At 45.6% G+C, this 65,541-nt stretch overlaps 5 protein-coding genes and 1 pseudogene across 6 annotated transcripts; 3 read left to right on the forward strand and 3 right to left on the reverse strand.

The window, feature by feature from the left end:
* The first annotated feature begins 4,158 nt into the window (after positions 1–4,158).
* ZDHHC5 (zinc finger DHHC-type palmitoyltransferase 5) lies at positions 4,159–28,246 on the forward strand. Its single transcript, XM_044259349.1, has 12 exons — positions 4,159–4,268; positions 7,825–9,017; positions 16,671–16,792; positions 21,485–21,642; positions 23,136–23,308; positions 23,459–23,561; positions 24,112–24,203; positions 24,639–24,771; positions 25,318–25,441; positions 25,877–25,989; positions 26,411–27,270; positions 27,711–28,246. The coding sequence occupies exons 2-12, from the start codon at positions 8,914–8,916 to the stop codon at positions 27,874–27,876; spliced, it is 2,148 nt and encodes a 715-aa protein (XP_044115284.1). The 5' UTR covers positions 4,159–4,268; positions 7,825–8,913; the 3' UTR covers positions 27,877–28,246.
* A 963-nt stretch (positions 28,247–29,209) lies between these two features.
* Positions 29,210–36,977, reverse strand: MED19 (mediator complex subunit 19). The gene is made up of 5 exons (XM_044259352.1): positions 36,606–36,977; positions 31,814–32,070; positions 31,552–31,648; positions 30,893–30,987; positions 29,210–30,714 (listed from the first exon to the last, which is right to left on the reverse strand). Exons 1-5 carry the CDS (start codon positions 36,871–36,873, stop codon positions 30,646–30,648), a joined length of 786 nt encoding a protein of 261 aa, XP_044115287.1. The 5' UTR covers positions 36,874–36,977; the 3' UTR covers positions 29,210–30,645.
* A 210-nt stretch (positions 36,978–37,187) lies between these two features.
* Positions 37,188–47,073, forward strand: TMX2 (thioredoxin related transmembrane protein 2). Of its 2 annotated transcripts, XM_044259350.1 has the most exons (8): positions 37,198–37,447; positions 44,093–44,153; positions 44,394–44,507; positions 44,773–44,849; positions 45,088–45,194; positions 45,376–45,441; positions 45,533–45,662; positions 46,217–47,073. In XM_044259350.1, exons 1-8 carry the CDS (start codon positions 37,259–37,261, stop codon positions 46,361–46,363), a joined length of 891 nt encoding a protein of 296 aa, XP_044115285.1. In that variant the 5' UTR covers positions 37,198–37,258; the 3' UTR covers positions 46,364–47,073. The 2 variants fall into 2 exon arrangements, with proteins under 2 accessions (XP_044115286.1, XP_044115285.1); XM_044259351.1 differs by lacking the exon at positions 46,217–47,073 and having other exon boundaries at positions 37,188–37,447; positions 45,376–45,430; positions 45,533–45,625.
* A 541-nt stretch (positions 47,074–47,614) lies between these two features.
* Positions 47,615–49,292, forward strand: SELENOH (selenoprotein H). Its single transcript, XM_044259354.1, has 4 exons — positions 47,615–47,859; positions 47,946–48,091; positions 48,208–48,339; positions 49,089–49,292. Exons 1-3 carry the CDS (start codon positions 47,750–47,752, stop codon positions 48,306–48,308), a joined length of 357 nt encoding a protein of 118 aa, XP_044115289.1. The 5' UTR covers positions 47,615–47,749; the 3' UTR covers positions 48,309–48,339; positions 49,089–49,292.
* Positions 49,293–49,386: 94 nt separating this feature from the next.
* BTBD18 (BTB domain containing 18) lies at positions 49,387–57,171 on the reverse strand. Its single transcript, XM_044259348.1, has 2 exons — positions 57,048–57,171; positions 49,387–52,092 (listed from the first exon to the last, which is right to left on the reverse strand). Exons 1-2 carry the CDS (start codon positions 57,169–57,171, stop codon positions 50,033–50,035), a joined length of 2,184 nt encoding a protein of 727 aa, XP_044115283.1. The 3' UTR covers positions 49,387–50,032.
* LOC122912946 lies at positions 53,406–53,738 on the reverse strand (annotated as a pseudogene).
* Positions 57,172–65,541: the final 8,370 nt, after the last annotated feature.

Genomic DNA, 65,541 nt, shown 5'->3' on the forward strand with positions numbered 1-65,541 from the left:
CCTAATACCATCATTTTTGGGGCTTAGGATTTCAACATTATGAATTTGGGAGACATAATGCAGAGCAAAGCAGGTGGTTAAATGGAGGAATGGCCTGATTTTGAAAAGATCACTGCTCTGTGGAAGATGGCTTATAGAAAGAAGAGTAAGAGCAAGGATACGTGAGGAGACTTGTGTTAGTTTCAGTGTGAGAATCGATGGGGCATTAGACTAGACGAGGTGGAGCAGGAGATTGTGTTGGGATCTTTTGGAGATAAGATGGGACCTGCTGATGGGAGTGGTGAGGAAAAGAAAGTGGAATCAAAGGTGATTCTTGTATTTCTTACTTGAGTAACTAGATTGGATAGGAGGTTGGAGAAACTAAACTCAGGGAGGGGATGAGAGAATATCAAATTGTACTTTAGCAAGATTTTCAGTTGCTTATTATTCATCCAAATGGAGATGCTGTGTGGACGTGTGGAAACAAGAAGCTAGGTTTGGGGAAGTTAGGGCTGAAGGTTCACGGGAGCTGTTGGCTTATAGAGGGCTTTTTAAGGCAGTAGTATTGGATGAAGTCAGGGACTCTGTAGGTGGAAATCAGGAGACAGAGATGGACTTTAAAGGCACTCCAAACATAAGAGGTGAAGTGTAGTGGGAGTTAGCCAAGGAGATTGGACTATGGATCTGGAAGCATGGATGTCAGTTTTGACCTTACAAGTGTAGTTTTGGAATGGTACGGATAAAAGTCCTATTGAAATACATTTATTATTGTGAAGATGTACAGATAACCTCCATAGACAAACTTTGCTAAGAAAGGGAGGGGGGCTGGATGTAGGGCCAAGAGAGGGTTGTTAGTTTTTTAGGTAGGATGCCTCAGCATATCAACAGACTAGAGAGAGAATGATGGGGGGAGGAGAATCTTCTTGACACCATTCTCTTTTTTCTGTATTTTTCCAAATAGAACATTAAAGAGGGGCATCTGGGTGGCTCAGTTGCTTAAGCATCTGCCTTTGGCTCAGGTCATGATCCCAGGGTCCTGGGATCGAGCCCCGAATTAAGCTTCCTGCTCAGGTGGGAGCCGCCTTCTCCCTCTCCCTCTGTCTGCCACTGCTCCTGCTTGTGCTCTCTGTCAAATAAATAAAATCTTAAAAAGAATACATCAAAGAAAAAATCTGGAAGAAAATGAAGGAGTGAAGGGGATGGGATCCAGAGCACAAAGGGATAAAGTGCTTTAACACAAGCAGATTGCCTAAGGACAGAAAGGCAGGCAACGGCATGTATGTATGCATGTATGTATTTGTAAGATTTTATTTATTAGGGCACAAGCAGGGGGAGTGGGAAAGGGAGAAGGAGACTCCCTGCTGAACAGGGAGCCAGATGTGGGGCTTGATCTCTGGACCCCGAGATCATGACCTGAGCCGAAGGCAGACACTTAACCAACCGAGCCACCCAGGAGCCCCCATGCGTAGTGGTATTTAAACATAAAAAGGTCGGGGCACTTGGCTAGCTCAGTTGGAAAAGCGTGCGACTCTTGATCTAGGGGTCATGAGTTCAAGCCTCATGTTGGGTGTAGGCATTACTAAAAGGAAAGAAAAAGAAACTTAAAAAAACCCAAAGAGGTCAGTGGCAGTTTGGGTACTGAAAAACTAAAGAACTTCACTGTGCCTATACCCAAGGGTAGCAGTTTGTTCTGTCTGCCTGTTGTATTAATGGTATGTTGAAATGACCTTGTGGTTTGCCATCTATAGGCATGTGAAGATACAAGTGAAGAGGACTGGAAAAAGTACACATCAGAAAAACAGCATAAGGTGTTATGTGATATACATACATAGTAAAGTAATTTATTTGAAGTTTGGTGGTCTAGTTTGTTTTAGCCTAGATTTCACTGTGCAATATTTTTGAGAAGTGGCTGGTAGTTTAAACCTTATGTTCTATTAAACATCCTTTCCAGGAAATATCTTGCTAAATAACCCTGAAATATAATGGACAAGAAAATAGAACTGTGCCTAAACCTTGGGATAGTGATTATGCCACCATTAGTGCTCATCCAGCTAAAAGGTTGGCATCTAGTAGTCCAGTGTCCTAGGAGAGCTTTATTATGTGTGACGGGTTGGTGGAAGATCGAATTTTTATTTTCATTTGGCAGCGTCTAGCCAAAAGACAAGACAGTTTACAAGTTCTTAAAACGGCTGAAAGTAGGAAAGGTAAGGCGCCTAACTTGTGAAGTTGGGGAAGTGGAAGTCTTAAAATCCAAGAAAATACACCATAGAAAAATGAAATTTAATTTCCTTTTATTTATTTTTTAAGGTTTTATTTATTTGACAGAGATCACAAGTAGGCAGAGAGGCAGGCAGAGAGAAAGGGGGGAAGCAGGTTCCCTAGGAGCCCCTTGCGGGGCTGGATTCCAGGACCCTGAGATCATGACCTGAGCCAAAGGCAGAGGCTTAACCCACTGAGCCACCCAGGCGCCCCTGAAATTTGATTTCTTAAGGAAACAAACTAACCTAATTTACAGATAGAAAGCCTCTATAAATACTCTATCTCCAATAATAACTACCTTTTATATGAGCTAAAGTGTCTTAAAGATTTCGTTTTTTAATTAAATAAAAAACCCTAAAAACAAAAGAAAACTTCATTTCTTAATACAAACTGGTCACTAAAAGAAAACTCTCTAGTGTGTTGCAATAAATCGTGGCTTGAAGTCCTTAGCAAGAATGAACTAGACCCTGATACATATGCCATGCCAGAGGAGGCGTATGTATGAGAACGAGACCCCAGAAAACGGAAGGTAGACCTTTCCCCTTTACCTTGCTGCCTAGTCCTGAAGTATCAGACCACAGTTAAACCAGCAACATTTGACACCAAGCCCAAGGACAGACAGCAGGATTTAGAATCACACTTTACAGGTGAGCAACTTTGGCTTCAGAGAAGTGGCTGCTGGAACACTTTTGAAAGACTGTTATGTAACAGCCAGAGCTCCTTTCAAGAGAGAAGTGGCCTCGAGCTAAATGAGGAGAGAACACCTGGCCTTGCTCTTGGGTTCACAGCTGGGTAGGGCTAATTAGGGACAAAGTGTGGCGCTGCGATCTATGCAGAGTCGGCCAGCAGCTCGCCAGGGACAGCCGGATTCCAGTCTGTGTTCCCAGCCTGCGGCGAGGCTAGCGAAGCGGGCGTCCATCCCTTGGGCTGCCGTGAGAAACTGAGGGAATGAAGCCAAGAGCCTGCTCGCACTCCGGGGGGCTGCCACCGCATCAGGGGGCGTCCACTCTGCGCCTTTTTCCACGGGTGGCCCTACGGTGGGCCTCAACTCGCGCCGCTCTCCGTCCTCTTCCTCCCGCGCCTTTGGAAGGAACTTCGCCCCACACGACCCTCTTAGTCCTGGCGCGCCTTCCAAGCAGGAGTCACAGCCAGACCGGCCCATTAACCCACTATTGTGCTGGGACCCCCGCGCTCACTCCACGTAGGACTCCTCCATTAGGAGAGCTTTAAATAAAGTTATCGCCACGGGGCCGGTGGGAAAGGCGAGGGAGGGGTGAAGCTAGTCAGTCGCCAAGCGGTTGGCCAATGCGTCACGGGGCTGACTGATGATTGGCCACAGCAGAAGCCTGTCTGGGCCGTACCAACACTTACTTGGAGGGGGTCTGGAGAAGGAGTGAGGGTGGCTCCTCGCTTTTGAGTATCTCCAGCACACACATATAACTAATTTTACTTCCGAGGATTTCTTCTTGGATACTGTAGGGATTGAAAATAGGACGCAGGAAAACGGAAGACTCGCCCAGCCACTTCCCCATTTCTGAGTCCTGCGCAGTACGCCAGTTCTCCTCGCCCAGTCGCCTGCGGAACCCGACGGCCGTGCGCGCGCGCGCTCGTTCTCTCGCGTGCGTACGGCGCTGTGCTCCTGCAGCCAATCAGGCCGCGAGGTCGCCGCGGTCGCCGGGATCGCGCGCACGCCCTAGAGCGGAGTGGGGGTGGGGGCTAGGGGTGAATGGGAGAGTGAACGGGGGCGGGCGCGGCGTCGCGAGCCGCATGAATGAGAGAAACGTGCCCCGCGCGAGGCGTCGCGCGCGCCCGGGACTGGGAGCCAATGAGAACGCTGGGAGGGCTCAAGACCCGGCGCTGAGGGCAACGGCCGCGCGCCGGCTCGAAGACGAGCGTCGCCGGGCGGGAGCGCGCGTAGCTGGGCGGGCGTGGAGCGTGCGGGGGCCGCGCGCGGCCTCTCAGAGGCCGGACGGCACTGCCGGGAGGCGGCGGCCACAACGACGGCGGCAGTGACGGGAACCGCGCCGGGGGTGAGTACCGGGGACACCGGCCCCTGCGGAACCGGAAGTGCCGGGCCACTGAGGTGGGAGGGGAGTGTGACCTCTAGGGAAGGGGGACCGAGGAGGGGGGAGGTGGTTTAAGGCCCCATTCCTCCCCCGGGCCGGGTCATCCAACTGCGGCGGGACCCGTGGGCCCCGGAAACGGACGACGAGTAGAGGCCGGGGATCCGCGGCCACCGGGGCTCTGAACGGGTTAGTGCCCGGCCGCCCGGTCCTGGCTCCGGACCTCCGCGCCTGGCGCCCAGCCGCCGCCCCTTCCGCCCCCGGCCCTGCGCCCCCGGGCTCTGCCGTCTGTCGCAGCCTCAGTGGGCCCTACCCTACCGCCGCGGATTCCGTCTTCTCGGTCTTAGCCAACTCTGCCCCAAATGGTGATTCTCCCTGCCCCAGCCCCGGGGTGGGGACGGGGTGCTGGTCCTTTTTTACCTCCCCGCATTTCAGGTCCCTTGCCCCCTTCTGCTAATACTTATTTTGGCTCAAGCCTCATCCTGTTACCTGTTCTCTCCCATCTTTCCGTTTCCTCCCTACCCCCCACCAGCTGGGTGCTCCGTGCTTTTAGTACTTTGTACTTTTTGCCAGTGGAGCTCGAATGCGTTTGCCAGTATTTTACCTATAGGAATGTCTTTGTGGGACAGGGAGGTGGAAAGTGTTTTACCCACTTGGGCAAATGAAAACACGCCAATGAGAAGTAAGAAAGTGACTTAAAAGTTATGGAAAGAGGTGTAGGATCGGATACGTGTTATACCCTAGACCATTTTTTGCGTTGGATTTTTCACTTCCTGGTTAATGCCATCTTGACTAGGTTGATTTTGTATCACCTCCCTATCCTTTTATCCCAGTATCCCTCGTCCTCTGTCAGATCTCTTCATATTGCTCATTATCGCTCATTCTTAAAGACTCACCTCGTGCTTATAAGAATTGTACTGCCATGTACTTGGCTTCTTCCGTTTGTAATAACACCCTTATTAAACTTCTGCTTGACTCCAGCCAACATCTTGACATGTGGATTATTCATGATACCTTGACTACTTTGTATTCAGGTTTACTGTATTGCAGTGTTACCCTACTTTTTTTCAACAAATTATAATTTCTGTTATCAGTGGTACTGCTGTTCCCTGTTCACCCCTTTGCAGTACCTACTTGTATTAAACATTTATACCATATGATCTGTAGTTTGTTTTCTGTGTACGTATTTTTATTCCATTGGTTACTTTGTGTCTGAATATGTCATACACATTCTTGTACACCTTTCTCACACCGGTACAGATCCAGACTGCTGGTTGTGATGAACCATACTCACCCTGCAGTCTCCTCCCTACTGCCCACAGCACATTTTTGTCCTTAGACTTGGTATGTCTTTATTATACCCAATAAATTGTTCCATTTTTGTTTTCTGCCTTCTAATGTATATTCCCTAAACATTTCAAATGTTGATCACTTTTGTTTCACAGTATGGTATGCCCCAGATTGCATGGCTTTTAATGATGCTGCATTACTATGGCAATATTAACCCACGTGACTTTTTTCCTGTCAGAAAATATGATCTGAAATAATATATGGTGTCTTTTTTTTTTTTTTTTTTTAAAGATTTATTCCTTTGACATCGAGAGAGAGAATACAAGCAGGGGGAAGTGGGAGAGGGAGAAGCAGGCTTTCTGCTGAGCAGGGAGCCTAATTTGGTGTCAGGCTCCATCCTGGGATCACGACCTGAGCCCAAGGCAGACGCTCAGTAGCTGAGCCACCCAGGTGCCCCAAATATATAGTGTCTAAATGATTTTACTTACTCTAGATAAAACTGAAGTAGTGTAGCTTTACATCTTCTCTACTCTTTGGGGTTTTGAGGGGAAAGTTTATTTTACTAGTTAGTATTGCCCACAAACCCAAGAATTTGCTTCTCATTGTTCACAAAGTTACTTAGGCCTAAATTGAGAAGGTTGAACTTTGATTACTATAGAAACTGTGTGTTAAATAATCATAAAATCAGGCGCTAGAGGGGGTTTATCTTTTTTAGGCCTTTCAGAATTTCTTGTACTCTCTGAGTGTTCACTGTCTTCTAATATTGCTGTTTGGCCCTCTAATACTTTGTTTTTTTTAAGGAGAGAAACAGTGCATCTTGAAGGAAGGTATCTTTGCCTTCCATGCCACAAGTTAAGAGAGGAAGTGATGAATTCCAGGGCACATTTTTATTTCACTGTTTGAATCTTCCAACGTGGCAATTTCTGCCATTGGTATTAAGGGAAATACTGAACTGCTTGGGTCAAATGAACTTTTATTTTTATTTATTTTATTTTTTATTTTTTTAAAGATTGTATTTATTTATTTGACAGACAGAAATCACAAGTAGGCAGAGAGGCAGGCAGAGAGAGAGGAGGAAGCAGGCCCTCCGCGGAGCAGAGAGCCTGTTCCGGGGCTCGATCCCAGGACCCCGGGATCATGACCTGAGCGGAAGGCAGAGGCTTTAACCCGCTGAGCCACCCAGGCGCCCCTGAACTTTTATTTTTAAATTCTAACTGAAGTAAAATTTTTGGTCTGCAGATTCCGAGATGCAGTCACTGGGCAAGTAGTGTAGTGGATGAGAAAGTGCTAGAATGGCTTTGTGTAGGCAGAGGGGCCTGTGGACTCTGGTTCCTAAACTGACTGCTCAAGTGATTAAGGAGAATGGCCTCAGGCATTCTCTAGCCTTCAATTTTATGGAGTGGGATAAGGGACTGTGTCACCAGATAATGTGAGTTAAATGCTTTGAGATCACTAGATGAAAAGCATCCTATAAAATCCAAAGTGTTACTTGGCTACTACAGTCAACAGAAATAATTGTTACTCTTAGTCATATGGGGAATGTGAGGCTCAGTTGACTTCTGATAGGCCAGTGTAGAAATAAATTGTTGAATTGGGAAGAAAAGGACCAGCCCCTATGATTGACTCAGTTTCTTAGAGAGAGCAGCTCACCTTTCAGTTCAAGGACAGTTCTTACCAGATGCTTTCATGGGCTATTCCAGCAAACTAGAAACTCAGCTTTTGCCTCTTCAGGGTTATAACTAAAAAGCATAGAGAGATAAGAGACAGAGACATGCACAGAAAGGAAATGAGACATACTGTCCTAATTTTGAGGTTACTTTTTTCTTTTTTCATTGTTGCAATAAATACTCTCTTTGTCCAAAGAGAAATCTCTTTTCTAGGACTGTCCTTCACTGCTATGCCCTTGTTTGTTTTTAGATTTTGATATTCTTGATATTTGTTACTGCCCATTTGTGTCAGGTGAGATGTACCCTATATAAGAGAGCTAGTTCTTTGATGACCTCAGGCCAGGTGAAACCATGTTCTTCTCTTTCCAGTATGAACAGCACTTAGAAGAGTGAAGGATTCTGAATCCTTTCCCACATGCACATAAGTGAAGTGTATGCCATAAAAAAGCACTTTTTTTTTTTTTTTACAGAGTAGCCTGTGGGGTGTTAGCCTTGATGTTCTTAAGAAATCCTCTGAAAGAATTTATCTGACGAAGATATCTGTGCTATTTTTTTTTTTTCCCCAGGTGAGGCACTGTAACCCCATTGAATTCTGCATCTAGAAAGCCCAAGACTGAAGAAGAAAGATCAAAGACATTGACTAACCTGGAAATAGGGACTTCTTTGGAACTTTGCTTTTATCCACAGTACCCTTTTAGAACTATCATTGAGTGGAATTGATTTCTTCTTATTTTGCTACTATTGGGAAGAACATGGCTTCAGGGATTTTACGTTTCTCTTTAGTTTTGCATGAACTCTATAGGAAATGGAGCCCTTAAAGGGTTTGGGAATAACAAGAAGAGATTGAAGACAGACAAGCCTGCTCGTGTTCTCTCTGTTTTCCCTCCCCCTTCGAAGAAAAGGATTTACAACTCAACCTTGTAACAGCTGCTGCCCAGCTTTAGCCATCAAGAGAAAATAAATAAAATTAAACCACCATTGCCAGACTACAGGCCTTGAAGTCAAGGTGTGGGAGTGGTGGCATTGAGAAAACTGCCTAAAAGGGACGAGGACTGCAGTAAACACCTTCTGTTTAAAACTGGAAGGGGCCTCAGGTTCCCTTTTGGATTAAAATAGAAACATAGGGCACACCTCTTAGGTGCAGCTCACATCTGGTGGAGTGTGTTGGTCGTGGAGGTGCTAGAGTGTCTCCTCAGAAGAATTTTTCCTTGCCCGTGTGCTCTCCCCTACCGTAATACCCTCCCCTGCTTGCCCTTTGAAGACTTGCTCCATCCATGAGCTTTTCCCTGATCTGTTTGACGGCCCATGTTCTCCACCTGCAACCGTTTGCATGTGTACAGCGTACTGTTCGTCTCCTGTTTTTAAACTGTACAAGTTGTGTTTCTTAATCTCTCCCTCTTGCCTTGTTCTGGGGAGGTGGTTATTCATCATTTGGAATCACCTTTCCCCCTCCCATGTGCTTTCCTTCATTTGAGATCTTTTGACCTTTTGTTTTCCTTGGGAGGGGGAAGGGTGATAATTTTAAATTTCTGTTTCCCTGGTTTCCTTCGGTACTCTTTTTCTCCGTTGTTTCCCTCCTCCCGTTTTCTTGTCTGTTCTGCCGCTGTGTGGGCCTGGGCTATGCGGCAGGGCAGACCTCCCATCAGAGCTCCAACATGCCCGCAGAGTCTGGAAAGAGATTCAAGCCCAGCAAGTATGTTCCAGTCTCAGCAGCCGCCATCTTCTTAGTGGGAGCCACGACCCTCTTCTTTGCCTTTACGTGAGTTTTCTCCCAGTGGTGGCGTTTGGGGGGCTCCATGGGGGAGGTGAGGGGTGTTCTTGTCACGTGAGTTTTGCTAGTTTCTCGCCACGTGCCTGGGCATCTTGTTGTTGGATAGAGGCAACAACACATCTCAGAGATGTGGTTAAGCACAGGGAGGAAAAGCTTACCCTGTCAGCCTTGTTAGAAATTTTACTCTGTTGAATCCTCTCCTTTTCCCTGCCTCCCTTCCTTGGGAATCACAGATGTCTTTGTATTTTCCTACCCAGCTCTCCATCATGAGATCGTGAACTAGGAAGGAGGTAGGAGGAAACCACCAGAGAGGCTTGAAGCAGCTTAAGCAATTGGTTCTGTGAAAGAAAGAACTAGATGAGAGGTTTTTCAGATAGTAATGGCTTTTCCCCAGGATGTCTGGAGCTGAGTGTACTGGAGAATTGCAGAATTGATTTAAGAGATGTACCAAGGAGGCAGCTGGGCTTTTCCAGTTGCTCAGATGGTTTTCTCTGCACTCTTAAGGGCCGAAGCCTGGACCAGCAAAGGCCACTGGGAAAGTGCAGATTTTATTTAGGAAAAATCCTGGTAGGCTGCCTTCACATCCCTTCCTGCCGAAGGGATGGCCGTCATTCCTGCATTCCCTGGTCCTGTTTGGAAAAGCGGTTGCCACCAAAGGGTTTCCTGCTTAGGATATTCAGACTTTGTTCCTCTCCTGGTCACTGGAGAAGACTGATTTATCTTTCCTCTTCGCACAGTATTTTAGCTGCCGACCACCTGGCTGGCCTCTTCGCCGTTACCTGTTTATGAATTAACACGCAGCAGGCTTCTGAGCCTTAAACTGTTGAGTCACTGAGTTAGTTCCTAGTTGTAGCTCTTGGAACAATCGGAGCATGCTAGATTTTCTGGGGAGTTCACTCTGCCGTGATTTCGGGCTCATACCTAATTGTGAGGTGCTGTTTAGAGCAATGGGAGGTTGCTGGGAAGAGGAAGGAAATGGGTTGAAGTGGTAGGGAGTAAAAATGGTTTGGACTCACTGAAGGATGAATGAAGCAGGAGTTTCTGGGAAGGGGGCAGTTACTAGTATGGGGAGAAATCTAAGAACTGATACGAAGTCTGAGTAAGGGAAGAAACTTCTCTTCCCCCTAAATTGAGCTTTGGGTATCAAAAGGAATTCTAAAAGATTTGGATTGTTTGGCCAGTAGAGTCAGCGAAGTAATACTGTTTTTCTGTTTAGTTTTTAAACAAGGGAAAAAATGAATCTCTTATCTAAGGTATGAACATCATCCTGCTTTTTATGTGTTCGTCTGGAGGGTAGAGGTCATGGATTCTTTGGCCGCCGGCTCTCCAGCCTGAGCATGCCTGTTGAGTCCCTCAAGGGTCTAACGCAGCCCTACTCTTCTCTGTACTCTTCTTTATCTGACTTTTCCTCATAATTTTTTTCTTCTGCTTAAATTCAGCGTGCTTAGTGTTCTGTCCTTCTTCGTGTATTGACTATCCCTAAGGAGTTATGAATCTTCAGTCTTAGACTTGTTTTGGTTTCTGTTATTATGGCCAGTAAATAGAATCACTTTTTTTTTTTTTTTTTTAAGATTTTTTAAGTAACGTCTACAGCCAGTGTGGGGCTTGGACTCATGACTCTGAGGTTAAGAGTTGTATGATCTAGCAACTGAGCCAGCCAGGCGGCCCTAGAATCAGAATTTTAACCAAGGGATGGTTATATGGGGTCTTTGTATCCTTGTAGCAGCTGTGGTGCTGTGTCAGGAGGGTAGAGGGTATGGCACCACACCAGGTTGATACCCTTAGGCCCGCTTGATTGAGGAGGGTCTGTTTTCCTTCAAAAGGCAAGGCCTTCGGGAAGCTAGGAAATGCAGGGGGCCTGACTGAGCAGTCTCTTGTTCGGCCCATTTGTTCTTGAGAAGGAGCAAGCAGAATCGTTGTTCTTATTTTGTTAATCTGAAGCCATCGAAGTGCGTGGCTGGTTATACCAGTTTCACCACAAAGAGTTGTCCTGACATAGGCATTTTCTCGACAGATAGTTGAAGCTATTTAACCTACTTTCTCATTCCCTGGTGCCAGAGAAATAGGGGCCCTCCTTATTCATGGTCTCTCAGCCCCAGGAAAAAGAATTTTGGAGAACAGTAATGGACTTTGGAATCATTGCCTCTAATCAGAAGTTAGAAAATCAAGTCATAGCTAGAGTTCCCCCTGGCAGTTTCCTCAGGGCCAGTGTCTGGGCTCTTTTCCTCCTCGGTTCTCCCCTGTCCATCTCCTGGAGATAAACACCCTCCTTATCTTCTATCACCTAGCTCTTGGTACCTGTGAAATTCTCATCTCTTCCTTTACATCTGACCTTAGCAGTTCTTCTATAAGTATATATCTGGGCTGAGCTGCCACTGTTGTCAAAAACTGTTCCCCCCACAGATTATATCCTTTTTGAGGTTCAGTTCCTTGGAGGGGCCCCCTAAATATTTTATATTTAAAATATAAATTTAAATATAACTTGAAATTATAGTTTTGTAACTTAAAACTATATACAACCTAAAAAAGAGTTTCTGGTTTCAAATAGACGAGAAGAAGCCTCTCTTTTGTTTGTTTCATTGGTTAGTTTTCTTTTTTTTTAAGATTTTATTTTTAAGTAATCTCTACACTCAACGTGGGGCTCCAGATTTTACAACCCCGAGATCTCCAGTTAGGTGCTCTACCGCCTGAGCCAGTCAAGTGCCCTAGAGGGAAGGCTGTCTTTGAACCACCTCCTGTTTGGGGCCCTGAATCTGTAACTCTTGTCATCCTCCTGTGCTCTTCACCCGGCTGTAACTGTTCTTACCACAATCTTTAAGTCCCAGTTGGGAACAGCTTTGGGACCTCGAGGACTGTGAGTAGGAGAGAGAGTCCTTTTCAGTTGACAGACAATTAGTGGAGGCATGTAGGGTTCAACTCATTAGGAACAATTTACCCTTGGTGTTTCTCTGGCAGGCAGGGAAAGCTGTGAGCAGAAATTATCATCTGGGTTTGGTCGCCAAAAGGTGATCTGCCCTGGGGAAGCTTGAGTAGAACAGTTGAGGCCTTCCCTCCAGAACCCTGATCTCTTCCGTTCGTTGAGTTTGTCCTGTACCAAAACTAAGTGGGAGAGTTATTGGGGATTCTGTTTTAATTTTCCATTTTCACTGTTGGGGAAGGAGAGTGTCTGCTAAAGTAACCTTCTTCCTCCTGATTAGATCCTACACCCTGTGTTTTAAGATAATGGGCCTGGATCCTCATCTGTCTTAGTTTAGTCCCCTTTTGTGATTGGCAAGGGTAGGGGGCAGTGCTGGGTAACAGGAATCAGCACTGTTGGGGGTCAGGAGGCTAATTTTGGTAAAGTCTGTTAATCTTTGTGAGTCTGCTCATTGTAAAATGAGAGGGTTGACCGAGAGTAGTTTATTTGAGCACAGTGACCCTTTTTCCAGTGAGATCTTAGGTGGAACCCCAGTGTGTAAAACATGAGAGGAGGGCTGCTCTGGGTCAACTGAGGCTGGTGTGTAGAGCCCCAGCCATTTGGTTTCTCTTCTCTTTGCCTCCTCGGGGACCCCTGCGTCTTTCTTAGAGTTCCCAGCAGTGCCATTTGAAATAAATCACTGAACTGCCTCCCTAAAATCTTGAGCTCTTAGTTGAGTCAACCAATGTCTCATTGTGTATAGTTGTGAGGTTGGTAGGGAGGGCACAGTCCTAAAATCTCTGCTGCAAGCCGTCCTCTACGGGTAGGATAGAAGTCAGGATTGTCCAGAAATCCAGGATGGTCTTTCCTGTGTCCAGTCTGTGAAAGAGCTTCTTTTCACTTTCTGCCTCTGGCCCCTCCCAACCCTTTACCTACAGAGTTGGGTAACCTTAGTGCCTCTCCCTCTGGTCCTTTTTTTCTTGACTGCAGAAGTGCTAGCACCTGATTTGAGTGGGAGCAGCCTCGTGATTTAGGGCATTAATTGAGCAGTGGATGTTCCTTTTACTTCCCACGTTGTTTTTTCATCCAGGAATAAGTGCCCAAGTCCTACATCTTGTACTCAGCTGCTTGAAAGTGTGCGTAAGACACGACCAATCAGGTATCTTAGGGAGAAACTTACCCACCTGAGAGGGGAAATTTTTTTTTTCCCGTGGAATCTTGAGGATCCCCAGGGGCAGGAAGTGGGCTGTTCATTCCAGCCTTTCCTCATCCATAAGAAACACTAGCCATAGAGTCAAACTATGTGTTAGGCATGGGTGGAAGGCTTAGACCTATTCTTTAGGAGCTTAGCGCCTCTGTTTTAAGTGATCTTGAATTTCTAGTACCTCACACGGGGAAGGTGGAATTAGGGATGCAGGTGGAACTGGAGTGATGATGAAGATGATGATGGTGATTAACGTATTGGGGGGACGCATGTCTTCTAGGCAGTGAATGCTCAGTATTAAGCTAGCTGGTTTAAAAAGAATTCTAGGAAAATAAATAAATAGATAAAAATAAAAAGATTTCTAGGATTTTTTCAGATACCGTCTCATTCGTTCTCCTATCTGTATTACGTAGCTGAAGTAACAAGATTGGAGATTTTTCTGTAGATTACCTAAGGCTACATAGCAAAGCATTGATTGAGATGGGATTAAGATCCAAAGCTTCTTGACTCCTACTTTTTCTTACCAGCAGCTTAACCATTTTTTTGTAATAGAAGTGTTGGAGAGGGCCAGGAAAACAGATTTTTCAGGACTGTGGGTGTTTTTTTTAAGTTTATTTATTTTTTTAAGTCCTCTCCACACCCAGCGTAGGGCTTGAACTCCCAACCCTGAGATCAAGAGTTGCATGCTTTTCTGACTGAACCAACTCGGTGCCCCAGGAGTACAGATATTGAAACCCATTCTGTCTGAAAACAGAAGTGCTGGATGGGGGTGCAGAAGAACCTGTTCTTCCTGGGTTGGTATAGGTCTGGGAGTCTCAGCAGTGAGTCAGCCAGCCTTCTGGGCTCCGGCCACTCCCTTTGCTTTGGAGCTCTGTGATTATTGCCATAGGCTGAGGACCAGCCCTAACAACTCCTCCTCAGCCCAGGCCTCATCTCCTTCCTTCAAAGGCGGCAGATTCAGACAGGCCACTTGGAGTGGTCACCTAGGAATTTGGCAAAGTACTGTAGCAACAGCAAGCCTCTCCAAGCCAAGTAGTATATGGGATGTGGCAGGAACAGGCTCTGCTGCTTCTCGTCTCTCCTTGGTGGAGTGTTCCATCAGCTAGAGTGTGAAGGTTGGACGCAGTGGGTCCTTGATTTCAATCAAGGGGCAGATGCTGCCTGGGAAGTGGAGTTATTTACATCATTTCTAGATGCCAGCTACTCTAGGCTTTATTTTGGCAACAGAAACTGAAACTGGATAGATTGTAGGATTTCACGCGCTTCAGCTGGGATGAGTCGCTATCAGGAATCTTACGGGAGTGGAGTTCCCGGCTGCCTCAGTTGGTGGAGCATGGGACTCCTGATCAAAGGGGCATGCGTTCGAGCCCCACGTTGGGTGTAGAGATCACTTTGAAATCTTTGGGGGTGGGGAGAAGATTGCAGGGGTGATGTTCATTATCCAGGGATGGGTGGGTGGCAGGGTACCCAAGAAGTTAGGTGATTTTTTTCATTTGGAAATGGAAAAACTGAAGAAAAAATGGCCTCAGAAAGACTGCTGTCTGAGCCTGCAAGGGGCTGACATCCTATACTCTGACGTTAGCTCCCTTCAGAGATGGAGCAGCATTTAGTCTGTTGGAAGCTCGAGAGGCCACTGTAGCTACAGTCGTCAGTTCTAGGAACGAGACGTTTAAATCATGGGCACCTCAGTGTTCTAAGGATTTAATTTCTTCTTCCCTTCTAATTATCTTCCCAGGCTGTAGGAGTCAAGTGAGTCACCCTTTCTCCTCTTCCCCTGGCGGAAGTCAGAGCAAGACAGCTAAGCGCCAGGGAGGGGCTCTGACCTGGATGACTGGTTTTTAGTTTCTGTCCCTCCCTCCCAAGGAACCTGGGAGGTCAGCCTTTGGGTGGGTCTCTGTAAGGGCTCATTTTGCTTATATTCCTCCCCAAACCCTGCCAGAGTATGGGGACATATTTTCTGAACCAGAGAACCCCCCTAGAGGAAGAGGCTTCCCTGGGAGATGTGGATAGAGGAAAATGAGGCCTGTGACTCAGGGTCTGTTTTCCCTTGAAATCAGTGCCTGCACCTCGCTTCATTATTTCGTTTCCCAATTACGTCCTCACCTACCCAGAGAAGCAAAGAGTTGGTATTTACTATCTAAAAAGCCTACTACCTGATAAATATGCACTTTATTTTTTTTTAAATGTATGTCAAATTTGAATAAATAGACGGAGGTGGTGAAGACCTGTGAGATGCTTTGTGACAATCAGTTTTGTCTCTTATTCTGATTAAGGAGCTCAATTCCTATGAATTCCTCACATCTCAAATCACCATTCAGGGCTGTGCTTCTTGTTTTGATGGAGACAGATCTCTCAGCAGAATCCAGGACTACTGTGGATTAATTCTCCAGACTCGTTTGCTGTCTTGTTCTCCTGGCCCCTTCTTCCTTTCAGTGAACTCTTCCTTTCCTTCTGGCTGGTCCAGATAGAGGGGACAAGGACAGATGCTGTCCTCATTCTGGAGATTAAGCTCTCAGCCACAAAGCAGATTAGGGTATTTAGCCGCTGTCTTGTAAGGGGAAGTTCTTCCGTGAGCTGAGATAGGAGACCACGCATTTGATAGTACTGACAAAGCGACCAGCACATCAGATGTTCTTCTGAAATTTCCACCTCGCAGGAGATGAGCAGAAAGGAAGAGTTCTTACAGCATTCCTACTTATGAACTCATATCCTGAGAGGAATGGAGTTTAATCATGGACTAGGGCACCCTTCTCTTTTTTGGGGGGGTGTCAAAGAAAAGTTATCTAAAGCATATTTCTTGATTTGGACCCTGTGGAATATTGGATATGTTTGGCCAGTTTCTTTTTCCTATAGGATTTAGGGCTGATTTGGTCTGCTCCCTCCTTTTTTTCTCTCCCCTACTCTTCTATATCATTTATAGACCTCAAGGGGTCTCGTTCTGTGTCCTGATACCCATAGGTATCTCTGTGTGATCCCCCTCCCCGCTTGAGAACTGGCTTTTAGTTGAATAAAACGCTCAGGAATATCTGGTACAGTGAAGAAATTTTAGGCAGTTAGGAGTGGTTGAAAGCCAGCTGGGAAGAGGGAAGGGGAGCCAGAGAGGCAGGTGGTATCCCATGCTTTGCGCCTGTGTGCAGGTCAGTGGGGCATGGCTGAGATCCAGCAGCCCCGGCCTTTGCAAGAAAAGGGAATGTAGCTGGCGTCAGTTACATACTCAGTCCCTCATTCTTGTGCCTGCTTAAAAGGAGATAAGGACAGGTTCCAAAATGTGGAAAGATCTACAGGGGGAGAGTGAATGGGAAGAACACAGACCTTTAGTACAAGGGGTTATGGTAGGAGAGATTCTGAGCCTCGTACCTTGATCTAAAATGAGCATTTCTATGGGAAAACTAGACCCACTTGTGAAGGATGAAGATAATTTGGGACAGTGGAGGTGAAGCACACATGATGTATCAGTATGGGGGCTAAACCTTTCAGGTTTTTATATGGTTGGTGTCCCAAGTTTTAGGGGCAGCCCCTCACTTTCTTCTTATCTGTGCAGCTGTCCAGGACTAAGCCTCTCTGTGTCACCTGCAGTGCCCATCTACAATGCGATTGTTTTTCTCTTTGTGCTGGCCAACTTCAGCATGGCCACCTTCATGGACCCAGGGATTTTCCCTCGAGGTAAGATCTCCTTCTCCTCTCTTGGAAATTCCTCAACTACCTTTGAAAAATAATGGTTTCTGGACATAGGCATTTAGTCCTGGGCCTTAGGACTCTGAGGGTTTTGGAATACGTCAATAGTCTAATGATGAAAAGTGGGTCAGAGTCTTCCAGAATAGGTGCCATAACTTCTAGTCCTGTTCATTCACTTTGGGTCAACTTTTGATTTTCAGTTACTCATTCAGCAGGGATTCATTTTGAACATATGAATCCCCAGGCACAGTAATAATCTAGGATGAAGGGTCGACAGTTACAGCAGGTGGCGTGAACCGTGGTGAAGGCATGAACAAAGTTATTTGAGGCCGTAGGAAAGGGTGCACTTACATCTGCCCCAGGAAATGGGGGCAATGCTGCAAAGAGGAGGCAGGAAGGATGTCCGGTGAAGGATGGCAGGGAAGCACATTCTAGCTCCAGGAAGCAGCATGTGCCACAAATGCCGAGCTCAGTGGGGTGGAAGATAAAGCACATAGTGGGGCCAGAAGAGGTAGGAGGTGAATGAGAGCCAAATTGTTAGAGACTATGTGCTAAATTAAATAGGTTATATTTCTTCATTTGGACAGCAAGAGGTCTTTAATTGGAGGAATCGTGGGCTCAGATTTCTTTTTACAAAAATAATTCTTGAAGTAAATACAGATACTTTTTGGGAGGCTATTGCTGCAATGTAGACTGCATGAGAACTTGAATTGAAGGCTGGATTTAGAGATTTTTCCCTGTAGAATCAACACATTTCTTTTTTTTCTTTTTTTTTTTTTTTTGAATCAACACATTTCTTCATGACCATTTGTCTATTGGAGGAGAGCGAGAGAGTGAAGGAATTGTCTAGGGTAGTCCCAAGACTCCTAACTTGAGAGATAAGTTGGATGCTGATTTTTAAAAACCAAGATAGGAGTTACAGGAATGTTGAACATGTTTTGGGGGAAGATAGCCTCTTATACACTGTTGAACTTGAGATAGTATGTTTATTCAGATATAGTTGCCCACTGGCCGATTGAGTAGTCAGACTCAGAGACTTTGATCTCAGAGGCTTCAGCCGTGTGGTGTTTGTAGGAACAGGAGTAAGATTGTCTACAGAAAGTAGAAGAAGATTAGGAATGAACCAAGGTCAGATCTAACGAGCACTAGCATTTTAATAATGAGCAGAGGAGAAGGAGGAGCCATTGGAGAGGGATTGGGCAAGAGAGGTCAGTAGGAGAAGAAACTGGACAAAGTGGGAATTAAGGAAGGTTCATGAAGTTCATGATGGTTGGCAGTATCAGAAATTAGATCCGGTAGTTTGAAAACTCAGAATTGCCTATCATTTTGGTGACTAAGGAATTTAAGATCTTGGCAGGGATAATTCTTATAGTGTGTTTAGGTATGTATGTGGGAAAAATGCAGTTAAATTAGCAAAACTGATGTTTTGGAAGGCAGTGAATGGGCAGTGAGGAAACAGAGCCTGTGAGTGTTGAGATTATTCTTTCAAGAAGTTAAGGAGAGAAGGCAGAAGATGGAATGTCTTATGGGAGAGAGCGAGCCTTGGTTTATTTTTGTTTTTGTTTTTGTGATAGAGAAAATTAAAGCACTCTGATAGAATGAGGTGGAGGAACTGGAGAAGAGAAGGAAGTTGGAACTGGAAAGGGGGATAATAGAAGAATTACCTTATAGAGGAAGGATGTGGTTTCCCCATGCATGTTGGAAGGGTTAAGCTTAGAGAAGAAGTAGGCTATTCTGGCAGAGGAGAGGAGGTCAGAATCAGGAACTGTCATTAGATTTAGAGAGAGGTTGATTCTGGTAACCAATGTTTCTCTCACCTGTGAAGTTAACTTGCAAGGATGAGACTCAAATTGGGAAGAAGGCTTTGGAGAGAATGAGGTTTTCCTGAGATCATTGTGCTCACAAAGCCTGTATCACTGTGCTTTATTTGTGACTTCTGTCTCAAAGATTCGTTGAACCTAAGGAACTTGGAATCTCTAGTGCCAAGGAGGGCAATTTTTTTTTTTTTAAGATTTTATTTATTTATTTGACAGAGCTCACAAGTAGACAGAGAGGCAGATAGAAAGAGAGCCCGATGTGGGGCTCGATCCCAGGACCCTGGAAACATGACCTGAACTGAAGGCAGAGATTTTAACCCACTGAGCCACCCAGGTGCCCCAGGAGGGCTGTTTTTTAAAAAATACTTTATTTACTTATTTGACACCCAGAGAGTGAGAGCGCACAAGCCAGGGGGGAGCAGCAGGCAGAGGAAGAGGCAAATGGAGACTCCTCACTGAGCAAGGAGCCTGACACAGGGCTCGATCCCAGGACCCTGGGATCATGACCTGAGCCAAAGGCAGATCCTCAACTGACTGAGCCACCCAGGCACCTCAAGGAGGGCTTTCTTAATGACACTTTAATGTCTATAAAATATTTATTGATCTGTATGGAAGACATTATCCTTGTCATTTGGGATGAGTTTTGTTTTGTTTTGTTTTAAAGGTCCTTGCTTTCAAGTAGCTCATCAGTCTATAAAGAAAGATAGGGAAGACATTTCTAGGAGTAAATATGCTATACTGTGCTAAGTTATAAGAGTAACCTAAGAACCTATAGTACTTTAAGAAAAGAAAGTGTTCATTTCTGGTATGGAAAGATCAGAAATTTCAAAATAAGTCATATTTTAACATTTTTCCTTTAAAAGAAAACTTTCTTAAAAAGTAAAGATTTTAATAAGGAATAAATATTCATGATGTAGAAAGCACAAAAAATACAAACACCACCTGTCATTTCACAGCCAAAGGTAACTACTATTGAGGTTCCTGGGTGCCTCAGTAGGTTGAGCCATCTGATTCTTGGTTTCAGCTCAGGTCATGGATCTTAGGGTCCTGGGATTGAGCCCTGCATCTCCTTCTCCCCTCGGCCTCTCCTTGTGCTTGTGATCCTGCTCTCTCTCTCGAATAAATAAATAAAATTTTATTATTTATTTATTTATTGAAGATTTTTTATTTATTTATCAGAGCGAGACAGGGGGAGAGAGCGAGCACAGGAAGACAGAATGGCAGGCAGAGGCAGAGGGAGAAGCAGGCTCCCCGCCGAGCAAGGAGCCTGATGTGGGACTCGATCCCAGGACGCTGGGATCACGACCTGAGCCGAAGGCAGCTGCCCAACCAACTGAGCCACCCAGGCGTCCCAATAAATAAAATTTTAAAAGAAGATAACTACTGTTCCTGTTTCCTTTCAGTGGTTTAAAGATTTATATGTATAACATTTACATATACTACTTATCTGTATCAAATGTATGTCGTTGTTGGTTTTTCAAAGATGTATTTATTTATTTTACACTTGATCTTAGCCAAAAGGCCGAGAGTGCCAGCGGGTCGGGGTGTGTAAGAGAGAATCTCAATCAGACTCCCTGCTGAGCTTGGAGCCCTACTCAGGGCGTGATCTCACCACTTGAGATTCTGACCTGAGACGAAATGGCTTAACTGACTGAGCCACCCAGGTGCCCCTACGAGTGTGGATTTTTGTTTTCTATTTTCAAAATGGATCTTTTGTTTGTACAGTTTTTCACCTTGGCGTTTTTTTCACCTATTTATATTTTAAAGCATTTCCCCAGTCAGTGAAAGTTGGAAACTTGATTTTTAATCCCTATACCTTCATTTTAATTTTTCCTTCCCATGTGTATTTTTTCTAGATTAATAATAAAAAATAAAAATTGTACATTGTAGATGAGAAGGCAAATAGTGCACTTTAAGTTATGAAGTAGGATCATGAGTTTCTGATCATTGAAATTGAAAGAACATTCAGTGGGGCACCTGGGTGGCTCAGAGGGTTAAGCCTCTGCCTTCAGCTCAGGCCATGATCTCAGGGTCCTGGGATCTAGGCCTGCATTGGGCTCTCTGCTCAGCGGGGAGCCTGTTTCCCCCTCTCTCTGCCTCTCTGCCTACTTGCCTCTCTCTGTCAAATAAATAAAATCTTCAAAAAAAAGAAAGAAAGAAAGGGCATTCAGGTAAGGAGAGACTATCTTGAGCCAGCAAATAATACTGAAATATATAGGGAATTAATAGAGTTAGGGAAGATCTTTTGGGAAGGGGTTTGTGCATGGATAAAAAGGGTTGCTGTTAATTCCTCTCTTGGATTGCTGTAGTTTTCATGTACTTGTAGACATTGAACTATTATGTAGACTCATTACATATGTGCTTTGATATGTAAATTATTTCATTACAGATATATTTGTAGTATGTAAACCAAGTGTCAGCATTCCCGTAGCAGAGCTACGTCTGAGTCATACTGTCTTGAACCTCATTCCCACTGTGTTTGGTAGTGTTGTATTGTAGGGCTGATCTCACAGTATTAGTTATTAGTTCCTGTTCTCTCTTCCCCAGTAGACTGAATTCCTCAAAGGCAGAGGCCATATTTTAAATATCACTGGATCCTTCGTGTCTAGTGCAGTTCTTTTTTTTTTTTAAGATTTTATTTATTTATTTGACAGAGACAACGAGAGAGGGAACATAAGCAGGGGGAGTGAGAGAGGGAGAAGCAGGCTTCCCGCTGAGCAGGGAGCCCGATGTGGGGCTCGATCCCAGGACCCCGGGATCATGACCCAAGCCGAAGGCAGACACTTAACGACTGAGCCACCCAGGCGCCCCCCCAGTGCAGTTCTGGCACAGTTGTTTTTTAACTGATTCTTCCTCTCTGCAGCTGAGGAGGATGAAGACAAGGAAGACGACTTCCGAGCTCCCCTTTACAAAACAGTGGAGATTAAGGGCATCCAGGTGCGCATGAAGTGGTGTGCCACCTGCCGTTTCTACCGTCCTCCTCGATGTTCCCACTGCAGTGTCTGTGACAATTGTGTGGAGGTAGGAAGCTTGATGGGGGTGGGCCTGGGTGCTGAATCTAAGTTCTCTTCTTCCTGTCCGTTGAATAAGAATTGAATCTTCTGCGTCCTGGGTCTTGGGTGAGATCTCGCCCTGGCTGACTACCTGGGCTATATTCTAGCTCTGTCAAAAAGTGTTCTCAATTAGATGAATGGATAAAGAAGTGGGACATATACACAATGAGATGATATTCATCCTTGCCAATTGCAGCGAACTGGATGGAGCTGGAGAGTGGAATGCTAAGTGAAACAAGTAAGAGAAACACAGATATGATTTCACTTATATGTGGAATTTAAGAAACAAAACAAATGAGCAAAGGGAAAAAAAGAGAGAGACACACACAAACCAAACTGATGGTTACCAGAGAGGAGGAGGGTAGGGGGATGATTGAAAGAGGTGATGGGGATTAAAGAGTGCACTTAGCAAGATTAGCACTAAGTAGTATATAGAATTGTTGAGTCACTATATTGTATACCTGAAACTAATACAATACTGTATGTTAAGTATCCCGGAATTAATATTTAAAACTTAATTTAAAAGTTTTATCTGTTTAATTTAAAAGTTTTATATTCTCTAACAGCTATAAATAGCAAACACTTATTCTTATGTATATATGTGTACATTTTAGTGTCTATAATTTAGACGAAATTGGAAATGGAAAAAAAAAAATGTTATCAGTGATGTACAAATGAGAGGTAGAGCATATTCTTCTCTTGTAGGAGGGACCCCAAGTGGGAATAGGCTTTCCCACCTGTAGCCTTTCTGACTCATCTTTTTGGTGATTTGTCCCGGGTTTGTGTTATCTGCTGCATAGACTGCATGCTGTCTGTTGCACTCAAATCTTACAGCTATATTCTCTTCCTGCGTGTCCTTCTGCGTCCCCTTTCTCTTATTTTTAACCCTTTTTTCCCCAGTCAGTTTTTACTTCGCTATAAGCACTTGCCTGTCAGGGCTTTTTTTCTCATGAATCTTGGTGTTTTTGTAAAGCCTCTGATGTTCATCTCTTCAGAGTTCCTTGGTCACCTTGGATAAACTCTGAGAGGGGGCCGTGGCCTTCGATCAGCCTCTGGAAGGTCTTCCTTACAGATTGATAGAGCAAGATAAAGTGCCTGAGCTTGTTAATTTAGCAACTAATGGTGAACACAATCACAATTGCCTGTTAATGAAAGCAGTGCTTCACTTCTGATGTTTGGTCCTTTTTTTTTTTTTTTAAAAGATTTTATTTATTTATTTGACAGACAGCGAGATAGGGAACACAAGCAGGGGGAGTGGGAGAGGGAGAAGCAGGCTTTCCGCTGAGCAGGGAGCCCGATGCAGGGCTTGATCCCAAGACCCTGGGATCATGACCTGAGCCGAAGGCCAGTGCTCAACGACTGGAGCCACCTGGGTGTCCCAAGTTTGGTCTCTTTCTTAACAGAAGTGGTCTAGGGCTCTGGTCCAAGGATGCTTCTCAGTGTTTCTCTTTTTGCCTCTAGGAGTTTGACCATCACTGCCCCTGGGTGAACAACTGTATTGGTCGCCGGAACTACCGCTATTTCTTCCTTTTCCTCCTCTCCTTGACAGCACACATCATGGGTGTGTTTGGCTTTGGCCTCCTTTATGTCCTCTACCACATGGAGGAACTCTCAGGGGTCCGCACAGCTGTCACGTATCCTTCTGTGGGTTGTGGGCTTGGGAGGGGGGAGGAGGAGGAAAGTCAAGCACTGTGGTAGCAAGGGTCAAAGGGAAGGTGGCTCTTGGTAGGGGCCGGGGATGGTGAGATCATGTTGCTCTGTTCTCCTTGATTCTTTGGCTTTAGAATGACAGTGATGTGTGTGGCTGGCTTATTCTTCATCCCTGTAGCTGGCCTCACAGGATTTCATGTGGTGCTGGTGGCTAGGGGACGCACAACCAATGAACAGGTACGGGGTGAAGTGATGGGAAATGCATTGTAGAGCTGGGCCTGCAAATCTTTGCCCTCTAATAAAAGTATTGTGGAGTGCTCCCAGTGATGGGAGCAAGCACAATCTTGAGAGAGCTGTGTTATCATTTCACATAAGAACACTGATGTATGGGGCCAAATAGCTACACTATCTGGGTGAGGTAGCCCTAGGATTCAGACTGACTCTAGAGTTCCTGTTCTTTTAAGATTTTTATTTATGACAGAGATAGAGAGGGAACACAAGTATGGGGGGAGCTGGAGAGGGAGAAGCAGGCTCCCTGCTGAGCAGGGAGCCAGATATAGGCCTCCATCCCAAAGGTAGACGCTTGACACCTGAGCCACCCAGGCGCCACTAAAGTTTCCATTCTTAACTTTTATGACTATAAGTTTCTTGATGATAGGGTTGTTTTACTCATTTTTGTATCTTCTGAGTAGAGGGTGCACAATAGTTCGTTATTGTTTTGTGTTTTGGCCTTTGGAGGTCAAGGTCCATTGTCTAAGTGATAATGGCCCATCTTTCCTTCTTCTAGGTTACGGGTAAATTCCGAGGAGGTGTGAACCCCTTCACCAATGGCTGCTGTAACAATGTCAGCCGTGTGCTCTGCAGTTCCCCAGCACCCAGGTACACCCAACCCTTTGGTCTAGTATTCACTGTTGGTCAAAATGTTGGTCTTTGGACTTGTTCTAGTATAGGGGAAGTTGGGTGGGAAACCGCTGTTGAGGAAGGGTTCTCTTAGACTGGGAAGTACCTGCAAGGGAGAGCCATGGTGTCCTTTAGTGGACCCCCCGAATTCAGTTGATACCCTTCGGGTATTATGGCTACTCTCCTTGGAGAGTTGAGGGTGAGATTTACTCCAGAGTGGCTTGAACTAGGTGTTTGCTCAGAGGCCTAGTCTTGGTGCAGTTCTTCCTGGAATCTAAGAAATCAGTTCAATGCTGAGTTTTTTGCTGTCTTGGTCAGACTGTTCTTTATTTTTAAAAATGTTTTATACACGATAGGCAACCACTAGGTATTTTAGAGTGAATGAATGAAAGCCCTCTTACTCTTGACACTCAGGTATTTGGGGAGACCAAAGAAAGAGAAGACGATTGTCATCAGACCTCCCTTCCTTCGACCAGAAGTGTCAGATGGGCAGATAACTGTGAAGATCATGGACAATGGCATCCAGGGAGAGCTGAGGAGAAGCAAGGTGAGGAATGCAGGGAAGTAAAATTGGTAACTTGGGGACTTTAATGGCAGAGAGATGGAAACTTTCAGTTGACATTGCCCTTATGGTATTTCTCAATATCTGATCACTTGTGTTAAAAATTACTTAAGTACGGGGGCGTCTGGCTGTCTGAGTTGGTAGATCATGTGGCTCTTGACCTTGGGGTCATGAGTTGAAGCCCCATGTTTAGTGTGGAGTTACTTAAAAAAAATTTAATTACTTAAGTGCATATCTTTTTTTTTTCATTAGATTTTAAGTCCACTGACAGTAGAAGTTGAGTCCTTTCGTTTCCATGTTTTCTTAGGACTTTAATGTAGCAGCTTACAGATGGTAGGAGCTCAACAAATAGTTGGTGGAAATGAACACCTAAATGACAGGATTAAACCCTTGTTGAAAATTTTTCTTTATCCATTGTCATCCCCAAAATGGCTCTCATCTCTTGTCTTCTAGTCCCAGTTTAGAGATACATAATTGATGCGTTGTCCTTACACCCAGCTCTCCAAATCTGATTTTCCCTCATTCATCCAGTCTAAGGGAAGCTTGGAGATAACAGAGAGCCAGTCTGCAGATGCTGAACCCCCACCTCCTCCTAAACCGGACCTGAGCCGTTACACAGGGCTACGAACACACCTCAGCCTGGCTACTAATGAGGGTAAGAACATTGACAAGAGTAAGAAGGTTACTATGTGCTGTGGAGAAGACATACAGGCAAGGCCTGGGAGGTAATACTTGCATTGTCACTGAGAACACCCATCAGGTGGGCCTTTGGCCACTTTGGGCAGCTAGTAGAGGAGAAAGGGGATTCCATGTAGCGAGTGGCAGCAAATTGGACTTTTGTGGGTAAGGAACTGTCAGCATCCAGATAGACCATAGAAAATCCTAGACATGTTTGGTGCATTCTCTCTCCGAGTTCTGGGCCATTATGAGTCTGTAATCTTTACTGCAGGCAAATCATGTTCCTGGGACTTTTCTGTTGGCTGGTATATCCGTTCCTACCTGGTTCTCCCTCTGTCCTTTAAAGACCTCTGACCAAGTTAAGAGAACCGCTTGTAAAGTCAAGTCTCTCCCTGGGCCTTTTTTCCTGCAGATAGCAGCCTCTTGGGCAAGGACAGCCCTCCCACACCTACCATGTACAAGTACCGGCCGGGCTACAGTAGCAGCAGTACGTCGGCCGCCATGCCTCATTCCTCCAGCGCCAAGGTACTGAACACTCTGGAAGAAGGAGGGTTGTGATGTGTGTCAGCTGCTCTGGGAAAAAGAACTTTGGAGAAGGGAAGGGAAAAAACCAAAGACATTAATGAGACTGAATCTTGATAGTGTGTCCTTCATCAAAGAGGGGGCAGTGTAGCATACTAGTAAAAGCACTAGTGATCACAGCATCAGATCTGAGTTCAAAACCCATCATGGGTGAGTTATTTAACCTCTTTAAGCCTCATTTTTTGCATCTTAAAGTGAGGTATTATTTGTTCCAACTTGCTAGTTTGCTCTAGGTGTTGAACGAGAGGATGCATGGGAAAAGTTCTAATAAGCATATGGGCAGGGCATGACTGCTTGGGCTCTGGGGCCTAGCATCTGTCACAAGAGGAGGAACACTGAGAGCATGCTTTGTTTTCTCCCTCAGTTGAGTCGTGGGGACAGTTTGAAGGAGCCAACTTCAATTGCAGAGAGCAGCCGCCATCCCAGCTACCGCTCGGAGCCCAGCTTGGAGCCAGAGAGTTTCCGTTCTCCCACCTTTGGCAAAAGCTTTCACTTCGATCCACTATCCAGTGGCTCACGTTCCTCCAGCCTCAAATCGGCCCAGGGCACTGGCTTTGAGCTGGGCCAGTTGCAGTCCATTCGTTCAGAGGGCACAACCTCCACCTCCTATAAGAGCCTGGCCAACCAGACACGCAATGGAAGCCTATCTTATGACAGCCTGCTCACTCCTTCAGACAGCCCTGATTTCGAGTCAGTGCAGGCAGGGCCTGAGCCAGACCCACCTTTAGGCTACACCTCTCCCTTCCTGTCAGCCCGACTGGCCCAGCAACGGGAAGCCGAGAGGCACCCACGTTTGGTGCCAACCGGCCCAACACACCGAGAGCCCTCACCAGTCCGGTACGACAATCTGTCGCGCCATATTGTGGCCTCCCTCCAGGAACGAGAGAAGCTGCTACGCCAGTCACCCCCACTCCCGGGCCGTGAGGAAGAACCAGGCTTGGGGGACTCAGGCATTCAGTCAACACCGGGCTCAGGCCATGCCCCTCGTACTAGTTCCTCCTCAGATGATTCAAAGAGATCACCCTTGGTCAAGACTCCACTGGGACGCCCAGCTGCCCCCCGTTTTGGCAAGCCAGATGGGCTAAGAGGCCGGGGACTAGGGTCCCCTGAACCAGGCCCCACTGCCCCATACCTGGGCCGATCTATGTCTTACAGCAGCCAAAAAGCCCCAGCTGGTGTCTCTGAGGCAGAGGAAGTAGCCTTGCAGCCATTACTGACACCCAAGTAAGTATGAGTCCATCCTGAACTTCAGTGGACTTAAAATTAGCATAGCATTACCAAAGGTGTCATGACTTCACTTGTGTGCAAGTGGACTCAGAGGAGCCTGCCTGCTTGTAGATTGCTCCTTTCACTCTCTCTAGAGCTGCCTTCATGGGCTGTTCCTGTTAAGACCCTAACGATTAATACTTTTTTCTTAATCCTGTCTTCCCGAAATGTATTTATTTGCCTGAGAGTAAGTATTTAAGATAATTGCTGTTGGAGGGAAGGAATAAAGAGAGGAGACAGGGCATCAGGTTGGTTTTAAGCAGGACGGTAAAACAGGTGGAAATGTTTGGTAAGAAAGCATACAGAAAAGTACGTCAGTTCTCCTAACTTAAAACGGTCTCCCCTTTCTGTGTTTTGTGTCCTGCTTCTTGACACCTCTCTTTTTTTTCTCTTCTTAGAGATGAAGTACAGCTCAAGACCGCCTACAGCAAATCCAATGGGCAGCCCAAGAGTATAGGCTCTGCCTCTCCTGGCCCAGGGCAGCCGCCTCTCAGCAGCCCCACAAGGGGCGGAGTCAAGAAGGTGTCAGGGGTGGGTGGTACCACCTATGAGATTTCCGTGTGAGCCTTCGGCACCTCCCTTGCCCCTACGCCTCTGCGCCGACACCAAAGGGCCCCAGGTGGCCACCTTCCTTTCCTCAAGGGGCTCCCCTCCCCTGCATGGACATTTTTTTAAACCACCGATTCCAAGAGGATGAGGAGCGTTTTATAAAATGCAGTGGGGTGGGGAGTCGGAGAGTTGGGGCCCTGAGACTGGGGTAGCAACCCCCTTCACCTTTTAAGACCTTCCCTTCTTTAATCCCTGGACCAGACTCAGTGGACATTTGTGCAATTGCTCGCCCTGGAGGGAACCAGATCATTTTTAAACCAGAAATAATTTTTTTTATTATTGTTACGGATTCTATTTTTTTCCTCTCTGCGTTACCAGGTGTGTGTGTACATATATATATATATATATATATACATATATATATATATTATAAATATCAAAGAAATTATATATCTATCCTGGGATGGGAAAATGAGGGAGGGATATGTAGAAGGAGGGGTATCTTACTCTTCCCACTCCTCAGACCAGCAAGAAAGAAGTGGGGACATCCATTGAAGTCTTCCTTTTCCCAGTGGTTCCCTCTCTTTTGTCCCAGTTACCAACTAAGGAAACCGCACCCCACTGCTATTGGTGCGTAGTAATCAGGAAAGAAACCTTGGGAGAGGCGAGTCTGGGGTCTCGGTCAGAGGAGGGAAGGACTTGGAGAGGAGAGTTAGTTTTCTAGGTTCATTGGCACTTAGTTTCCCCAGGAAAGGGGTCACAGCCCCATGACTTTGGTGGTGGTGGGATCAGGAAAAGAGCTTGGCTGAGCTCCAGGAACAATATTGGATAATCCCCCCACCCCTTCTTGGGGGAGAGGGATTAGTGCGGGGCTTCTTTAGTCCCCTCAGAGCTTCCCCCAACTCACATGGTTAACATTATTTTTAAATCCAAGGCCGGGAGAGATGAATCCAAAAAGCAATATTTTTCATCACATGCCAAAAAACGGGATAGAGAGAAGGAGTGGCAGGCCTAGGCCCCTCCGATTGTCCCTTGGGGGTTACCCTCAGCCCACCTCAGTATGGTGCTGGGTAGTGGGGGTACCTGGGTTCTAACCTCTAAATAGGGGAGACCCCAGCCTCTAGACAGAGGCCCTTTTATTTTTTATTCTGATTAGCCATTTTAAACCAACAAGGAATAAAAAGAAATCCTGATCTAACCAGCTCCCCCTGACTTGTGTTATTTTGTCTGGTTAAGGCAAGGTGAATGATCTCTGGTGGAAAGTCCCAAAGAAAACCTCAGAAGCTTCTTTAGTCCTGGCCCACCTTTAGGCAGGACAGTAGTGGAAGTAACCACTTAAAACAGCAGGTCCCGTTTTTATTTTGGTGATTTAATGCAAAAATTCCTAGAAGACACCTTTTGTGACTGCCTAAGCTCTTTGTCTTTTCAAGGCTTAGAGAACTCTTGACTGCTACAGTTCTTGAATACAGAATTTTGTCTCTGGGACTTAAAGCTCTTTGGATGTAGCCAGAAGGGAGACCGTGGATGATGGAGGGATGAAAGCCCATTACAGGCAGATTGCCTGGATATGGCTGGCACTTTAATATGATCGCTCATGGTGTTTCTTCTGCTTGTCCAAAGCAAAGGCTATGCCCTAATTTTAAATAGGCTGCCTCAGACACAAAATCTCTGGAAACTGGCCAGAACCCATTATTTTCACTGTCCATGACATAAGCATATACAGTCTTGCTCTGAAATCTTAGATTAAACCTGTAGCTGAATGAATGGTTTTCCACCTACTGATGGAGTAACAACCTTGGCTCATAACAACAGATTTCACCTGTTCTGTCAAATTTATTTAAAGTCAGATTACAATAGCTTGGGTTTTCTCATGGACATTTCCAGTTACCTGGCCTGCTGTCAAGACTGAAGGAATCTCACATTCTGCTAGTTTAGGCTGTCTTTTTGTGGCTATCTTAGAAGCTTAGAAATTTTTTGTATCAGCCTAAGTTTCAGTATTTTAACTAAAGAATGAGGCAGGTCAGAGAGTCTAATAAGAAAAAAGCATTTACCTTTGCTTGCTGGAGATTTAAGAAAAAATAAATAAAAATAAAAATCACAGGCTTCACCAGGAATCGACCTTGCTGAAATACACTGGTGATTGTGGGTGCTTTTTCAGTTGGCTATTCTATTTTAACACAAAACTGATCTAGAAGACCGATAAGCCTTAACTGGATCAGCTCTTCTGGTGGGGCCTCATCCAGGTGCTTGGTTCTCCCCATGATGGGCAGAGTGCTGTGGACAGGTATTAGCAAGCTCTGCCTCACTTGCGTACCATGTTCTCCACTCTCATTTTGGTGGTCTCCCTGCCAACTAATTAATGTAATGACAGGACCCAAATTCTCCTCAGATCTCTGAGTGCCCTGGCTTAAACCTGACTCTCACATGGAAAGGCACTTACCTCTTTTAGCAGGCAGCCACAGTTCAGCCAGTTTGATAAATGCAAAAAAATTTTTTTAAAGAAAAACCCTAACAGATCAATGTCCTAAATCAGACCAATTGCACAAAAGAGATGAAAGGAAGGCTTCCTGGGAGTGGAAGAGATGTCCGTGAGAAAGCCAACTGGGCTGAGCCTTACAAAAGCATGGCCCTTCTCTCACATAATGCATTAATCTTAGCCCAGCACAGTCAGAGCTGGCATCTGTCCCTGTTGCAGGGGATGCTTCCGTGGCAGTGTCCGAGCTGGAGGGCAGCTTTTGTCAGCAGGTTCAGTCCAGCAGGAACACCCATCCCAGTAGAGTCCTATTAGCGGAGGCTGCTGCTGCTGCTGGCCTGAGAGCTGCCCACGCCTGGATGGTCTGGACTGTGTCGGTTCTGGGGAAGACAAGGAAAGAGGGGTAAGAGAACAACTAGGAAGTGGCCTTGGCCTTGATCAGTGCTGTACAGGAAAAAACTGCAACATGCCCTGGATTTTCAGTCTTGGGTCCCACCTGAGGCAAAGGACCAACGCCAACAGGGAGACTCGGGCTGCAGGAGCAGGTCCCTACCCTACCTTCTTTTTCTTCTTCTCTTTCTTCTTCCTCTTCCGTTCAGGATCCTCCTCTTTTTTCTTTTTCTTCTTCTTATGATCAGAATCAGATGGTGTTTCTGTAGGAGAAATTCGTTATCGTAGAGCTCAAAATTCCCTACTACTTGGAAATCAAGACCATAGGAAAACCTAATCAAGGGCAACTTCTCTTCTAAAGGCCAGAAAGGATCGGGAGTCCCTGCTAAAGCACCATTCCAACTTTCTCCTTGCCCAGGAGACCTACCTGCAGGAAACATTAATTACTTTTATACCAGTTTAAGGAGAATTTGGGAGTCCAGGGCTCTGTAAGGAACCTAACTGGGTTTTTTTTTTTTTTTCTCTAAAGATTTTCTTTATTTGTCAGAGAGAGAGAGGGAGAGAGAGCGAGCACAGGCAGGCAGAATGGCAGGCAGAGATATAAGGAGAAGCAGGCTCCCCGCCAAGCAAGAAGCCCCATGTGGGACTAGATCCCAGGACGCTGGGATCATGACCCGAGCCAAAGGCAGCTGCTTAACCAACTGAGCCACCCAGGCGTCCCTCTAACTGGGTTTTAACACAAAACTGACCCACAAAACTGGGTTTTTTAACTGGGGAAGGTCCAACCAGATCCAGGGTTTCTGGCTTTGACCAGCAGTGCTTCTTACCTGGTGGGACAGGATCCTGGGTCCGGCTCTGTTTGTGCTTGTGCTTATTCTTCTTCTTGGGAGGCTGAATATGCATCAGACGACACTGCTCTGGTAACTGAAGGAACCAAAGGAAGGTCCAGGTGAGTGGAGGGAGGCAATGCCCTGCTCCCATCTGTTCTGCTCAGTACATTATAAAGGAACAGACTTGGACCAAAAAAAACCACCTCCACACCTTTCAGGCTTCCCCATTTGCCTTCTTCCTCCCGGAGAGGGGACTCACCGGGCCAGTGTGGAGGCGGAAGCCAGCCAGCATGGTCCCTGTGATAGGATTAAAAGAACCACCAAGAATAGGGGGTTTCTCGATGAGGGAGCGGAGGCTGCTGTTATCATGGGAACCAGGCAGATCAATCATCCCTGGCAGGTCAGGCAGGAAGTTACTTAGCTTCTCCTTCACCTTCTTCCCACAGAATTTATTATAGGAATGTTCCAGGTTGTAGTGTGTGATCAGATTGGTGCTGCCTGTCAGCTCGGTGCTACCTAGAGGACACAGGGAGAAGAAGAACAAAAAAATATTAGTCCCAACAGGAGAGAATTTTTAAGTCACCCACAGGGAAAGTGAAGGACTATATTTTAGACTAAATAATCTTTTAAGTGAGAATTACAAAGACTTAAATTTATTTTTTTAAAGAAACAGCAAAACTATAAATAACAACATATAATGAACACTAAAAATACATATAGCATGGTAAGTTGCAACAAGGAGAAAAATCCACAAACATCCAAAGAGGGCAGAGATGGAAACCATCCCAAAGAAACAGACATTCTCCCCAACTTAGACTCACTACAATAATCATTTACATGATGCTAACTCTGTGCTGAACACTGTTCTGAGTGCTTTTCATATAATATACTAATGGTTAATTATACTCTCTGACACAGCAGGGTATTACCTCAAAGCTCAACTACCAGAAATGTAAGAGCCAAATACGACCCAATGGCTTGAGTGTCTGGTCAAGGACTTTTTCTTTTAAACTAGCAAGAAACACTTACTACCTTTACATAGGAAATGGGATTTTTTTAGGTACTGCTGACTAACTTGTTACCATCATCTCTATTACTCATAAGCCCAAGTATAATGTTCTGCCTCAAAGAAAGATATGTCCCATCAGCATCTGGGCAACTGGAAGTCTAATCCTAGTGGTGCTCTATGCCTCAGTTTCCTCTTATCTCTGCATGGGGTAACAGCTATCTTAAGCACAGAGTTTTCTTTCAAGGTTCAAATGAAAACACAAGTATAAAGTACTGTATAGATGCCAGGCACTATCAGTATAAATACCACATGGGTTTTTTTCAAATAGAAGCTTGTTAATAATAAGGATCTAGTGGCCAAGGATGGAGCTAGCTAGCCTACACTTTCAGCTACAGTTATGATGAACTCGAAGAATGCAAATGATGACGAGAAAGTGCTTATTCATAATCATTCACCTGGAAAAACCCAGGTTCTGATGTGAGTCCCCTGGGGGCCGAGACAATGTCTTTCTTCTTCATACATGTATCTCCGCTGCCCAGCACAGTGCACACCGTTGGTGCTCAGTTAAGTGAGCAAGGTGTTTTCTCTCCTTCTCTCCGTACCCCAAAGCCTTACCCTACCCTTCCCTTTTTTCTTTCTTGTGTCAAACATTTCTGAAGCATGGTCGACTGTAGCAGCAGAACACTCGGTGCCATAGTACTGCTCCTCATAACTAGGAACTGCCTCCTGTCATTCTAGCATCCTGCCTTTTTCCCCCCTCTGTCAGCTATCCTCTTGTAGGGAGTCATCCTCAAGGCTCAGGTGAGAAGGCACTCCTGCTTTTCTTTCTTTTTTTTTTTTTTTAAAGATTTTATTTTATTTATTTATTTATTTATTTATTTCACAGAGAGAGAGAGAGAGAGAGAGAGAGAGAGAGATCACAAGTAGGCAGAGAGGCAGGCAGAGAGAGGAGGAAGCAGGAGGCTCCCTGCTGAGCAGAGAGCCTGACGCGGGGCTTGATCCCAGAACCCTGGGATCATGACCAGAGCTGAAGGCAGAGGCTTTAACCCACTGAGCCACCCAGGTGCCCCACTCCTGCTTTTCTTAAACACTTTAAGAGTCCCTCCAACTTCCTGTTTTGACTATCAATTCCATGAAAATAATTTATAAACCTCTCTCCCCAGCCTCCTAAGAACTCCCCTCCTAAGAACCAGTCTCACATTTCCAACTTCCTCTTAGTCAATTCCTTGCAGATTCATTTTTTTTTAACCTCCAAATCTTCCCCACCTCACTCATGGCTTCTCTATTTCAGTACATGGCACCCATATTCTGCAGATATCTTTAGAAACAATACTCCTCGGTTCAAAAATCTCAGTCGTTTCCCATTATCCTCAGGAAAATGCTCAAATTCCTTTGGCACTCAAAGTAAAACACATCTTACTGTAACTTAGCTTTGGGGGCTGATCTACCATTACTCCCCTATGTCACGTTTCTAGTCCATCCAAATGAGTCTCCATTATCTCCTGAGAAAATACTTCTCATCTCATTTCCTTTTAGGAAGTTTGTTTTAGGAAAGCTGATGTAATTATAAGACAGTTCTTCCAAATTTTCTTCAATTTGAAATTTTAAAGGTCTGGCTCAAGTGACAACTTTTTCTGTCATCTTGGATAACAAGGAACACATTTTGAAAAAAAAACAACAGTATGTAGACACTTTTTTTTTTTTTTTAAGAGTATAAACATTTAGGGGCGCCTGGGTGACTCAGTGGGTTAAAGCCTCTGCCTTCAGCTCAGGTCATGATCCCAGGATCCTGGGATCGAGCCCCACGTCGGGCTCTCTGCTCAACAGGGAGCCTGCTTCCTCCTCTCTCTCTGCCTGCCTCTCTGCCTACTTGTGATCTCTGTCTGTCAAATAAATAAAATCTTAAAAACAAAAACAAAAACAAAAAAGCAGTATAAACATTTACCCCCAGTGCAGGGCTGGAACTCACAACCCCACAATCGAGAGTCGCATGTTCCACATACTGAGCCAGCCAGGGGTCTCCATTATGTAGTTCTTAACAGTTGTATATGAGGCATGACCATGAAGAAATGAGATTAGCCTTAACAAGAAATACAGTCACTGCCCTTAAACCACATACTTTATATCCCTAAGTCAAATAAGCCCCTTAAAAGCAAGGACTAGACTTAATAGTTCTCTCCCCTTCTCACCACACACCGTCCTTCCTACATAAGACCAGCATTTGCCCAAGACATACTCGGTATCTGTCAACTGCTTGACATAAATAGGTACAATCAGAACAGAAAGAGAAACTGCTAGTAGACATCAACCATAACTTCAGTTTTTTTCAACTATAAGTACTGTGAACTTCAAAGCACTGTATCAGTGTGCATTATTATTTCCCTCAATTCCTGATGTAGCAGTAGGACTTGGGAGGAATTAAAACCCAACCCAGAGATTTAACATGTCCAAAATGACTCTTTTATTTTTTATTTATTATTTATTTATTTATTTTAAAAAAGATTTTATTTATTTGACAGACAGAGATCAGAAGCAGGCAGAGAGGCAGGCAGAGGGAGAGGAGGAAGCAGGCTCCCCGCCGAGCAGAGAGCCCGATGCGGGACTGGATCCCAGGACTCTGAGATTATGACCCCAGCCGAAGGCAGCGGCCCAACCCACTGAGCCACCCAGGCGCCCCCCCCAATGACTCTTGATTTCCACCTCCTCAAACTTGTTCCTTCTTGGTCTCAGTACTACCATCCACCCAACTATTCAATCCAAGAATTTACAAGTGTCTTCAGTTCCTTTCTACTTCTTTATTCAGTCCTTCCCTCCTATAAGCTCTGTCCCTAACATTTATCCTGCATCAGTTTGCTTCTCTCCTCCACTGCTACTGCCTAGTCCAAACCACCATCTTTTTCCTGGACTAAAGCAGTAACTTCTGATTGATTTGCCCACCTTCCATTCTTAATGTAGCTGTTTGGATAATTACAAATAAGTGAATCAGATCATGTCACTTTCCTGTGTTAAAATGGCTCCCCATGAGGGGTGCCTTGCTGCCCAGGCAGCACAGCATGCAACTCTTGATCTCTGATGGTGCGTTTAAGCCCCACTTTCCGTCAGAGATTACTAAAAATAAATAATAAATAATAAAATGGCTCCTAAACTTAAAATCTAAACGCTTTACAAAGGCCTCTGCCTACTCCTCCCCCCTTCATCTCCTATCACTCTTTCCCTTGAAACTTCACTGGAATCCGAATGGTCTTCTGACCCTCAGATATTCCAAGCTTCTCCCTCACACCACGGCTTCTGACCTCATTTCTTGCATCTTATCTCTCCCACTCACATAGGACTGGCTCTTTACACTGACGCTCCAATATTATCTACTCAGAGATGGCTTCTTTGATCACTCTAGCTGAAGCAGTTCTGCCTCAATTCTTTATCACATTTTCTCCTTGTAGCACTAACCACTATCTGATGTTATCTGGTGTGCTCTGTGCCGCCTCCTCCGACATGTAAACTCCAAAACAGGCAAAGATCTTGTCAGCCCTACCCACAGCTGTATCTTAAGCATTTAGAACACAGTGCTTGGGACCCAGAAGGTACTCAACAGAACAATTGTTGAGTTCGATTCTAGCCCCTCCTTCCGACAGCTGAAGAAACACAGAGGCTCTTAGAAGGAGGGCAACGTGTCTCAAACCAAGAGCATGTTTGTGGCAGATCTGAAAAACCTTAAGATCTGCAAGGATGTTAAATCAGGCCTCCCTAATTCCAAACTCAAGCTCTGGAAAATTTTTAGGAAAATAAACCAGCATGAGGGACAGAGCCAAATACGGTGCGAAACATGGTTATGGAAATGCATTCTCTCCCCTTCCCAATCCAGGCCAAAAATTCATGCCGTCCCTCTGGCGGTGAATCCTCAGAGCCGCTCAGAGTTGGAGCTCCAAGGTCCAGACACGCGTTGCCTAGGCTCCCTCACACCTACCCCCGCGGGCTGAGAGCCACGCCCACCACCTCCTCGCTCTGATCTGATTGGCTGTCTTCGGCCAGGCCTGGTACTCACCTGGAAGTTCCCGCATAAGGTAGAAGGGACCACAACCAGCCGCCGACTTGTCAGCGCCGGGAGGGGCCGCGGTCGCGGTGGGCGGCGGGGCCGTGCCGGGGCCTCCGCCCGGAGGAGGGGGAGGAGGAGGTGGAGGTTTTCCTGGTCCGAAGCCGAGTGCGGTTGGGGGTGGTGGTGGGTCAGCCTGAGCTCCGAACAGTGCCGAGAAATTCTCCATGGTCTTCTCCACCCCGGCGCGGTCCCGGTGTCTGGCGTCGGTCGTTTTCATTGGACAATCCTTTCACGATGTTCCGCCCTCTTCCTCTAGGAGCCGCTTATCATTGGGTACCCAGCCTACCTTTTTCTGGCAACTACTTCCGTCGCTTTATGAGAACGTTCAGGAAGTGATTTCTAAACTTACTAAAGTTTTCTCTGTAGTCTCCGAGCGCCACGGTCGCGTAGCCAATAAAATGACTTAACTAGAGAAAGCGACAGTTAGGTCGACCAATAAGGTGTCAAATCCCCCTAAGTTCCGCAGTGTCCAATCAGAGATCTAGTTCCGGGCGCAGAGGCGGAGCATCCGAGACTAGACCCAATGGAAGTCTCAATGGTGGGAGAGGCGGGACCAGACCTACAGACACCGAAGCTGGGCGGGCACCGCAAAGGCCGGGAAGATGGCGGTCCTGGCACCTTTAATTGCTCTGGTGTATTCGGTGCCACGACTTTCACGATGGCTGGCCCGACCTTACTATCTTCTGTCAGCCCTGCTTTCTGTTGCATTCCTACTCGTGAGGAAGCTACCTCCTCTCTGCAGCAGTCTCCCCACGCAACGCGAAGACGGCAACCCGTGTGACTTTGACTGGGTGAGCGGACCCCGCGACCTTCACTGTCCCTGTTCCTCGAGGTTGCATGCGGAGCCCCGAGGTTCACCTTTTTAAGGATACCTGAGGTTCCGAGCCTGTAGCGGACTTCCAGATAGTTAGAATGTAGGGCCTGGACCGTCATCGAGCCTAAACCCTTTCATGCTTAATTAAGATGGGAAAACCGCCGGTGAACTTGCACAACAGCCTGGCTCTTAGAATTCCTGAGATCACGGTTCTTTCCATCTCACCATCCACGCTGGTCAACAGGTGTACCCAATCTCAACACGTATGTAGTGTTACAGGGCTACCCATCATGTAAAGCCTCCTGAGCCAGCGAGATAAAGGAGGGTAGTAGTACTCCTGTTTTATTAATGGGACGTTGATCTCGGCGTGGTTAGATGAGTTAGGTTAGGCGAGTTGCCAAACTAGTCACTCATGAGTCAACTAGTGAGTGAATGCGACCTGAAACAACTCTTTGGCCATAGTACCTGCACACTCCATCAGCCGTGTCCCTTCAGTGAACATTTCCAGAGAGCATGCGCTATCTGCTGGGCACTCTGCTGCATCCTGAGGATGCAGAAATGAACACAAGTGTTAGACTTGTTGGAAAGAAATTGTAAAAAAAAAAAAAAAAGAAAAAGAAAAAAAATTGTAAGGAAATCTCTCTTGAGACGCTTGCTGTACTTAAGTAAGAGCAGAGAAAAATGAGTTGAAGCTCTGTGCTCTCTGCTCTACAGCTGCAGCGGTGTTCTGGGGGGGGGGGGTTCAACCTGAGTTTTTGTCTTTTTCCCTGCCCCCAAAGTGAATCTTGACCTTTACTGGGACCCACTCCCTTATTTTTATTCTCCATCTCTTGTTAATGCTTTCATACTTCTCTGCCCTTTCCCAGTGTTACTGATAAGTTCGATTGTAGTCATGCGACTTCAGAAGTTCCTATTTTTATAGTGGTCCCCCCTTATGTGGGGCAGCTAGGGTGGTGGGTATTCATTGCAAGACCCCCAGTGGTTACCTGAAACCCTGGATAGTACCAAACCTTCCTTATATATATAATGTTTTGTCATATATATATATATGATAAATCAATCTATAATTTCGATGCAGTAAGAGATTAACAGCAAAACTGATAGTAAATTAGAACAATTATAACAAAGTAACATAATGAAAATTATGTCATTGTGGTCTCTCTGTCTACCTCCCTTAAAATATCTTACTGTAGGGCGCCTGGGTGGCTCAGTGGGTTAAGCCGCTGCCTTCGGCTCAGGTCATGATCTCAGGGTCCTGGGATCGAGTCCCGCATCGGGCTCTCTGCTCAGCAGGGAGCCTGCTTCCCTCTCTCTCTGTCTGCCTGCCTCTCAGTCTACTTGTGATTTCTCTCTGTCAAATAAATAAATAAAATCTTAAAAAAAAAAAAATATCTTACTGTACTATACTCATCCTTCTAATGATGATATCAGATGATAAAGTGAGGTGAATGACAGACATTGTAACATAGCATTAGACTAGTGTGAGAAAAATCTGATATAATAGACAAATGATTGATTTCTTTCTTTTTTAAATTTAATTTTATATATTTATTTATTTGACACAGAGAGAGAGAGAGAGAGACAGCAAGAGAGGGAACACAAGCAGTGGGAGTGGGAGAGGGAGAAGTAGGCTTCCTGCCAAGCAAGGAGCCCAGTGCAGGACCAGATCCCAGGATCCTGGGACCATGACCAGAGCCGAAGGCAGATGCTTAATGACCGAGCCACCCAGGCGTCCCCAAATAATTGATTTCTTTAGATAAATTTGAGCTAATAAACATGGAAGGATTGATAAAATTTATTTATTTATTTATTTATTTAAAATATTTTATTTATTTATTTGACAGACAGAGATTACAAGTAGGCAGAGAGGCAGGCAGAGAGAGAGGAGGAAGCAGGCTCCCTGCTGAGCAGAGCCTGATGCGGGGCTAGATCCCAGGACCCTGGAATCATGACCCGAGCCGAAGGCAGAGGCTTAACCCACTGAGCCACCCAGGCGCCCCAAAATTTATTTTTTTAAGACTTTATTTATTAGAGAACACAAGCATGGGCAGCAGCAGGCAGAAGGGAGAAGCAGGCTCCCCAGTAAGTAAGGAGCCTGATGTGGGACTTGATCCCAGCACTCTGGGATCATGACCTGAACCATAGGCAGACACTTAACCGACTTAACCACCCAGGAGTGTCAAGGATTGATAACATTTTAAAAATTATTTAGCAGAGGTATTTGACTAGCTCATCAGTGGAGCATACAACCCTTGATCTCAGGGTCATGTGTTCAAGCCCCACATCATTGGGCATAGTGCTTACTAAAAACAAAAACAAGCAAACAAACAAAAAAACCCAAACACCCAACCAACCAAATAAAAACAAAAGCATATGTCAACCCCTAATGAAATGATAAACCTAGGGAATGATCATCTGTGGATTCTAAAACCGTCAGATGAAAGGATCGGGATCCTCGGAAGGGAGGCAATAGGGAGTGTCTTAGCACCACCCATGATGTATTTCTGGCAAAGGATTTGGATTGCATTGTATTCAAGCCTCTAGGTTTCATTGCCACTTTACAAGAAATATGGGTGATTGAAAACCATCATCAGAAGAACACATACCTTAAGTTAGCAAGCAGCCAAATCCAGAAAGTGGGAAAGTTAGGAGTACAAATGACGCAATGTCTTCAACAGATAAGTAGATTGGATTTTGTAAAAATGAAGAATAGATATTCTCTCTCTCTTTAAGAAAAAAAAAAAATTATTTATTTATTTGACAGAGAGCACAAACAGAGGGAGAAGTAGGCTCCCTGCTGAGCAAGAGAGCTCGATCCTAGGACCTTGGGACCATGACCTGAGCCGAAGGCAGATGCTTAACGACTGAGCCACCCAGGCGCCCCAAGAGTAGATTTTTTTTTTTTTAAGATTTTATTTATTTAATGGACAGACAGAGATCACAAGTAGGTAGAGAGAGGGTGGGGGAAGCAGGCTCCCTGCTGAGCAGAGAGCCTGATGTGGGGCTTGATCTCAAGACCCTGAGATCATGACCTGAGCTGAAGGCAGAGGCTTTAACCCACTGAGCCACCCAGGCGCACCAAGAATAGGTGTTCTTTAGAGATAAAGGAAGATCAAAGAAACACATAAGCCAAATGCATTGCATAGATCTGGCTTGCTTGTTCCTGATTTGCACAAACTGCACAAAGACAATTTGAAATTATGGGTATCATTTGAATAAGGACCAAGTATTAAATGACAGTAAGGAATTATTAATTGTGTTAAGTGTGAAATGGTATTTTGGTTTGTTAAAAAAAAAAAAGTTTCAGGGTACCTGACTCTGGTTGGCTCAGTTGGAAAACCATGTAGTTCTTTATCTTGGGGTTGTGAGTTTGAGCCTCTCATTGGAAGTAGAGATTACGAAAACAAACAAACTTAAAAAGACCTGGCGGGGGGGGGGGGGGGTGGGGGGGGGGACTTCTTAAAAAAAAGTCCTTGGGGCACCTGGGTGGCTTAGTTGGTTAAGTATCCAACTCCTGATTTTGCTCAGGTCAACCTGGGGGCACCTGCGTGGCTCAGTGGGTTAAGCCTCTGCCTGGGCTTAGGTCATGATCTCAGGGTCCTAGGATGGAGCCCCGCATTGGGCTTTCTGCTCAGCAGGTAGCCTGCTTCCCCCTCTGTTTGCCTGCCTCTCTGCCTACCTGTGATCTCTCTCTCTGTCAAATAAATAAAATCTTAAAAAAAAAAAGTTTCTATTAAAAAAGAAAGTCCTTATGTGTAAGAGATACACACTGAAGTTTAGAATTTGCTTTGTTTCTCCAAAAAAAGTGGGTAGTATAGATGAAAGGGAACTGTTTTGCCAAATGTTACTGTTAAATCTGAGTAGAAGGGATTAAAGTATTGTAGGGGAGGAAAATTAATTTTTCCTCCACCTCTCCGAGGTCTTGGCTGAGACCCCTGTAATAAAAGATTAAAAACAAATATATTAACATGTATATCTCTTGTATGTACTGGAGATACACAGGGAAAATGAATTAACTCAGAGGTGGATTAGAACTCTGGCTTATGAGGCACCTGGGTGGCTCAGTGGGTTAAAGCTTCTGCTTTCGGCTCAGGTCACAGTCTCAGGGTCAGCGGGGAGCCAGCTTCCTCCTCTCTCTCTGCCTGCCTCTCTGACTACTTGTGATCTTTGTCTATCAAATAGATAATAAAATCTTAAAAAAAAAAAAAAAAGAACTCTGGCTTATATCATATCCTCAACAAAGAGCAATACATTTTTGGAGAAATGACTGCACAAAGGAGAGAAGTTTTAGGCTTCCAAGAACAGCAGACTGCGGGAAGGTAAAATAAGGTAGATAAAGGCTCTTATTTGTTTTTTTAGTTTCCTCTGGTGCTGTCTCCAGGCTGATAGGGTCAAAACTTGTCTCCCTTGATTAACTTTTGTCCTTTCTGGTAAGGGTTGGAGGAATATTTTTAAAAACTTAATATCTTGGGGCGCCTGGGTGGCTCAGTGGGTTAAAGCCTCTGCCTTCAGCTCAGGTCATGATCCCAGGGGTCCTGGGATTAAGCCCTGCATCAGGCTCTCTGCTCAGCGGGGAGCCTGCTTCTTCCTCTCTCTACCTGCCTCTCTGCCTACCTGTGGTATCTCTCTCTCTGTCAAATAAATAAATAAAATCTTAAAAAACAAACAAACAAAAAAACTTATGTCTTGCTTCGGGGCACCTGGGTGGCTCAGTCAGTTAATCTTGTGACTCTTGATTTTGGCTCAGGGTTTTGAGATCCAGCCTGGTGCGGGGCTCTGAGCCCCGTGCACAGTCTGCTTGAGATTCTCTTCCTCTCCTTCCCCTTCTGTATCCTCCCTGCGCTTTTGAGCTTGCACACACTTTCTCTCTCAAGTAAATAAATAAAATCTAAAAAGAAAAATTGTGTCTTGCTGTTAGACAAATAGAGGGCAAGGAGCTTTTCTTGTATCTATTTCTTAATTGCTTTTAGGCTCAAAATTATGCAGAATAATCCAAAGTGGCATATTGGGGGGGGGCACATTCTGCTACCTTCTAGTAGCCTATTTTTATGTATGTTTGAAATTTTCCATAATAAAAGGTTTAAAAACAAGGAACAAACCTGCAGAACGACCAAAAGGGACTCTGCTTCATACCGTTTGTCTGGAACCCAGGCTCCTCTTGCCTCCCCCTATGGCCGTAGGGTCCTGCCATCATCAGCCAGCCAGCCGATGAGGACAGGAAGCTGGAATGCGAGGACACACAGCTGCTTACTGGCTGGCGCAGACGTAGCACATGGCTTCCGCTCACATTCCACGCAGGAATACTAGTCATACAGTGCTCCTTCAGCTCAAGTAGACTGAGAATCCGGCTGCAGTATGCGCAGGAGGAAACAGAAACTGAGTTTGGAGTATACATAGCCAGTCTTTGCCATGGACCCACTGTCTTTAGGCACTCTTCCTTTCACTCCTACTTTGGCCTCCTGCTTGACCACAGGTCCTTTTTTTTTTTTTTTTCTTTTAAGTTCATCTTTCCACATTTGTTAAATGCCAGCTCTCAACCCAACTTCATTTGTGAAAATGTGCTGCTTTCTGCTCTGGAATATTTAGTAAGATCTGTTGTATTCCCTAGCCCCCACTTTATAATGTCTGTTGCTAAAGCCAGTTGATTACTTTTTGTTGGAAACTGATGCTAAAAATCCAGGACCTAAGGTCCCTGACTTCTAGCTGTAAATTGTGGTTGATTGTCTGTGTGAAATAGTGATCTGGGTTCCTATACTGTAAACAGAAAGGTCTGGTAGGCCTCAGACCATCTAGACTAGTTGCCTTCCCTTCCCATGCTTTCTCTCACAGGATCCTTGTTATGCATTACAGTCTTTACTCTTTGAAATTACCTTTTTCTTTGACGTGATTATTGCCTGTCTCACAGGCCTTAGAGTCTAGGGAGTGAGAAAGCACTAAAAGCCCAAGGTACTGAGAAGGGCCTTCTAAAGTTCTGAGAGGCCCCCTTCAGCTCTCAAAGCCTATTAAAGGTGCATGGATTAAACAATGAACATTGGATGGGAAAAGTTTTATTTATTTTGTTTTATTTTGAGTTGGTAATACTGTCTTACAATATTATGTGGTTTTGGGCTTTATGCATTTCTTTCATACCTTTTATCTCATTTACTCCTCACAGTAACATTTTTTTTTTTTTTAAAGATTTTATTTATTTATTTGACAGAGAGAGATTACAAGTAGGCAGAGAGGCAGGCAGAGAGAGAGGAGGAAGCAGGCTCCCTGCCGAGCAGAGAGCCCGATGCGGGACTCGATCCCAGGATCCCGAGATCATGACCTGAGCTGAAGGCAGCAGCCCAACCCACTGAGCCACCCAGGCGCCTCACAGTAACATTTTGAGCCAGATGCTCTTCCACTGAGGAAACCAAAGCTGAGAGGTTGAGTGATCTGCCGAAGGGCACCAGCAAGTTTGTGGCAGGGTAGAACCTGACTAGTGGTGTTCCCACTACATGTTCGCCAACGCCAGTTATTTCTTTGCTGGTACCATCGCCAATTTGGGTCTCTGTTGGTTTTTAGTCTGTATTTGGCTCCCTTCCCCACCCAAAGCGTCTGTGTTTATGGCCTTCCCGTCACTTTGATTCTGTTCCAGAGAGAAGTGGAGATCCTGATGTTCCTCAGTGCCATTGTGATGATGAAGAACCGCAGATCCAGTAAGTTTAGCCTGCGCCTCAGTTTCTCCAGCTCAGGCCACATGCCCTCTGGAGCTGCTTCATCCTTGTTAAGAGAGGGGCATTATCTGGTGACTGAGTCCCTCACTCCATGCCAGAGCTGAATTTGATCTTGGACTTTTAGCCTCTTTCCCCTCCCATTTCGAAGTACCAAAGGAAGAGTGACAAAAAGGATATAGAAGCATGCTGCCCAGCCTGACCTGTGACCTCTTTGTGTTTCAGTCACTGTGGAGCAACATATAGGCAACATCTTCATGTTTAGTAAAGTGGCCAATGCAATTCTTTTCTTCCGTCTGGATATTCGCATGGGCCTGCTTTACATCACACTCTGCATAGGTAAGGAGATAGGTTGTGGGAACCAAATTCCAACCCCAGATCGTTCTCTCCATACCCTTCTTCCGTATCTTTTACCTAATTAATTATGTATGTGGCTCAGGTGATAAGAATCTACAGAAACTTTAAGAAGAAGGGAATGTGTCAGTGGTCTGCATATGTCCACAGCGCATATTCTTTGGGGCCTAAAATCTTTGAGTCAGTTTGGAAGTAAATCTGCTGCTGTAGGCCTTATTTGTTTCCTCTGACATCTGTTTTCCATGTTTAGTGTTCCTGATGACGTGTAAACCTCCTCTGTATATGGGCCCTGAGTACATCAAGTACTTCAGTGATAAAACCATTGATGTGAGTTCTCTTCCTCTCTCCTTGTTTCTTGTGTCCTTTGTGGGTGTTTTTGTAGTTGTGCTTTTTACTCACTAGGAGGAGTAACTGCTTCAGATTGGGAGTCAAGGGTACTGTGGTTTGTTTCAGGACTGAGGGAGAGAGGGGAGGGAAAGCCAGGGTGAGGAATTAGATGCTCAAGTCTGAACCTTTCTGGAAGCCTTTGTGATTCACCTCACTGGTTCTTCCCTGTGTGTGGCAGGAAGAGCTAGAGCGGGACAAGAGGGTCACTTGGATTGTGGAATTCTTTGCCAATTGGTCTAATGACTGCCAGTCGTTCGCTCCTATCTATGCTGACCTCTCCCTCAAGTGAGTACTGCATGGGAGGGATGACAGAAGCAGAGGTGCTGTGCTTTCCCTCTCATTGTTTTTGGACCTGATTTCTCACATTGCAACCAAAGGTGTTTTCCCCCCTCCCTAAATATTTGTATTTCCACTTCCCCTGACCCACTGTCTTCTTTCCTTATGTAAATAATAATATTTTTCTTAGGTACAACTGTACAGGACTAAATTTTGGGAAGGTGGACGTTGGACGCTACACTGATGTTAGTACACGGTACGTAAGGGCCTAGACAGAGGGCCGAGCAGTAAATCACTTGCAGTGATGTAGACAGATGCATTTATAGAGCCCTTTCTGGGTCCTGTAGGTACAAAGTGAGCACGTCGCCCCTCACCAAGCAGCTCCCTACCCTGATCCTATTCCAAGGTGGCAAAGAGGTCATGCGGCGGCCACAGATTGACAAGAAAGGACGAGCTGTCTCTTGGACCTTCTCTGAGGTATCTGAAAGAGTGAGCAAGTGGTTTGGAGAAGGGTATAGAACAGTGGTCCGCTTTGGAGTCCAACCTGGGTTTGATTCCTGGCTCTCCTGCTTGGCCCATTAGTTTTGAGGGTGTGGACTAGTTACCGGATTTCATTCATGAATTCACTCAGCAAATTTATTGTGCTTCTACCATGTGCCAGAACTCCAAGTACAGGGGAACAGTTATTAGTTAAGATTCAGTCTCAAGAGCCCTTGTCAGTATAGTCTGTAGACCTGAGGTTCCTTAGCAGAAAATTGAAGAGAGTAACACTCGGATCACAGGGTTGTTTTGTAGAGGATATTAAATAGTGTAGCTGTAATTCTTGGCACAGGGATGGTCGCATAATGGGTACTTAACTGTACAGGGTTGACTCTTCCAGGTACCCAAAAAAGGAGTTATATTAGAATAGATTTCTGTCCTTTTCTTCCTTTTTTCCTAGACTGTCTAAGTGTCTGACTGAATACTTCTTACTTTCTAGTAAGGTCTGTCCCACCAGAACCCTGACGTGTGTATGTACCTCTTTTGTGCAGGAGAACGTGATCCGAGAATTCAACTTGAATGAACTGTATCAACGGGCCAAGAAGCTATCAAAGGGTGGAGACAATACCCCTGAGGAGCGGCCTGTGGCCTCAAACCCCATGGAAGTACCAGATGGGGAAAGCAAGAAGGACAAATAGAATCCCTGCCTTGTCAGTGCTTCCTCACCTCTGAGGCTCTGCCCCTCCTGTAACCACAAGCCTTGTGTAAGGCCTGGGCCTTTTATTTATGTTTTCTCCTTTGGCTATCCCTGAGTGGGGCAGGGTGCTGCTTCTGATTTTAAAGAGGCTTCCAGGGAATTGACAGGCACCCTCCAGGATGGCCTCCACTGCTGTGACCAACTTTCACTGGAAGAAGGGAGAAATCTGCCATGGATGAGGAAATGCTTTCCCTCCAAGCTTGGGTCAGTTATCAGTTCTTGTCCATCACTCACATGTCTCCAACATGCTGTGTGTTCATCCCTCCTCTTAGTGGACCTACACAGTCTGCTTAGATTATATTCAACCCAGCGGAAGATGCCTGTGTATGGAGTCTGCGCTAGGACTTTTCCCTCAAGGACCCTTGCTTCTCTAGGCAGTTCATGGCTTGGTCTGTGGCCTTCATTAAAAAGTATAAGGCTAATTTTGTCACCGGTCCCAAGGAGGAACCTTTAACCACTGAGTGTACTCATCGATAATATTGCATAATCCCCCTATTTTTTGGAGTTTGGGAGGAAGGGGAATAGGTTTGAGACATTCCTTTGTGTGGTGGGGCCTCCCAGAGAAAGCCCTTGGGCAGGAATGGGGTTTCACTTAATCCCTACTCCCAACGCCCAGTTGATGGTTTTCCATAATAAAGAAACTGGGATTTCCTTTTGTTTGTGCCTTTGTGTGTTCCTCGCCTATTAGAAAAGCCTGGCCCTTGCAGAGGAAGCGCCTTTCTCCTCCTCAACTTGACCATCCTGTTGAGTTTCTCCAACTGCCCGTCAATGGTCCCCAGGATCAGAGAAGTTTAGTTACCTGAATCCCAGAGTACTGACCTCACGGAGTCAGGCTGTGGGCTTGGTATGGGATTGGGCCACGGTTACCAGGGAGCGGGGGGTGGGGTTTGTATGTTGTGGTCCAAGCTATTTAGCGCGATGGAGGCTTGCAGAAACGCCTGTGTGAAGCCAGGCTTGTTTGAGAGCTGCCTAGTCCGCGTCCCTCCGCGAGCGCGGGTGGTTCGGTCTGGGGCTTCTTGTAGCTCCCCCCGCCACGTGCAGAGTGGTTGTGCCCCAGGGAGCGCCCCTTTCCCCCCCCCCCCCGCGCCCATCCGCGAGCAGAGTGGTATGTCCTGAGAGGGCCGCCCCCCCGTCCGCGGGCAGAGTGGTTGTGCCCAGGGAGCCCGCCCCCAGACCACGTGTGCGCCGGGCCACGCGCTGCGCAGCTAGGGAGACGCTTTGTTCCGGCGGCGGGCTTCCGGGCCGGTGGTTTGGAGCTGGGAGCGGTGTGGGTCGGACCCCTATTCGCGCCCAGGCCGGCTCGGCTCCCGGCAGGTCTCCGGGCGCCATGGCTTCTCGTGGGAGAAAGCGGAAGGCCGAGGTGGCGGTGGTCGCGGCGGCGGCCAAACAGGAGAGACCAGCGAAGGCAGGGGAGGCGACCGTCGTGATCGAGCATTGGTGAGGGGCCTGGAGAGGCCCGGGGAGGCAGACTAGGGCGTCGCAGGCCAAGGCCCCAGCCTCTGACCTTCCCCGTCTCTCTTTAGCACGAGCTGACGCGTCTACGGGCGCAACGCCGCGGCCCTGAGCCAGGCGTTGCGCCTGGAGAGCCCGGAGCTTCCGGTGGAGGTGAACCCTGCCAAGCCCCGGAGGGGCAGCTTCGAGGTGACGCTGCTGCGCCCGGACGGCAGCAGTGAGTCGGGGCCCGGGAGCAGGCGGGAGGCGCTGGTCCCAGACCGTGGGCACCTCGGCATTTGGGGGACGTGCTGGTGCATTCCAAAGTGACTGGCTTTATTGATCTTTTCCCAGGTGTGGAGCTCTGGACTGGGATTAAGAAGGGGCCCCCACGCAAACTGAAGTTCCCGGAGCCTCAAGAGGTGGTGAAGGAGCTGAAGAAGCACCTTTCATAGGGTGTTTTGGATAGAAGTCCTCAACGCTGAGGTTTGAAGGGGGCTTGGGTGGATTTGGGTATTTGCGAACCAGCCCTCATTTCACACACGATCTACAACTTCTTTTCTTGCTCAGGATTTCCCCTTTGCTCCTGGGTAGGAAAACTAGAACTCGGCAGTAAAACTATTTCCTGTTGGTGTGCCATTTGCTAATTGGACGCATGTTTTGAGCTAAGTTACAGGGTGCTGATGGTAATGTGAATGACCGTAGAAATGCAATTTGTGCCCTTTGAAGATGTGGATTATTGCCCTGGGTGGGGGTACGGGCCCTTTTTGTTTCCGTTAGATTTATTTTGCACCCCTGATGGCAGTTGTTTTCGTTTCTCAGAGCTGGTGGTGTAAAATCCCACTGGTTTCCTCGTTTGGGAGTTAAAGTTATTGACACTTGTTTTTGCTATTCCCCGCCCCCTTGTACTGGCCAGAATTTTTGTGTAACCTCATGTGTGCTTATCCCTACCCTACCTTTTTGTGTTTTTTGTTTCGTTTGTAGTATGTCTTCTGTTAATCCCATGTGAAAACTACAGTAGTATCCCTCCTGGCCCCAAGGATTTGACTGGTCTTTATCTCTAGTCCTTGGACATGTTGTCAGGCACCTGATATGCTAAGTAAAATGGGGAAGGGTGCAATTCTTGAATTCTCCTTGGTTTGTGGGTTCTGGGGTGGGGGGCACAGCTTCCTCAGGCTTTTGGATTTCCTGGACCCTTTCTCTAAACTTTTTTTTTTCCCTTGTCATGTTTACAGCTTCCTGTCTCTGGTGATGTTGGAGCATTTATGATGGAACATGGCCAAACTTTAGTCATGTACCTGAATTCGTGGTTTCTTCCCCTCCAGAAAGGATGGTTCACTTGTGAGGCAACCCGCTAGTAAGGCATTGAACAGTTCTTGGATTTGGTTCAATAAAAGTTGAAATAAAGTGTTTGAATAATAAAGTAAAACTTAATCTTATGATAAGAAATGGACAAAACCAGCTTTTTGTGGGATTGGCTCCCTTTGTATTTTTTTTCATATTCTGAGGTCACAAATTAACCTGGAGCTCCAAGGTTCTCTGGTAGATCATGTGAAATACTTGCAAAAACTGTGGGGGGAAAAAAAAAGCAAATAATTTACTTTTTTTTAAAAGCATCTATCTTTATCAACTCACTTCTTGGAAGTGATGACGGGTTATGTCTTTTTGGCCCCTGCAAAGGTCTGGCTAGACCTCCCATACTGGACTAAATAAGCCACACATGTTAGGTATGGGAAAATGTCCTGTTAGTTGTACCCACTTGTTCCACCCCAGCACTGTTTCACACCTTCTAAAATATTTTATGTTTTGTAGAGGGTATTCTTTCTCATTTATTATTGAATTAGCAGTAACTAGATGCTTCATAACTTAGGAGACCTGGTGCTGGTTGTTACTTGTGATCCAGTAGAGTTGGGGACCACACAGTTTATAGTTTCACTTGTTTATCACTAACTGGAAAATAGATTACAATGAAATAAGATGGTTCAAGTTCATAATTTTGTACCTATGGTACTATTTTTGTCTGGCTCCCAAAGCCTGGGGAGAAGAAGGGACCTTAAGAGAGCTAGGAGTATACCTGCCTCTTGTGCTAAGAGGACCCGGCATATGCTAGCCTCTGTCAATGTACCTTTCGCTAGCAAACGTTGCCCACCCTCCCATTGCCCCTAACCTACTTCCTGTTCTACGTTAGTATGTCCACTTCTGTGTCTGACTCTGAGGAAGGGTCGGGCCACACAGAGGGAATACCAGTGGGCACCAGCCTCCCCTCTGATGTCCAGTCCACCACATCAATCTCTTCCTCTTCGGAGCTGGCAGGAAGCGGGTCCAACAACTCAGAGTTGTCAGGTACCTCCTTGCCCGCCTCTGGAGCAGAATACAACACCTCATCCATACTTAGAGACACTTCTGGCCCAGTGTCCATCCAGTTTGAACAGGGAGGTGAGAGGTCCTCATAGGACCTTTGGGGAAGGTCAAGAGAGTCCATATGAAGCTTATCTCTCCGACCATCCAGTGGTTGGGAACTGGTAATTTCCAGATCTGGAGTCCAGGAACCTCCTACTGAAAGTACCTCTCCTTCACTCACCTCAGAGGGTATGACAAGGGGGCTAAGGGACCCAATTGGCTCTTTGTTCTCAGAGGGCATAACAAGGGGGCTAAAGGGCTCAACTGGCTCTTTGTTCTCACCAACAGGTTCCTTTTCCAGTCCTGTAAGCTCCCTGGGCCAGAGTTCCAAGTCTGGCAAACACCATTCTTCCCCTTCAATCCAGTTCTTTGCTGTTTCTGTCAGATGATAGCTAGGGGTCCTGCAGCCCTCCCCTCCTGGACTTTGCAGAGACCCTATGGGGGGCTCAATGTCTGAGCCACACAGCATGAAGTCCAGGATCTCCTCTAGCTCGCTGGTGGCAGCAGCGCTGGTGATGCGGTACTCCTCGGCTTCGCAGGGCTGCCCCAGCAGGGCTGTGTCAAGTGCATAGGGCTCTCTGCAGTCCATATCCAACCCAGGTTCCTTCCCTATCAGTTCTGGACTGGACCCGAACTCTGACTTCACCACTGCATGGTCTGGGGAGCAGCTAGCAGAGAGCAGAATGTCTTGGAGTCTAGAGCACACGGGGGAATCCTGACAAAGGTCCACCTGAGCAGATGACAGTTCCTGCTCTTTATGTGAGGATGGCTGAGTACTCGCAGTCCCTTCCGAGTGTTGCGCTTCCGGGATCTGAGGGCTGTCTTGAGAATTTTTGAGGGGAGGCTCTTGTACCACCTCCCAGCATGTCCCATTGACAATCTTCCGAAGTTTCACTCTTCCAACTTGCCCCTCTTCTACAGAGTCTGAGTTCGGTGCCCTGATTTCAGGGCTCCGCTTCTTGCTCCCACCTGTCTTCCCAAGGCCAGATGGGCTTGGGATGCTCTGTAGAGGACTAGCTCTCCCTGGTTTCTCCTTGTCTTCTGGTACTTTATTTATACTCTTCTGCCGCCAAAGGCGCCGGCCAGGGGCTGTGGGTACTGCGGTGGGTCTGCTCACCATGCTAGAAGGCTTGGGTGTACAGGTATCAGGAGACGGCTTTGAGCGACTCAGTCTGATCTTTCTGGGCAATAGCCGCTCATCCACAGAAGGGTACATACTGGGTGGAGAAAGTGCTGTAGGAACAATGGCAGGGTCACTCTTGTTCTCTCTTGGTCCCTGACTGTGGCTTGATGGTGAAGAGCTTTTTTCTTGTGGAGTTGGGCAAGCTCTGGCCTTCTTCTTGAGCAGGTTGCCAGACAAGTTCTCTGCATTCTGTCGGTTGCTTTTCTCTAGGGGCCCCTCGTCCTTCCCTGAGGACTTCACTCTCACTGGCCCAAGAGGGCAAGTAGTCTGGGTCACAGGCAGTGGAGTCCGAGGGTGGCGGCTGGATGCCACCACCCTGGCAGAGATTGGCGCAGCCGCTGGAGGCTGTAAGCACTCCCTGTTCAGTCTTCGGCCCTGGGGAGCCTTCACCAACTTCCCACCCTCTAGCTGAAGGGATTCTAGCTCAGATACACGGAGCTGACGGGCAGCAGAAAGCACATCCTGGGCTTCTTCTCGAGATACTTCCATCTCTGAGGTATATAAGAAGTCCACCAGCTTCCTGAGTGTCCTGATCTTCAAGCCCCCCAGCTCCAGCACCACCTTCCGACCCTGAGCTGGCCTCTCCCGCTCCAGGCGCTCTGTGAAGAAGGGGCTGCAGGCTGACAGGATGCAGCAATGAGCTGGGACTGCCTCACCTGGAAGGAAGTCCAAACACTTTATCTTAAGCAAACTGGCATGTTCATGGGCTGAGCAGAGTCTTTACCACCCAAATGTGCTGTTCTTTCTCTCAGTTTTCCTCCATGGAAGTTCAAATAGGAGAAATCTGTTCCTTCTGTCCGCCTGGAACCTTTTGTCATTACCTAGCTAACACCATTTTATCTTTCAAAATCTAGTTTAGGGGCTGCTGGGGGGCTCGGTTGACTATCTGCCTTGGGCTTCAGTCATGATCTCAGAGTTCTGGGATTGTGAGGCTCCCTGCTCAGTGGGGAATCTGCTTCCTCTCCTTTTGCACGCCCCTCCCCCGGCCCCGACCAACCACCACTCCCGCTCGCTCTCTCAAATAAATAAAATCTTAAAACAAAAACAAAACCCTGAAAATCTAATTTGGTCATTACTTCTTCAGAAAGCCTTTCCCCATCCCACGTCAAGTCTAGGTTAGGTGCTTCTGGGCACGGGGAGGTACTCTAGCTATCAGAGCACTTAGATACCCATATTGTAAGTGTCCATCTCCTTCACTGAAGTGAAGCTTTATGACTGAGACTATCTGCTCACAGAGGTATAACCCGCTGCTTGACACAAAGGAGGAGTTCAATTTTTTTTTTTTTTAGACTCACAGGAGAGTTTTAAAATTTTTACAGAAGCTGTTTGTAATAGAATGTGAGCTTTGGATGTAGACAATCAGGGTTCAATGCTCTCCTGCCCCTCTTAGGCACTATCTACCAGGCAGTGCTCTGTCCTCAGCCACCTTCCTTATGGGTACTTCCCTGACAATCTCAGTCTCTCTCATGGCTTCAATTTCCAAAGGCTTGCTGCTGACTCCCAGGTCCTACTTCTGCCCAAATACCTTTTTCCTGAGCCACTAAACATGCCATAGCCTGTATCAACCTTTCTAGAAAATGAACTCCGTTCCCTAACCCCAAAACCTCCCATTTCTTACATCCAGCTGCCCAAGCCTGGAAACTACAAGTCACCTTTGATTGTTCTCCTTTAACCACTGTATCTAATCAAACAGTGATTTTTATCTATTTATTTATTTTTAAAGATTTTATTTATTTGACAGAGAGATCACAAGCAGGCAGAACAGCAGGCAGAGAGAGAGGGGAAAGTAGTCTCCCCACCGAGCAGAGATCCTGATGCGGGGCTCGATCCCAGGACCCTGAGATCATGACCCGAGCTGAAGGCAGAGACTTAACCCACTGAGCCACCTAGGTGCCCCTTATCTACTTATTTTTAAAGATTTTTTCCTAATTTTTAAAACTTCAATATAGTTCAAATCAGTGGGCCAGGTTCACTTAAGCTCGTTCACTGCCAAACCCAGGGGGAGGGACTGCTTCAGTTTCTCTGCCTTCTCCTTGTCTATGATGACCAAGGTGTAAAGGTATCTTCTGCACCGAACTTTAAAACTTCATGTTATCCTTACTTTTCTTGTTCTTGATGGATTTGGCATCCCTCACCTGGCCGTGAGCAGAAAGTCCTTGATTTCCTTGATTTTGCAAGGCGTGGCTATGGAGCGACTGGGGAACGTGCAGCCAGCACAGCAAGTGGCAAGGAGGATGGAAAAGCTAAAAACTTTTAGGTAACCTCTACACCCAACATGGGGCTCAAATTCAAAACCCTGAGATCAATAATCACAGGCTCCACGGACTGAACCAGCTAGGCGCCCCTCAAACATTAATCTTAAAAAAAAAAAAGAAGGAACTATTTCTTGAATCCTTATTGCACGCCATGTAATATACTAAGTCAGGGTTTTACCAGTATTCATTCATTTGCTCTTCACTGCAGTCCTGTGAAGTAGCTGCTATTACAGATGAGTAAACAGTGGCATAGCTAAGTAACATATCGACCACAATTACACGGTTAGCAAGTCATAGGAAGACGATTTGAACCCAGCGAGTTTCGTTACAGAGCTTAAGCCCTTAACTGCTCCAAGTTTTGTAAATTATTTTTGTTAATAAACCATACATTTTTCTCTATTCTCAATGTCTAGTTTTAGGCTACCATTCCCTCTCTGGATTCCAAAATGACCTACTATCTGGGCTTAACAACAATCCAATAATTCTCATGCAGCCTAAGTGCTATTTTTAAAGTAGGCATCTGATCATGACCTTCCTCTTAATACCTTTAAATACATTTTCCGGGGCCCCTGGGTGGCTCAGTCAGTTGAGCTTCTGACTCCCAGTCTCATTCTGGGTCATGATCTCAGAGTAATGGGATTGAGCCCTGCGGCAGGCTCCACACTCAGCAGGGAGTCGGCTTGAGATTCCCACCTCTCCCTCTGCCTCTCCCTGCTTGCACACACGCTCTTAAAATAAATCTTTTTTTTAGAAAAAGATTTTATTTAGGGCACCTGAGTGGCTCAGTGGATTAAAGCCTCTGCCTTCAGCTCGGGTCATGATCCCAGGGTCCTGGGATCCAGCCCCATGTCCGGCTCTCTGCTCAGCAGGGAGCCTGCTTCCTCCTCTCTCTCTCTGCCTGCCTCTCTGCCTACTTGTGATCTCTGTCTGTCAAATAAATAAATAAAAATCTTAAAAAAAATTTTTTTAAATTTATTTATTTGACAGAGAGTGATCACAAGTAGGCAGAGAGGCAGGCAGAGAGAGAGGAGGAAGCAGTCTCCCTACCGAGCAGAGAGCCGGATGGGACTCCATCCCAGGACCACGAGATCATGACCTGAGCCGAAGGCAGAGGCTTAACCCACTGAGCCACCTAGGCGCCCTAAAATAAATAAATCTCAAACAAAATAAATACATTTTCCAATGTTCTGAGGATAAGACCTACTTCTTTGCACAACACTTCAGAACTCACACGTTGCTACTAATTTCTCTCCCCGTATCTCTCATCAATACACTTCCTGGAGTCTGCCCTCTAGCCATAGTGAACCACTCACAAATCCTTGGTTGCATCTTCATCTCTGTACATGTTGTTCTCTCTGCCTGGGGAAATCTTTCCCCACTTCCTTCTACTCCTGTTTGTCCTCCAGATCTCCACTAAGAGATTATTTTTTCCAAGAAAATCACCCTAACCTGTGTCCCCCAACCTCCTCATGTCTGGGAAGGTGCCCCTCTCTTGTGCTCCTGTCTCAGCCTTTGCTTACTCCAGTGTTATTTATTATACTGCAGTTACTTGGATCCACTGTTATCTCAGGTTTCTCTCCCCTTTACGTGATTTCCATATAAGAAGGAATTTTATCTTCATACAGTATATATGCCCATGCTTGTACACTGTTCTAACATACAACAGGCAATTGCTTTTTTAAAAAATTTTGAATTAAGGAATGAATCCCAATTCTGTACTTACTAAGAGAACCAACAGGTAAGACAAATTAACTCCCTAAGCCTCAATTCATTCATCTGTAGAACTGGAACCATATCACATTATCTCACAAGACTGTTGTAAGAATCAAATGAGACACTAGACGATATTGTATGTACTCTGCAAAGTACAGAGTGCTACACGATATTGGTTGTCATAATCCCTTTTTATAAATGAAGAAACTGAGCTCCAGAGAGATGAAGTGAGGCTTGGGCATTTGTCACTTAATTTCTAAGTAACAAAGCTAAGACTGACTTAGCTTTGACTGACTCCTAGTCTTGGGCTTTTTATAGGATACCAGGCTCAGGGCGCCTGGGTGGCTCAGTTGGTTTGGGGTATGACTCTTGATCTCAGCTCAGGTCTTAATCTTAGGGTCATGAGTTCAAGTCCCCCACTGGGCTCCACGCTGGGCATGGAGCCTACTTAAAAAACCAACAAAAATACATGATAGGGGCGCCTGGGTGGCTCAGTGGGTTAAAGTCTCTGCCTTCAGCTCAGATCATGATCCCAGGGTCCTGGGATTGAGCCCTGCATGGGGCTCTCTGCTCAGCAGGGAGCCTGCTTCCCCCTACCCCTCTGCCTGCCTTTCTGCCTACTTGTGATCTATCAAATAAATAAGTAAAATCTTAAAAAAAAAATACATGATACCAGGCTCTACTTCATACTGACTGAACATTCCATGTATAAAGGAAAGGGGTGGAAACAAACTATATATTTTCAAGTCTAACAACAAACAACAAAAACCTTTAATTTGAAGATGAGAAAAATTAAGCAAAAGCTTGGCAAGAAAATGAGAATATATGTAATAGTATTGTCTAACACTTATATTGTGCTTTGTACATTAAAAGCATTGTTCTAAGTCCTGTATGTATGTTAGCTCCATCTTCACAATCACCCTGTTATATTTTAATTATCCACCTTTTACAGAATTTCTACACTTAATAAACTTTACATTGTTTCATTACTTTCTTTTTTCTTTTTTTTTTTTTAAGATTTTATTTACTGGGGTGCCTGGGTGGCTCAGTGGGTTAAGCCACTGCCTTCAGCTCAGGTCATGATCTCAGGGTCCTGGGATTGAGCCCCACATCAGGCTCTCTGCTGAGCAGAGAGCCTGCTTCCCCCTCTCTCTCTGCCTGCCTCTCTGCCTACTTGTGCTCTCTCTCTCTCTCTCTCTGTGTCAAATAAATAAATAAAATCTTTTAAAAAATTTAAAAATAACGATTTTATTTATTCACCTGAGAAAAAACCTAGGGGTGAGGGAGGGAGAAAGGGAGAAACAGACTCCCTGCTGAGCAGGGAAGAGTGGGACACAGGGCTCAATACCAGGACTCAGAGATCATGACTTGAGCTAAAGGCAGATGCCTAGCCAACTGAGCCACCCAGGTGCCCCTCTACTTACATTTTTTAAGAGAAAAAAAGCACAGTCTCATTTTCACTCTTGGAAACAGTAACTGTCCTAGAAACAAACAGCTCTTTACCAAATAACTTAAAGTGCTCAAGGGTGATAGCACATTTTCTTGGTTTTGTGCTCTATTCCCTGGCCCTGAACTCATTTTATCTTATTCTATAGTGAGTATTCTATATTGACTTTTTAATTTAGTCCACACTAGTGTCTTACCTTCTGCCTGCAGAAGGACATCACAGAACACACCAGTCTGTTGCTGGTGATGAAGCTGCAGAAAAGCTAACCGGAGAAACCGGGGATTCCTGTATAGGATTTTGGAACTGGCAGGAGAGCACATGTTGGTCTCTTAACAAACTTTCTAGGTTTTCACAGATCAGATTCCTGTAGATGAGAAAGTGTATTTCAGAAGAATGTCTGTACCTAATTTGTTTTTCCTTTTTGAAATGGTAGGAAAATCTTAAAAGTGGGAGGTAATAGCCACGGGCTGAGTTACCATAAGCCCAGAAATTGTGCCAAGGGTCTCTTAAGAATATCATAGTGGTTACATGTGGGAGCTTAGAAGCAAGCGTAGATTTGAATCTCAGCTCTGTTATTTATTAGCTTAGCTGTATAATCTCAAGCAAATGACCTAACTTTTCTGAGTCTCACTTTTCTCATCTAGGAAGTGGTAATGATAACAGTACTTACCTGGTGGAGCTGTTTTAAAGATTAAATGAGTCAATGCGGGTAAAATTGCTTAGCACCGCGAGTGCCTGACACATAATAACTATCACTTCTAAAATGGTAGCTATTGTTGTTATCCTCAAACCTTCTTCATTCACATTACCCCTGAGACTCAACGCCTACGGTGCTGACAACTGGTATTCTTCCTGAGCAACACACTTCTGAGTTCCATAGGTATAAACCTCGATTTAACACTTCTAAAGAAACAACATTGAATAGACAATTCTCTAGGAAGTTGTACACACCTTCTTTTCTTTGAGCTCGCTCTATCACGCTAACCAGCAGAGGGTGCACAGTAAAGAAAAGCAGGTGCTGAACTTGGTGGAAAATCTCTCACAGAAATAAGGACACTGCCACCCTTGCTTCAGATGTTCTTGACCAAAGCAAGCCTAATACGGCCTGGGAATTGGCAAAGATTCTAGCCTTTAGGTTTGTCAGTCGGGTGAATCGACGGGCTAACCATGGAGAAGGCATAATTAAGCATTCTACCCTTCCTGACACAAGCTGGATATCCTGAATTCAGGCTTACTCCATTCCCAGCTTTTTTGCACTGAACCCCCCACACTCACTGCACAGGAAGGAACAGCTGGTGTTCCTTCCTTGGTATGCAGTTTTCTGTCAGGTGGCACCGAGGATCTGAACAGTTCCCGTCAAACTATTAGGAAAGAAAAGAGTGGAAGGGTTGATTAAGAAGGGGTAGGCTCAATTTCCATTTCAGCCAGAGAAATGGGGGCGCAGGGGGGCTGCTCTTGCAAGGTCCCAAACAGAGGCTCTGGGGAGGCTTCCCGACCCACCAGCACCCGGCCTTGCTCCCAGACCCAACCTGGAAGAGCTCTGCAGTCGGAGTTGCGCTCGCCGACGTCTTTGTGCTTGGGTCCTCTGTCCAGCCTGCCTTGCTTCGTCCCAAAGTCCAGCCTTGTGCGGGAAGGTTTAACAAAGCAGCTCAGGTGGGCCAATGACCTGAGGGTTCCTCTCCCTGTCCAGAACGGAGGAATCGGGGTTGGCGGAGAAAGCTGGGCTTCAGGGAAGGCCCTGCAATGCTGGGCGTCCCGCACGCTCTGGCCGCCCTGGCCCAACTCCTTTGAAGAGAGAACTCTCGGCGCGAAGATTTCTGGGAATGGAGCGTGGGGTTCCCCGAGGCCCGAATTCAGGGCTCCCCGTCACCACCACGCCCAGCCGCACGGGCTTTGCAGCCACCCCCTGTTGCCTTCGTACCGCTGCGGGCCCCGCCACCCTCCTGCACCGGGGCGTGGTGACAGCGAGGGCCTGAGGCCACGCGGCCCGCGCCACACACCTCGCGCCGCCGTCCTTGCGCAGGGCGCGTTGTGGGCCCGACGTCCTCCCTCCTCCCCCCGCCCTCGGTCTGACGTCTGCCTGAATACGTCATCCCCATTGGCCGAAGGCTCCTTGGACGACCAATCACAGGGAGAGGAGCACTTTGGGCGGGAGACTAAGTCTCGAGGGACTTGAGGGCTAAGCCAAGATAAGATGGTCGGGCGGCGAGAGGTAGGTGGGAAGAGCCTGCTCGGGAGGGATCCTTGTAGAGGCCGCCTTCTCGCTCGGCTCGATGAAATCTCAGTGACAAGAGAGTCAGGATGCCCCAGTTAAGGCAGGCTCCAAGGCGGTTGCCGGACACCTCTTTCTATCCCCCGAAAGAGGCTGTGGATAAACGGCCCTGGCCCTGTGAGATGGCACCAGGCTTCGCGGAGGAAAAAGCCGGTGGAGGGCTCTCCTCGCACCTTGGTCTGGTCCCTCTGCTCTCTTAGCGCAGGAATGAGGTCTTTCGGCTGGAGTGCCTGAATTCAGGCTTTTCACAGATTCCACTCTGCGCGAAATCTCGGAGAACCAGTGCGACCAAGGAGGTTGCTGAACCTCCCGTGTGGAGTGGCCTCCGGTGTCCTTCCAGAGGTGACTTAGTGCGCTTCCTGACTGGAAACAGTTGTGTTCAGGGGTGAAATTAAAAAAAAAAAAAAAAAAAAATTTAAATGATTTCCGGTGCCTGGGTGGCTCAGCTGGTTAAGTGAATGCCTTGGGCGCAGGTCATGATCTTGGAGTCCTGGGATCATCGAGTCCCACATTGGGCTCCCTGCTCAGTAGAGAGTCTGCTTCTCCCGCTGACCTCTCTCTTTTCTTTCCTTTTTTTTTTTTAAGATTTTTTTTTTTTTAATTTATTTGACCGACAAGAGATCACAAGGAGGTAGAAAGGCGGGTGGGGGTGGGGGTGGGGGAAGCAGGCTCCCCGCGGAGCAGAGAGCCGGATGCGGGGCTCGATTTGAGAACCTTGGGATCATGACCTGAGCCGAAGGCAGAGGCTTTAACCCACTGAGCCATGGAGGCGCCCCTGACCTCTCTCTTTTCATGCTCTCTCTCTTTCTCTCTCTCAAATAAATTTTAAAAAATTCAGTGATTTCACGATTGAACATTTAGAGAGAATGCCAATGCACATTTTAAATCTGAACAGCGGTTCTTACCCGTGTGTGTGTTAGGTCCTGGGGCCTGGTTTCATTTAGATGCTCTGCGAAGTCCAGCTCTAGATGAAGATGGCTGAATCCAAAGGCACTGGTGACAGACTGTGGTGAAAACCAGAGCAGCGTTCACTGAGGCCCGCTGGAGGCAGATTGCGGAGATGCCCTGCAAAGGAACAGACAAGAGTGTGGAGAGGTGAGTAGTACCGTGTGCTCAAACAGGTCTCTGTTGATACCTAACACCTTTTTAAAAAGTTGAGTATGTCAATTATACCATAATTATCAATTATATAAAATTAAATATTTTTAAGGGATTTGGGAAGGTTGACTGAAATATGGGGGGTGGGGTGCATTTCCAAGTCAGGTAATATTTTCCTAGTTTGAGGCCTGCTCTTAAGGTGGAAAAAAGTTCAAGGAACAGAATACATTTTTGGTTGCAGTTATGTTTTGAAGAGGAAGCAACTGGTGAAAGGATATAAAACTTAGCAGGAGGACACACGCAAGCAAGTAAGCCAAAAAAAAAAAAAAAAAAAAAGACAAGACAGAACAATGTTTGTTTATGACATCTTGCTGTGGAATCAAGACTTGAGGGATGCCTGGGTGGCTCAGTCGCTTCAGTCACTGCCTTCAGCTCAGGTCATGGTCCTAGGGTCCTGGGATCAAGTCCCACATCGGGCTCCTTGCTTGGCGGGGAGCCTGCTTCTCTCTCTGCTTCTGCCTATCACTCTGCCTGCTTCTGCTCTCTCTCTCTCTGACAAGTAAATAAATAAATAAAATCTTTAAAAAAAAAAAAAAAAAAAAAGACTTGAGGGCCACCTGGATGGCTCAGTGGGTTAAAGCCTCTGCCTTTGGCTTGGGTCATGATCCCAGGGTTCTGGGATCGAGCCCCGAGTCGGGCTCTTTGCTTGACGGGGAGCCTGCTTCCTCTTCTCTCTCTGCCTGCCTCTCTGCCTACTTATGATCTCTGTCTGTCAAATAAATAAATAAAATCTTAAAAAAAAAAAAAGACTTGAGTGAGCAGGTGAAGTACTAGTAGAAGTGATTCTGTGGACTTATAAGAAAAACAGAAATATTGGGGTGCCCAGGTGGCTCATTCATTAAGCATCTGCTTTTGGCTCAGGTCATGATCCCAGGGTGCTGGGAGCCCTACACAGGGCTCCCTGCTCAGCAGGAAGACTGCTTCTCCCACTCCCACTCCCACTCCCCCTGCTTGTGTTCCTTCTCTCACTGTGTCTCTCACTGTCAAGTAAATAAATGAAATCTTAAAAAAAAAAAAAGAAAGAAAAATAGAAATATTATATCCCCTCATGAATTTGTTATTATGATTAGGTTAGTTTTCAAGAAATAGAAAGGACTCACTTCTTCATTTCTTCTTTTTTTTTTAATCCAACAGCGTTTAAATATATCTTGTGACAGTAGAATTTCTAAAGGGAATGGTGAACAGCCATCCAACCCAGAGCTTTAAAAATGACAAACATTCTATGGTAACGTGTAGCCACCAGAGGGTAGAAACGAGTAAAAATATTTTGTCTTCCTTTGTATGTCTAGCCAGTGCTTTTTGGAGTTGATTTTTTGTTGTTTCTTCTCCTTGGCATTTATGGTTTTAGCTATTTTAGAAGTAGAGACAGCCCAGCGTTCAGCCCTATGTAATAATTTTAATATTTTTAAAAATTTTTATTTAACTAATTTATTTTTAATATTTTTTAAATGATTTTTTTAAAAGATTTTATTTATTTGACAGAGATCACAAGTAGGCAGAGAGGCAGGCAGAGAGAGAAAGGAGAAAGCAGACTCCCCGCTGAGCAGAGAGCCCGATGTGGGGCTCAATCCCAGGACCCTGAGATCATGACCTGAGCTGAAGGCAGAGGCTTAACCCACTGAGCCACCCAGGTGCCCCCTTATTTTTAATATTTCTATTTTGAATACAAAATTATTTCCCAGCTCTTCCCTAATCTTTTACTATAGATTCCTATTCTTCTCTGCTTGTTAAGTGGAGATGACTGTGGTGGGGGGGAGAATCACACTTTGAGAGTCATAAAATCGAGCACTGAATGTAATATTCAATGCATTCAAAACAAAACAAAAAGAAAGAAAGAAAACAAAGGAGAGAAAAAAAAACCCTGAAATAAAAACCAACCATGTATGTCTAAACATATTCTCAATCCATTGACTTCTCTCTACTTTTACTGCTCCCATTGTAGTCAGCTCGGTATTACAGCAGCTTGACCTTCAAACTAATTTCCTTGCTTTCACCCTTGCCTTCTTTATTCCATTTGTCACATAAGCCAGCAGATCTTTTCAAAATCTGAGATCATGTCATTCTACTGTTGATAACACTCACAGGCTTCCCTCTACTGAAAGTAAGTTAATCAAAACTTCCTCTAACCTGTAAAATCCTTCATAATTCTATCACTCCCTCCTCATTTTGACACTCTGCTGGATCCACCAGGTTTCAGCTTCATCTTTGAGGGCTTTGGCATTAGTAGTTACCATTGTTCATATGTTCTCATAGTTGTCTGCTTCTTCCCATTTAGATTTCAACTTAAATGCCAAACTCTCGGAGAGTTTGTCCTTGACATCTAATGTTGCACAAGTCACAAGTCATTCTTATCAGTCTCTTTTAAATTTCGGTTTAGTGTTCCGTCTGACATCTTATTTTTTAAATCTTCTTTCTCCCTCCACTAGAATGTAAGCTTTCTGAGAGCAGGGTACTTGTCTACTCATTATCTAGAAGAGTACCTGCCTCATAGAAGATGCTCAAAATAACCCAAGTGGAACTCATCTTTTTACTTTGGGTCACCTGAGTGTAAACAGTTTTTCCACTGAGTATTAATCCTTGTGATGCTTTATTTGGAGACAGCTGTTCCAGATAGATTTAACTTTTAACAAGTTTTTCACCACCGAGTTATTATTATTATTTTTTTTAATAGGCTCTATACCCAATGTGGGGCCTGAAATCATGACCACAAGATTAAGAGACACATGCTATACCAACGGAGCCAGCCAGGCTGCCCCCGAGTTACCTTTTTTGATTTGTATATAACTTTATTTCAAATGTTATCTACAAATTCATTAATATAAAATGCCTTACCCAGGATTACATAACTGGTAAGCCAAGCGACTTCATTTACTCATCCATCTGTTGCTAAATGTGAGATTTTACACTGAGTTCTGGGGATATATCTTGAACTAGAGAGACCCTTTCATATCTTCATAGAGCTTATCTTCTGGTGAGGAGACAGGAAAGCACACACAAAAGGAAGGCAAAATACTTGCAAGTTTTTAGTGGTGATGTGAGGAAAACAAGACCAATCTATCTGTAGAAGATCATAGAATATTCTAGAATACGGCTCTGATCTAGGAACCAATGAATCAACAAATGGTTTTTTTCCCCCAAACATTTCTTGTGCTGGTGGTTTTCTTTTGGCAATCATCTTTGGCTTCTGAATTTGCTATGGAGGATCAGGAATACTAATGGAGAGTAGAGGTAGTAGATGTGATAAGAGAGATGCTGGGTGACTCAGTTGGTTAAGTATCTGCCTTCAGCTCAGGTCATGATCTCAGGGTTCTGGGATTGAACCTGGCCTTGGGCTTCCTGCTCAGCGGGGAGTCTGCTTCAGTCTCACCCTCTGTCCCTTACCTGGGCTCAGGTGCACTCTGTCTCTCTTTTTCTCAAATAAATAAAATCTTAAAAAAAGTAAGACATAAGAAGATAGTAGCAGAAGATTCCTAGAGAATGAGAGCGAGAGATTGTTATTTCTCTGTTAAATGTATTTATTTTTCCAGTCTAGTTTGTTTAAAGCCCACCAAACATGCTGTGATGCCTTTTTGAGAGAAGTCCTTTTTTTGGCCACTTGAGATCAAATATGAGGGTCTGTGAGACTGCAGACAGAATATGAGGGGGTGGATAATGCCTGTTTCAGCTTAATTGGAAGGGCACATAACAGAGAGAAGTGGAATTCCGGTTTAGATAGATAAGGAAAGGTCAGATTATGGTTAATAAAGTATAGTTAATTTAAAAAGTATAAAAAATAAAAAAGTGTAGTTAATAAAAGTGTGACTTTAGTGTATTGAGTGAATAAATGTAACACCTTGAAAGCAGATGAGGAACTTGGCCTTTATCCTGACCCCAGTGTAAAGTGATGGATAGAGCATGGGCTTTGGAGTCAGATGGATGAGGGGTTCACTTCTCAGCTGGATGATCTCAGGCAAGTTTCTTCACCTTGTTGAACTTTGATTTCCTCATTTGTGAAATGATGGTAGTACTATGTCCACGGTGTTTTAGAACTTAGAGATAATGAGTGCAAAGTGCCTTTCACATGATAGATGCTCTGTTATTGTTTGCTATTATGGGGCATTGGTGAGCCACTGAAGGTTCGGGGACAAGGTTGATACTGGTGATAATAACTTATTCTTAGTTTATAACCAAATGCAGTACGTTTTAAGAACTTTATGTGTGTTTTAATTCTCACAGCAGTCCTGTGAGAGAGATAGAGTTATTATTCCCATTTTACAGTTAAGGAAACAGAGACTCAGAGAGGTTATATAATTTGTCCAAAGTCACATAGTAATACATTTACTTATGTGTCCTTGCAGAGGAGGAAGGTTTGTAGCGAAGGCAGTTTGAGTGCAGAATTTGTGCTCTTAACCATTACTCTGGATTATGAAAACTTTATGAAGATTCATTTGGCAGCAGTCTAACAGGATAGAATTTAGGCTTTTCAGTAAGAAAGAAAAAGGAAATTTTAAATACATCATTATCATCTTTGTCTAGTAACTACCAATGACCATAAAATACTAGTCTTTGTCAAGCCTGTTAAAAAAAAAAAATCCAGTCTTTGTCTTTCATGGCGTAACAGTGTAAGAACATATTAAGGATAATTCTTAACTCAGGAAAAGAATACTCATATAATCATCTACTTGGGTTAAATGTAAAAAGAGAATGTAGGAACTCTAGCATCTTAAGCTCCAAGTATACAAAGAAACTGTATTTTCTTAACAGGAGACTTGTTTTTTCTTACACATGCTGTGAATGCCTCTAAATATATTGCTTGCTTATTAAATTCCATTTATTCTCCCCCCCCCAACCCCTCATTATTTTGATTTGGGGACAAGTGGGAAGACAATTATTTTCCTCAACAGCCTCGTGGATTCAGCTTCCTGCTAGTTGAAATATACATATACACTCTAAAAACTGTTAACAAGTCCAGGCATTTATTTTTTCTCATTAGCTCTTATGCAGTTAAATGACAACAAGGAAATTGAGAGTTTACCTCAGATATTCCCTACCATCCTAATCAATACATAATAGTTCTATTTCTAGGATTTTTCTCTCCTTCCCTTCCTGTCTTCTTTTGGGAAAATGCCTTGAGGTTGAAAGCAACAAACCAAATAGCAGCAGGCAAATAAAATCAGCTCTTCTTCTATTTCCCTACCCGGAAACGAAGGGAAAGAGAGCAAGAACCCCACCACAGAAGAGAACTGAAGCTTAGGCGTGCCATCCTGAAAAGCCCTTGTCC

Source organism: Neovison vison, chromosome 7 (genome assembly GCF_020171115.1).
Source record: "Neovison vison isolate M4711 chromosome 7, ASM_NN_V1, whole genome shotgun sequence".
Lineage (NCBI taxonomy): Eukaryota > Metazoa > Chordata > Mammalia > Carnivora > Mustelidae > Neogale > Neogale vison.

Excerpts from the sequence above, each read along its gene's own strand:
- ZDHHC5 (XM_044259349.1), top strand. The coding sequence starts at position 8,914 with ATGCCCGCAGAGTCTGGAAAGAGATTCAAGCCCAGCAAGTATGTTCCA. Across the intron at positions 25,990-26,410 it reads CTCATTCCTCCAGCGCCAAG|TTGAGTCGTGGGGACAGTTT; the intron begins GTACTGAACACT and ends TTTCTCCCTCAG. Across the intron at positions 27,271-27,710 it reads CAGCCATTACTGACACCCAA|AGATGAAGTACAGCTCAAGA; the intron begins GTAAGTATGAGT and ends TTCTCTTCTTAG.
- MED19 (XM_044259352.1), bottom strand. The coding sequence starts at position 36,873 with ATGAAAACGACCGACGCCAGACACCGGGACCGCGCCGGGGTGGAGAAG. Across the intron at positions 31,649-31,813 it reads TCCGCCTCCACACTGGCCCG|TTACCAGAGCAGTGTCGTCT; the intron begins GTGAGTCCCCTC and ends TGGTTCCTTCAG. Across the intron at positions 30,988-31,551 it reads CCAGGATCCTGTCCCACCAG|AAACACCATCTGATTCTGAT; the intron begins GTAAGAAGCACT and ends TTTCTCCTACAG.
- TMX2 (XM_044259350.1), top strand. The coding sequence starts at position 37,259 with ATGGCGGTCCTGGCACCTTTAATTGCTCTGGTGTATTCGGTGCCACGA. Across the intron at positions 44,154-44,393 it reads GATGAAGAACCGCAGATCCA|TCACTGTGGAGCAACATATA; the intron begins GTAAGTTTAGCC and ends TTTGTGTTTCAG. Across the intron at positions 44,508-44,772 it reads TTACATCACACTCTGCATAG|TGTTCCTGATGACGTGTAAA; the intron begins GTAAGGAGATAG and ends TTCCATGTTTAG.
- BTBD18 (XM_044259348.1), bottom strand. The coding sequence starts at position 57,171 with ATGTGCTCTCCTGCCAGTTCCAAAATCCTATACAGGAATCCCCGGTTT. Across the intron at positions 52,093-57,047 it reads TGTCCTTCTGCAGGCAGAAG|GTGAGGCAGTCCCAGCTCAT; the intron begins GTAAGACACTAG and ends ACTTCCTTCCAG.